The sequence below is a fragment of the Triticum dicoccoides genome, chromosome 4B (genome assembly GCF_002162155.2).
Source record: "Triticum dicoccoides isolate Atlit2015 ecotype Zavitan chromosome 4B, WEW_v2.0, whole genome shotgun sequence".
In the NCBI taxonomy this organism is placed as follows: Eukaryota; Viridiplantae; Streptophyta; class Magnoliopsida; order Poales; family Poaceae; genus Triticum; species Triticum dicoccoides.
The window spans coordinates 86,034,308-86,106,396 of record NC_041387.1 but is presented as its reverse complement, the minus strand read 5'-3'; the positions used below and the strand labels follow the sequence as shown (position 1 = coordinate 86,106,396).

The 72,089-nt window shown below is 45.0% G+C and overlaps 1 protein-coding gene, 1 long non-coding RNA gene and 1 pseudogene across 2 annotated transcripts; 2 read left to right on the top strand and 1 right to left on the bottom strand.

The window, feature by feature from the left end:
- Window positions 1-26,840: 26,840 nt before the first annotated feature.
- Window positions 26,841-29,310, top strand: LOC119295181. The gene is made up of 2 exons (XR_005143797.1): window positions 26,841-27,425; window positions 27,835-29,310. It is a non-coding gene; the product is annotated as an uncharacterized LOC119295181 (long non-coding RNA).
- Window positions 29,311-46,622: 17,312 nt separating this feature from the next.
- Window positions 46,623-48,134, bottom strand: LOC119293397 (annotated as a pseudogene).
- A 485-nt stretch (window positions 48,135-48,619) lies between these two features.
- Window positions 48,620-49,899, top strand: LOC119295180 (26S proteasome non-ATPase regulatory subunit 13 homolog B-like). The gene is made up of 2 exons (XM_037573533.1): window positions 48,620-48,984; window positions 49,488-49,899. The coding sequence occupies exons 1-2, from the start codon at window positions 48,859-48,861 to the stop codon at window positions 49,821-49,823; spliced, it is 462 nt and encodes a 153-aa protein (XP_037429430.1). The 5' UTR covers window positions 48,620-48,858; the 3' UTR covers window positions 49,824-49,899.
- Window positions 49,900-72,089: the final 22,190 nt, after the last annotated feature.

Here is a 72,089-nt window from a genome sequence, read left to right as displayed (position 1 = left end):
TGACGAACAGATCGTCGCACACCTTCAAATACCTGCTCAGGGCAGGGGCTGAGGAGGAAGAGGATTGGTCATCGACCACCTCCTCCCTGGCAGGCTCCTTGGTGGCCTCCCCAGTGGTGGCCTTGCCGGCCAACCCTGCAAGCCCCATGGTGGCCTTCTCGGTAGCGGCCTTGCCAGCCTCCCCGGCACGCCCCTTGGCGGCCTCCTCAGCAGCGGCCTTGCCGGCCTCCTCGGCAAATCCCTTGGTGGCCTCCTCGGCGGCAACTTTGGTGGCCTCGGCCTCGGCATCCTTGGCGGTCTCCTTGATGACAGCATCGACGTCCTCCTGGTCCATCAGGGGGGATCTAGAGACCAAAAGGGAGAGTAAGGCAGGGCCAAAACCGAAGTTCAAGACAAAGATAAGAAAGAAAATCATGGCAAAGGTGGCAAGGGGCGAGAGGCGAACAACTTACCAGTGATGAGTGGAGAGGAAGCATCTTCCTAGTTGCCGGGACGGGGTCGCCAGAACCTGTGCCCACCGCCTCCTCCTCCATGCGCATGGGCTCGTCGGTGGATGCCCTTGCCGGGGACACTGATACGTCTCCAACGTATCTACTTTTCCAAACACTTTTGCCCTTGTTTTGGACTCTAACTTGCATGATTTGAATGGAACTAACCCGGACTGACGCTGTTTTCAGCAGAATTGCCATGGTGTTATTTTTGTGCAGAAATAAAAGTTCTTGGAATGACATGAAAAACCACGGAGTCACATTTTGGAATTAATAAAAAATATTGGTGAAAGAATAAATAGAGGGGAACCACACCCTATCCATGAGTGTGCAGGGCGTGCCCCCTGCCTCGTGGGCCCCCTGGACCTCCACCGACCTCAACTCCAACTCCATATATTCACGTTCGGTGAGAAAAAAATCAGAGAGAAGGATTCATCGCGTCTTACGATACGGAGCCACCGCCAAGCCCTAATCTTCCTCGGGAGGGCTGATCTGGAGTCTGTTCGGGGCTCCGGAGAGGGGAAACCATCGCCATCATCATCATCGACCATCCTCAATCACCAATTTCATGATGCTCACCGCCGTGCATGAGTAATCCCATCGTAGGCTTGCTGGACGGTGATGGGTTGGATGAGATTTACCATGTAATCGAGTTAGTTTTGTTAGGGTTTGATCCCTAGTATCCTTATGTTCTAAGGTTGATGTTGTTATGACTTTGCCATGCTTAATGCTTGTCACTAGGGCCCGAGTGCCATGATTTCATATCTGAACCTATTATGTTTTTATGAATATATGTGAGTTCTTGATCCTATCTTACAAGTTATAGTCACCTACTACGTGTTATGATCCGGCAAACCCCGGAGTGACAATAGTCGGGACACTTCCCGGTGATGAACATAGTTTGAGGATTTCGTGTATTCACTAAGTGCTAATGCTTTGGTCCGGTACTCTATTAAAAGGAGGCCTATATCCCTTAGTTTCCAATAGGACCCCGCTGCCACGAGAGGGTAGGAAAAAAGATGCCATGCAAGTTATTTTCCACAAGCACGTATGACTATATTCGGAATACCTGCCTACATTACATTGATGAACTGGAGCTAGTTCTGTGTCACCCTATGTTATAACTGTTGCATGATGAATTACATCTGACATAATTATCCATCATTGATCCATTGCCTACGAGCTTGTTTCATATTGAACTTTGCTTAGTTACTTCTCCGTTGCCACTGTTATGACTGCTACAAAACTGCTACTATTACTTTTGCCACTGTTATCGTTACTTCCATACTACTTTGCTACTAAATACTTTGTTGCAGATATTAAGTCTTTCAGGTGTGGTTGAATTGACAACTCAGCTGCTAATACTTGAGAATATTCTTTGGCTCCCCTTGTGTCGAATCAATAAATTTGGGTTGAATACTCTACCCTCGAAAACTGTTGTGATCCCCTATACTTGTGGGTTATCAAGACCTTTTTCTGGCGCCGTTGCCGGGGAGTATAGCTCTATTCTTTGAGTCATTTGGGATTTATATCTGTTGATCACTATGAGGAACTTGAAAGATGAAAGAACCAAGATCTTCCCCTTGTGTTGGCTTGATTGCTTGTCATGATGGCTCAAGATAATACTAAATTGTGTGACTTTTCCAACACCAACAACAATGATTTTATTAGCACTCAGATTGCTCCTACTAGTAATGCTGAATCTTGTGAAATTAATGCTTCTTTGTTGAATCTTGTTATGAAAGATCAATTTTCTGGCCTTCCTAGTGAAGATGATGCATCCCATCTAAACAATGTCGTTTATTTGTGCGGTATGCAAAAGAAGAAAGATGTGGGTAATGATATTATTAAATTGAAGCTATTTCCATTTTCTCTTAGAGATCATGCTAAAACTTGGTTCTCATCTTTGCCTAAAAATAGTATTGATTCATGGAAAAAGTGCAAAGATGCTTTTATCTCTAAGTATTTTCCTCCCACTAAGATCATCTCCCTTAGGAACGATATTATGAATTTTAAGCAACTTGATCATGAGCATGCCGCACAATATTGGGAGAGATGAAATAAATGATACGTAATTGCCCAACACATGGTTTGAATTTGTGGATGATTATACAAAAAAACTTATGCCGGATTGAATTTTGCTTCTAGAAATCTTTTAGATTCGGCTGCAGGAGGCACTTTTATGGAAATCACTTTAGGAGAAGCTACTAAGCTCCTAGATAATATTATGGTTAATTATTCTGAATGGCACACCGAAAGATCCACTAGTAAAAAAGTTCATGAGATTGAAGAGATTAATGTTTTGAGTGGAAAGATGGATGAACTTATGAAATTATTTGCTAATAAAAGTGTTTCTTCTGATCCTAATGATATGCCTTTGTCCACTTTGATTGAGAATAACAATGAATCTATGGATGTGAATTTTGTTGGTAGGAACAATTTTGGTAACAACGCGTATAGAGGCAATTTTAATCCTAGGCCGTCTCCTAGTAATTCCTCTAATAATTATGATAATTCCTACAACAACTCTTATGGAAATTTTAATCAGATGCCCTCTGATTTTGAGAATAGTGTTAAAGAATTTATGAGTTCGCAAAAGAATTTCAATGCTTTGATTGAAGAAAATTGCTGAAGATTGATAAATTGGCTAGGAACATGGATAGAATTTCTCTTGATGTTGATTCTTTTAAACTTAGATATATTCCACCTAAGCATGATATCAATGAGTCTCTCAAGGCCATGATAATTTCCATTGATGAGTGCAAAGAAAGAACCGCTAAGATGCGTGCTAAAAAAGACTGGTTTGTAAAAGCGTGTTTTTCTAGTTTTGATGATAATAATGATGAAGATCTAAAAGTGATTGATGTGACTCATATTAAATCTTTGTTTTCCAATTTGAATCTTGATAAAGATGGGACTGGAGATGAGTCAACTTTAGTTAAAAGGCGTCCCAATGATTCGGAGTTTTTAGATCTAGATGCAAAAATTGATAAAAGTGGGATTGAAGAGGTCAAAACTTTAAGTAGCAATGAACCCACTATTTTGGATTTCAAGGAATTTAATTATTATAATTGTTCTTTAATAGATTGTATTTCCTTGTTGCAATTCGTGTTAAATTCTCCTCATGCTTATAATAAAAAAAATCTTTTACTAAACATATCGTTGATGCTATGATGCAATCTTTTTAAGAAAAGCTTGAACTAGAAGTTTCTATTCCTAGAAAACTTTATGATGAGTGGGAATCTACTATTAAGATTAAGATTAAATATTATGAATGATATGCTTTGTGTGATTTAGTTGCTAGTGTTTCCACGATTCCAAAAACTTTGTGTGATGTGTTAGGTTTCCGTGAACTTGATGATTGTTCCTTAAATTTGAATCTTGCGGATTCCACCATTAAGAAACCTATGGGAAGGATTAATGATGTTCTTATTGCTGCAAATAGGAATTATGTGCATGTATATTTCATTGTTCTTGATATAGATTGCAACTCTACATGTCCTATTATTCTTGGTAGACCTTTCCTTAAAACGATTGGTGCAATTATTGATATGAAAGAAGGAAACATTAGATTCCAATTTCTGTTAAGGAAAGGCATGGAACACTTTCCTAGGAAGAAAATTAAAATGCCTTATTAATCTATTATGAGAGCCACTTATGGATTGCATACCAAAGATGGCAATACCTAGATCTATTCGTGTTTTTATGCCTAGCTAGGGGCGTTAAACGATAGCGCTTGTTGGGAGGCAACCCAATTTTATTTTTGTTCCTTACTTTTTGCTCCTGTTTAGTAATAAATAATTCATCTAGCCTCTGGTTAGATGTGGTTTTAAGTTTTAATTAGTGTTTGTGCCAAGTAGAACCTTGGTGAAAGTTAATGCGATCTTGCTGTAAAAAACAGAAACTTTGCGCTCACGAGATTAGCTGTCATTTTTTATAGAAGAGTGCTTTTAGGTTGATTATTTTTGCAGAAGATTAATAGTCAAATTCCTCACGTCCACCAATTTATTTCAGAATTTTTGGAGTTACATAATTATTAGAGAGTTACAGATATAGACTGTTATATTTTTGACAGATTCTATTTTTCGCGTGTTGTTTGCTTATTTTGATGAATCTATGAGTAGTACCGGGGGGTATGAACCATGGAGAAGTTTAAATATAGTAGGCTTTACACCAATATAAATAAATAATGAGTTCAAGACAGTACCTTAAAGTGGTGATTTATTTTCTTATACTAACGGAGCTCATGAGATTTTTTTGTTGAAGTTTTGTGTTGTGAAGTTTTCAAGTTTTGGTTAAGGATTTGATGGACTTTGGAATAAGGAGTGGCAAGAGCCTAAGCTTGGGGATGCCCAAGGCACCCCAAGGTAAAATTCAAGGACAACTAAAAGCCTAAGCATGGGGATGCCCCGAAAGGCATCCCCTCTTTCGTCTTCGTCTATCGGTAACTTTACTTGAGGCTATATTTTTATTCACCACATGATATGTGTTTTTCTTGGAGCGTCTTGTATGGTTTGAGTGTTTGATTTTTAGTTTACCACAATCATACTTTCTGTACACACATTTTGGGAGAGACACGCATGATTCGTGATTTGTTAGAATACTCTATGTGCTTCACTTATATCTTTTGAGCTAGACAATATTGCTCTAGTGCTTCACTTATATTTTTTTAGAGCACGGCGGTGGTTTTATTTTATAGAAATTGTTGAACTCTCATGCTTCACTTATATTATTTTGAGAGTATTTTAGAACAACATGGTAATTTGCTTAGGTTATAAAATTAGGCCTAATATGATGGGCATCCAAGATAGGTATAATAAAACTTTCAAATGAAGTGCATTGAATACTATGAGAAGTTTGATTCTTTATGATTGTTTTGAGATATGAAGATGGTGATATTAGAGTCATGCTAGTAGAGTAGTTGTGAATTTGAGAGATACTTCTGTTAAAGTTTGTGATTCCCGTAACATGCACGTATGCTGAACCATTATGTGATGAAGTTGGAGTATGATTTATTTATTGATTGCCTTCCTTATGAGTGGAGGTTGGGATCGAGCGATGGTTAACTCCTACCAACCCTTCCCCTAGGAGCATGCGTGTAGTACTTTGTTTTGATGACTTGTAGATTTTTGCAATAAGTATGTGAGTTCTTTATGAATAATGTTGAGTCCATGGATTATACGCACTCTCACCCTTCCACCATTGCTAGCCTCTCTTGTGCTGCGCAACTTTCGCCGGTACCAAAATACCCACCATTACCTTCCTCAAAACAGCCACCATACCTACCTATTATGGCATTTCCATAGCCATTCCGAGATATATTGCCATGCAACTTTCCATCGTTCCGTTTATTATGACACGCTCCATCATTGTCATATTGCTTTGCATGATCATGTACTTGACATCGTATTTGTGGCAAAGCCACCGTTCATAATTTTTTCATACATGTCACTCTTGAATCATTGCACATACTGGTACACCGCCGGGGGCATTCAGATAGAGTCATATTTTGCTCTAAGTATTGAGTTGTAATTCTTGAGTTGTAAGTAAATAAAAGTGTGATGATCTTCATTATTAGAGCATTGTCCCCTGTGTGGAAAGGATGATGGAGACAATGATTCCCCCACAAGTCGGGATGAGGATCCGAACAGAAAATAAAAAAATAAAAAAATGAGGCAATAAAAAAGAGAAGGCCCAAATAAAAAATGAGAGAAAAAGAGAGAAGGGGCAATGTTATTATCCTTTTTCCACACTTGTGCTTCAAAGTAGCACCATGATCTTCATAATAGACAGTCTCCTATGTTGTCACTTTCATATACTAGTGGGAATTTCATTATAGAACTTGTCTTGTATATTCCAATGATGGTGTCGATGTCAAAATCGGCGGATCTCGGGTAGGGGGTCCCGAACTGTGCGTCTAGGCGGATGGTAACAGGAGACAAGGGACACTATGTTTTACCCAGGTTCGGGCCCTCTTGATGGAGGTAAAACCCTACGTCCTGCTTGATTAATATTGATGATGTGTGTTACAAGAGTGGATCTACCACGAGATCAAGGAGGCCAAACCCTAGAAGCTAGCCTATGGTATGATTGTTGTTCGTCCTATGGACTAAAGCCATCCGGTTTATATAGACACCGAAGAGGGCTAGGGTTACACAGAGTCGGTTACAATGGTAGGAAATCTACATATCTGTATCACCAAGCTTGCCTTCCACGCCAAGGAAAGTCCCATCCGGATACGGGACGAAGTCTTCAATCTTGTATCTTCATAGTCTGGGAGTCCGGCCGATGATGATAGTTCAGCTATCCGGACACCCCCTAGTCCAGAACTCCCTCAGTAGCCCCCGAACCGGGCTTTAGCGACGACGAGTCCGACGCGTATATTGTCTTCGGCGTTGCAAGGCGGGTTCTCCTTCAAACTTCCTGTTCCTGTCGAATAGTGTCCGGCTTCCTTATAAATGTTGCGCTCCTTGGCTTCTATGCCCAATAATGGCCTTCTTCCACGTGTCATATGAATGCGAAAAGCTAGAGTATTTTTTCATTTTACCCCCTAGCCGTGCGAACGAGCCGCCTATAAGAGAGGCGAGGATCTAGATCCAGCTCACACCATCCTCCATTCGCAAGTTCTCATCGAAGCGCTTTTGACAAAAATCCATTCCATCATGGATAGTCGACGCGGCTCCTCCTCTCGCGCTCCCACCCCTAAGCCAGGAGATTGGGGGAGATGCTCAGTTCCACACAGCGAGCTAGTGGCGCTCCAAACCGAGGGATATCTTCCCCCAGCTTTCATGGTTCCGGTTCGAGCCGGACTGGCCACCTTCCAGGGTGGAAAGCAGGTGGAGAGCGTCCCCAACCCTTCCAAAGGAGAGCGGGTACGCTTCGTCCCTTATCTAATAAGGGGACACGGATTTCCCATACATCCGTTTCTCCGGGGCTCCTGGAGTTCTACGGACTCCAGCTCCATCACCTCACACCTGCCTCCATTTTGCACATCGCGGGCTTTGTAGCTCTTTGTGAGCTGTTCCTGGGCATCGAGCCCCATTTCGCATTGTGGAAGAGATTGTTTTGCCTCGTACCCCGTTCCTATGAGGGGTCGATATATCAAGTGGGCGGAGCCGAAATATGGCGCATCACCGGGACCGGATATCTATCCGGCACCCCGAAGAAGGCGTCTGAAGACTGGCCTTCGGAATGGTTCTACATGGAGGACGCCCCTATGTCGGATCCAGTCCGGGTCGGCCTCCCGGAGTTCAGCAATGCTCCCTTGAAGAAACGCCTGAGTTGGCGCCCGCGGAGCCCTCAACGGGAGGATGATAGGAGCGTCCATTATCTGATGGGTCGGATTAGGTTACTGGCCCACTCCGGATTGACCATGATTGGAATCATGGCCACGTGCATTATGCGAGGGGTGCAGCCACTCCAATATAGGTGCCACCCTATGTGGGATTTCAACGGGGAAGACGACGCCACCCGTCATGGCCGCAGAGGGCCGAGCTCGGCAGCCGATCTGGCAAAGATCCTGTCCGGCTTGTACAAGGGGGAGGAGGAGGACTTTCTCTGCACGAATCCATTGAACGGATTCTCCATGAATAACCCTCGGAGCTGGGTAAGCGGACATTTATCTACCCGATTCATACCTCCAAAGTCAAGTATTTTACCTTGTGGTTTCGATGCAGGAGCTGCGCCGGGACGTGGAGGGCATACGAAGCCTAACTCCACAGCCCGAGGATCCAGAACGATCCCTTGATCCGACCTCCGAAGAGGATCCGGACATAAAGGTGGAGCTGATCGACGGGGTGTTCCACCAACTTAGCATGGACAATGCCCTAGTCGCCATTACGGCTGACTACCCCGGTTTGTTTCCGGCCTCCCAGGTGACTACAACCGAGGTCTTGACACCATCATTCAATCCGTGCTCAATTCTGACCATCCCATACTGACAGTACATCGCAGGAGGTACCTTTAAGGCGGGAAGCCGAACCTGCGGCGGCTGACCAGCAAGGGTCAGTTCGGCCCAGCAGGCAGAAGAGGAGTGCGACGCGAATTGAAATGTTGCCGCAACGGTACAGCGCACCGTTGTTTTTAAGGGAAGGATCCCTAGGAGGTATATTAATGCTCATAACTTTTTCCAGGAGAAAGAGCGCTCGCCGGACAGTGTCCGGAGAGGTTGCCAATCAAGCCTCCGCCAGCCATGCTCCATCGCGTGGTCCGGAAGTGGAGGCGAACACAAGGCAAGAGTCGGATGCTCCTCCGACGGAGGATGCCAACAGGCTGTCCGCCACCCGGTCTGAGGTGGAGAGCGCCATGAATCACAGGCGTCGCCGGACAGTTCTTCGTGACGCGTGTTTCTCCCCGGAGGCGTTGAATGCCTTTGATGCGGGAAACGCGCACCTCCGTGCTGCTCAAGATGGTTTAACCAGAGCCACGGAGCAGTATGTGAAAGACATACGGGTAAGTAATTTTAATAGTTATATATGCCAGTAGCCCCCGAGACTTAAAATAGTTAAAATAACTGATTTAAGGATCATTTATTATGCAGGATCTTACGGAGAAGAATACCCACCTATTCCAGGAGCTCCAAGAGTGCAAGGCCCAACTTGAGGCCGCACTAGCCACCACAGGGGGAGCCACGGAGACCCCTGCTGGTAATACGTACTTCGAAAAGATACGTAGTTAACAAATTGCGGCGTGTGCGTAAATCTGACAATAATATTGCAGAGGGCGCCGGACTAGATCCGCACAAGCAACAGCTACTGCGTGAGCTAAAGGCCGGCGAGAGGGTGCTTATGAAGGTGCAGCAGGAGAGAAACAAGCTCCAGGATGCCCACACCCAGCTAGGAGAAGAGCTGAAAGGTGTTCGGGCCCAGCTTTCTGGCTCAGTGAACGAGAATCAGCGGCTTCGTCGCGGCATTTATAGTAAGTGCTTGAGCAAATTCCTTTGAAAAGAAGAATTCGGCAAGGAAGTCGATTGACAGAAATGTGTCTTTAGGTGTGCTCACAGGTCGCCCTGCGGAGGAAATGCCTGGTTCAACGGGTGACCAACTTCCCGAGCTGGTGCAACTGCTCGAACGTGTTTGGCAGGCGATGAGTGGCGTCGTTCAGGCTTTATGGCCTGCCGTCTCCCTACCCGAGGGCCTTGGAGGGCTTGCTGAGAAGCTTCAGGGAGCACGGCGACGCCTCCGTATGTGGAAAATATCGGCCTGCCGTCAAGGCGCCAGGGAGGCCTGGGCCATGGTGAAGACGCGGTACCCAAAGGCTGACCCAAACCACATGGCCGAGGTCGGACCTGCGGGGCCTGATGGGAAGGAGATCCCTGTGAGCTTGATGTATGGCCAAGTAGAACTGGCTGCAAAATATTCCCAACAGGACTGTAAATTAGACAGCCTGTTAGATGGGATTGAAGAGGAGTACAATCAGTCAGTTTGACAATGTAATTTGAAACGACATGTAAAATGCCTTCTAGCCGGATTGTAGATCGTTTGTCTTTGCGGACCTTTTCGCTTCAACCTCGGGACCCAACAATCCGGAGTGTGTCCTAATACCCTTACAGTTATAGAAGAACCAGGGCATGCATGGAGACAAGGCGTTGGGGTCATAATTGCTTTATCAGACAAGTGCCCAACTAGCTATGTTATATTACATGGTTAGTAAGAAACATCTTCCAGGGAGAATAGTTCCGTTAAGGGTTCCTTTCCCTGGGAGGCATGCCCTAAAGTGCATGTCCGGTCTGCGAAAATAGCAGAAAAAGCATCTGGGGGCAAATAAATAAGTAAATAATAAATCATCTTTCAAGTCACCGACCGAATATTCTCTTAAGAACGCTAGCTTTCGGCTTCACCCAGTCTGAGGTACACATCTGGCTGACCCGGCAGTAACAATCACAGAGGTGCTCCCTTTACCTCCTAGCCGAACAATCGGGAACGTAGGGGTAAGCACAGGAGCCAGGCAACCCAGCTTGGCCAAAACTTAAGTCATATCGATGCATATAATGGTGAATAAAAGGTACATCCAGAAGTATGACACATGTGTTGGGCATGAAGCCCGTATAAATAAGCTTCTGTTAAAGAAGCCCCCAGGTATAATGAGTGCTAGGAGCACATCAAGTGTGTGCGAACAGTGCACAGATCAGCCTATCAAAGGTATTGAGAAAAAAAGAAAGGTGGGAAGAAGGAGGGGGAAAAGAGACAGTGAAAATGTAAAAAGGGGGGACGAAGGAGTGAGACGAACTCTGAGTCCGGCGTTAGGCGTAGAATCTTCGGAGACGGGCTGCGTTCCATGGGCTCGGCTCGAGTCGGTTGTCAGATGCGTTACGTAGACGGTATGCTCCGCCGGTCAGGACTTGGTCGATGATGAAGGGACCTTCCGACTTGGGCTTAAGTTTGTCCTTTTTCTTGCCCGGCAGGCGTAGAACGAGTTCGCCAACATTGTAAGCTTTGGCCCGTACTTCTCTGCTTTGATATCTTCGAGCCTGCTGTTGATAAAATGTGGAGCGAGCTTTTGCTACGTCCCGCTCCTCCTTTAAGGCGTCCAAAATGTCCTGCCGATCCAGCTCGGCTTCTCTTTCTTTGTACATGCGCACGCGAGGTGAGTCATGAATTATATCGCAGGACAGAACTGCATCTGCGCCGTACACCATAAAAAATGGTGTGAATCCGGTAGTTCGGTTTGGCGTGGTCCGCAGCCCCCAGAGTACGGAGTCAATCTCTTCTACCCAGTTCGTGTTAGATTCCTTGAGGGACCGCACTAGTCTGGGTTTGATGCCGCTCATGATTAGACCATTTGCTCGCTCGACTTGACCGTTAGTTTGGGGGTGATAGACTGAAGCGTAGTCGAGCTTGATGCCCATATTTTTGCACCAGAGTTTAACCTCGTCGGCCGTGAAATTCGTGCCGTTATCAGTGATGATGTTGTGGGGGACGCCAAAACGGTGTACTACCCCAGATATGAAATCTATCACAGGTCCGGATTCTGCCGTTTTAACCGGCTTGGCTTCAATCCATTTGGTGAATTTGTCCACCATGACCAATAAGTATTTGTGCTTGTGGGTTCCCCCTTTAAGGGGTCCAACCATGTCAAGCCCCCAGACCGCGAACGGCCAGGTGATAGGTATAGTTTTGAGGGCGGTGGGTGGCATGTGGCTCTGATTAGCAAAGAGCTGGCAACCGACGCATCGTTGGACTAAGTCCTGAGCATCTGCCCGTGCTGTTGGCCAATAAAATCCTGTACGGAAGGCCTTGCCTACAAGGGCCCGGGCTGCAGCGTGATGCCCGCCGAGTCCGGCGTGAATTTCAGCCAGGAGATTTCGCCCTTCCTCTTTGGAGATACACCTTTGAAGGACTCCGGTTGTGCTTTTCTTATAAAGTTCTCCCTCATGGACCTTGTAGGCTTTAGATCGCCGAACTATGCAGCGGGCCTCATTTTGGTCTTCGGGAAGTTCCTGCCTAATTAAGTAGGCTAGGAATGGTTCCGTCCACGGGGCAATTACCACCATTATTTCGTGGGCTGAAGGTGTTATTTCATTTGCTGAGCCGCCGATTGTGTCAGAATTGTCTAAGTTAGGTGCTGCAGCTGGCTCCGGATTGTTATTTCCGGACTCCTCTTCCCATAATATGGATGGCTTAAAGAGCCGTTCCAAGAAGATGTTTGGAGGGACGGCGTCGCGTTTTGCGCCGATGCGTGCTAACACGTCTGCTGCCTGGTTATTATCCCGGGCTACATGGTGGAATTCGAGTCCTTCGAACCGAGCTGACATTTTTAGGACGGCGTTACGGTAAGCTGCCATTTTCGGATCTTTGGCGTCAAAGTCTCCATTTACTTGAGAAATTGCGAGGTTTGAATCCCCGCGCACCTCTAGGCATTGAATGCCCATGGAGATTGCCATCCGGAGGCCGTGTAGAAGGGCCTCGTATTCGGCTGCGTTGTTGGAGTCCATGTACATTATTTGGAGTACGTATTGGACTGTGTCTCCAGTTGGGGACGTCAAGACGACGCCAGCCCCCAAGCCAGCCAACATTTTGGATCCGTCGAAATGCATGATCAAATTGGAGTACGCACCGTACTCTTTAGGGAGTTCGGCTTCGGTCCATTCGGTGACGAAGTCAGACAGGACTTGCGACTTTATAGCTCGCCGTGGTTTGTAGGTTATGTCAAATGGTAAGAGCTCAATGGCCCATTTTGCAATCCTGCCCGTTGCGTCGCGATTGTTTATAATATCGTTGAGAGGTACCTCGGAGGCCACCGTTATGGAACACTCTTGAAAGTAGCGTCGCAGCTTCCGGGATGCCATGAACACCGCATACGCTATCTTTTGATAATGTGGGCACCGGGACTTGCATGGAGTTAAGACAGTGGATACGTAGTACACTGGTTTTTGAAGAGGGAATCTGTGCCCTTCTGTTTCTCATTCGACGACGAGTACCGCGCTGACAACTTGATGTGTTGCTGCGATATATAATAACATAGGTTCGCCCAGGTTGGGCGCGGCCAGGACTAGATTTGTTGCCAGTATGGCCTTGATTTCTTCGAGTCCGGCCGTGGCGGCATCCATCCATTCGAAGTGTTCGGTGCGTCGGAGGAGGCGATAGAGGGGCAGAGCCTTTTCTCCCAAACGAGAGATGAAGCGGCTTAGAGCCGCTACGCACCCAGTTAGTTTTTGTATTTGCTTGAGGTCTTTGGGGATATCCAATTGTGACAGAGCTCGGATCTTGGCTGGGTTTGCTTCAATTCCTCTACCGGATACAATGAAGCCCAAAAGCTTTCCGGCTAGTACTCCGAAGACACATTTTTCCGGGTTGAGCTTAATGTCGTATGCTCGGAGGTTGTCAAATGTCACCCTCAAGTCGTCTACTAGAGTTTCAACGTGTTTGGTCTTGACGACCACATCGTTTACGTATGCCTCTACTGTTTTGCCTATCTGGGTACCCAGACATGTCTGAATCATTCGCTGATAAGTTGCGCCGGCGTTTTTGAGTCCGAAGGGCATTGTGTTGAAGCAGAATGGCCCATATGGAGTAATGAATGTCGTTGCGGCCTGGTCTTTTTCCGCCATCTTGATTTGATGGTATCCGGAGTATGCATCGAGGAAGCACAATGAATCGTGCCCTGCGGTAGCATCGATGATTTGGTCGATGCGAGGGAGAGGGAAAGGGTCCTTTGGACAGGCCTTGTCAAGGTCTTTGAAATCGACGCAGAGGCGCCAGGATTTGTCCTTTTTTGGTACCATTACTAGGTTGGCTAGCCAGTCCGGATGTTTGATATCTCTGATGAATCCGGCTTCTAAGAGCTTGGCTAGCTCCTCTCCCATTGCCTGTCTTTTGGGTTCGGAAAATCGCCGAAGAGCTTGTTTGACTGGCTTGAATCCTTTTAGGATATTTAGGCTGTGCTCTGCCAGCCTACGTGGGATTCCTGGCATGTCTGAAGGGTGCCAGGAAAAAATGTCCCAATTTTCCCGAAGGAATTCTTGTAGTGCGGCTTCTACATCAGGATTTAATTGTGCCCCAATGGATGTCGTCTTTGTGGGGTCCGTTGGATGGACCTGAAATTTGACTATTTTGTCTGCTGGTTTAAAAGAGGTGGACTTGGACCTCTTATCGAGTATCACTTCGTCCCTGTCCACCGTGGAGCGCAGCGCAGTTAGTTCCTCTGCCGCTAAGGCTTCGGATAATGCCTCTAGGGCCAGTGCGGCTGTCTTGTTTTCAGCGCGGAGCGCTGTATCTGGATCACTGGCGAGAGTGATTATTCCATTGGGTCCGGGCATTTTGAGCTTCATGTACCCATAATGGGGTATAGCTTGGAAGATTGTGAATGCCTCTCGCCCTAACAAAGCGTGATATCCGCTGCCGAATGGGGCCACTTGGAACGTGACCTCTTCGGACCTATAATTGTCCGGCGAGCCGAACACTACATCTAGTGTGATTTTTCCTGTGGAGCGTACTTCTCGACTAGTGATTATTCCCCTAAAGGTTGTGCTGCTTCGCTCAATGCGGTTCCAGTCAATTTCCATTTTTTGAAGGGTTCCCTCGTAGATGAGGTTTAATCCGCTGCCGCCATCCATGAGTACCTTGGTAAGACGAAAGCCGTCCACTATCGGACTGAGGACCAATGCGGCTGGTGCTCTAGCTATTCGGAATTTAGGTTCGTCGCTGGCATTGAAGGTGGTAGCCGTGTCGCTCCATGGATTTGTTGTTGCTACTTGGCAGACTTCGGCAAGGCTGCGGATTGTTCGTTTCCGCATGTTATTTGATGCGAAAGTCTCGAAGACTGTTAATACCGTACTGGTGCTGCTGGGCTGGTTTCCCGGGGCTAAAAAGCCTTCGCCACTTTTGGCCACCTGCCGTAGTATCCAACATGCTCGAAGGCTATGTGTTGGAGTGGCGCCCTCCGTACAGTGGATTTTGCAGGGTCCGTTGAGCCATCCCTCCAGTACGGTTCCATACCCTTTAGGGGTTTTTTGCTTTTTGGTTTTTAACCCAGGTGCTTGAGTATGACGCACCCTTTTATTTCGGACTGGGGTTGTATTCAGGGCCGGATTGTCCCAAAACCTAGTTTCGGTTTTCCAGGCACTTTCCATCGCGCAGTATTTCTGTACAATGGTCGCTAGGTCGGCGAAGCGTGTAACTTCGCGACGACTGATGGCGTTTATGATTCCCTTGTCCGTGCAATTGCTGCAGAAGATTGAGATCGCGCGTTCTTCACGGCAGTCCTTTATCCTGTTCATAACCAGGAGGAATCTGGCCCAGTAATGATGTACTGTTTCATTGGGCTCTTGCCGTATTTGAGATAGATCGCTTATGTTTGGGTGGGCGGGTGGAATCAAGTTCGGAGCCCCGCCCGATCTGAGGCTCAAAGGCCAAGAAGCTTCCGAATTCGGAAGCTTGATTCGCTGGACGCTTTCCAACAAATCTGGTCTGGTGCCTGACTTTAGGTTCAGTATTTGATTAGTGTCCGTCCCTCCGCAGGAATCTGGTATGGAGGGATCGGGAATCCGGACGTAGTTGGTTTTTAACATAGAAGAAGAGTCGCCGCATTGTTCCTCTACCACGACAACGTGGTGGGTAACCTGGGGAGAATTAATTTCTCTCAGATCGGTTTTAAGCCCAATCTGATCATAGTCGGTAGCGACTCCCAGGGCGGCGATGTGATCCAAGAGCTCGTTTACGGAGGAGAGCTCAATCGGATCTAGCTGCTCGGCAAATTCCGAGCGGACGCGAAGATCGCTTTTAATGACCTGAGAGGTCATTGTCGGAGCGGTGGCCGAACAGGCGGTCATGAGAAAACCGCCTAGCCGGATAGTCTGGCCGGCGGCCAAAGCCCCCTTGACGACGGTGCCGTCTTTGAAGACGGGAAAAGGCATCCTTTTTGATGGTGACGGCACAGAGGAACTCTCAATGAAAGCACCAATGTCGATGTCAAAACCGGCGGATCGCGGGTAGGGGGTCCCGAACTGTGCGTCTAGGCGGATGGTAACAGGAGACAAGGGACATGATGTTTTACCCAGGTTCGGGCCCTCTTGATGGAGGTAAAACCCTATGTCCTGCTTGATTAATATTGATGATGTGTGTTACAAGAGTGGATCTACCACGAGATCAAGGAGGATAAACCCTAGAAGCTAGCCTATGGTATGATTGTTGTTCGTCCTATGGACTAAAGCCATCCGGTTTATATAGACACCGGAGAGGGCTAGGGTTATACAGAGTCGGTTACAATGGTAGGAAATCTACATATCTGTATCGCCAAGCTTGCCTTCCACGCCAAGGAAAGTCCCATCCGGACACGGGACGAAGTCTTCAATCTTGTATCTTCATAGTCTGGGAGTCCGGCCGATGATGATAGTTCGGCTATCCGGACACCCCTAGTCCGGAACTCCCTCGGATGGGCTTCCTCAAAATGCCCTAGGTCTTCGTGAGCAAGCAAGTTGGATTCACACCCACTTAGTTTCTTTTTGAGCCTTCATACACTTATAGCTCTAGTGCATCCGTTGCATGGCAATCCCTACTCACTCACATTGATATCTATTGATGGGCATCTCCATAGCCCTTTGATATGCCTAGTTGATGTGAGACTATCTTCTCCTTTTTGTCTTCTCCACAACCACCATTCTATTCCACCTATAGTGTTATGTCCATGGCTCACGCTCATGTATTGCATGAAGATTGAAAAAGGTTGAAAATACTAAAGTATGAAACAATTGCTTGCCTGAAACCAGGGTTGTGCATGATCTAAATATTTTGTGAGATGAAGATAGAGCATAGCCAGACTATATGATTTTGTAGGGATAACTTTCTTTGGCCATGTTATTTTGAGAAGACATGATTGCTTTGTTAGTATGCTTGAAGTATTGTGTTTTTATGTCAATATTAAACTTTCGTCTTGAATCTTTCAGATCTGAACATTCATGCCACAATAAAGAAAATTACATGGATAAATATGTTAGGTAGCATTCCACATCAAAAATTCTATTTTTATCATTTACCTACTTGAGGACGAGCAGGAATTAAGCTTGGGGATGCTTGATACGTCTCCAACGTACCTATAATTTTTTATTGTTCCATGCTATTATATTATCTGTTTTGGATGTTTAATGGGCTTTAATATGCTATTTTATATTATTTTTGGGACTAACCTATTAACCGAGGGACTAGTGCCAATTTCTGTTTTTTTGCCTATTTTAGAGTTTTGCAGAAAAGGAATACCAAACGGAGTCCAAACGGAATGAAACCTTCGCAATGATCTTTCTTGGACCGAAAGCAAACCAGAAGACTTGGAGATGAAGTTGGAGACAGAATGAGGAAGCCACGAGGCGGAAGGGCGCGCCCAGGGGGTGGGCGCGCCCCCACCCTCGTGGGCCCCTCGTAGCTCCCCTGACCTAGTTATTTCGCCTATATATACTCTTATACCCTAAAAACATGAGGGGGAGCCACGAAACCACTTTTCCACCGCCACAACCTTCTGTACCCGTGAGATCCCATCTTGGGGCCTTTTTCGGCGATGTGCCGGAGGGGGATTCGATCACAGAGGGCTTCTACATCAACACCATTACCTCTCCAATGAAGCGTGAATAGTTTACCACAGACCTTTGGGTCCATAGTTATTAGCTAGATGGCTTCCTCTCTCTCTCTTTGATTCTCAATACCAACTTCTCCTCGATGTTCTTGGAGATCTATTCGACGTAATACTCTTCTGCGGTGTGTTTGCCGAGATCCGACGAATTGTGGATTTATGGTCAAGATTATCTATGAATATTATTTGGTTCTTCTCTGAATTCTTATATGCATGATTTGATATCTTTGCAAGTCTCTTTGAGTTATCGGTTAAGTTTGGCCTACTAGATTGATCTTTCTTGCAATGGGAGAAGTTCTTAGCTTTTGGTTCAATCTTGTGGTGTCCTTTCCCAGTGATGGTAGGGGCAGCAATTCACGTATTGTATTGTTGCCATTGAGGATAACAAGATGGGGTTTTCATCATATTGCTTGAGTTAATTCCTCTACATCATGTCATCTTGCTTAATGTGTTACTCCGTTCTTTATGAACTTAATACTCTAGATGCATGCTGGATACCGGTCGATGTGTGGAGTAATAGTAGTAGATGCAGGCAGAAGTCGGTCTACTTGACACTGACGTGATGCCTATGTTCATGATCATTGCCTTAGATGTAATCATAATTATGCTCTTTTCTATCAATTGCTCGGCAGTAATTTGTTCAACCACCATAATATATGCTATCTTGAGAGAAGCCACTAGTGAAACCTATGGCCCCCGGGTCTCTTTTCCATATTATTGAATCTCGTGCTAGTTTTCGATCTACTATTTTGCAATCTTTACTTTCCAATCTATAAACCAAAAATATTTACTTTATCATTTATCTATCTCTATCAGATCTCACTTTTGCGAGTGACCATGAAGGGATTAAGAACCCCTTTATCACGTTGGTTGCAAGTTCTTGATTGTTTGTGCAGGTATTCAATGACTTGCACGTCGTCTCCTACTGGATTGATACCTTGGTTCTCAAAGCTGAGGGAAATACTTACACTACTTTGTTGCATCACCCTTTCCTCTTGAAGGGAAACCAACGCAAGCTCAAGAGGTAGCAGATGTCATGTTACTTGACCATGACAAACCTATGAACTATGAAGAAGCTATGATGAGCCCAGATTCCAATAAATGACTTGAGGCTATGAAATCTGAGATAGGATCCATGTATAAAGAAGAAAGTACGGACTTTGGTGGATTTTCCCAATGATCGGCAATCCATAGAGAATAAATGGATCTTCAAGAAGAAGACTGGCGCTGATGGTAATGTTACTGTCTGCAAAGCTCTACGTGTCGCAAAGAGGTTTCTCGACCGTAGCGATGCTTAAGTCTGTCCGAATCATGTTAGCAATTGCCGCATTTTATGAAATCTAGCAAATGGATATCAAAATTGCATTCCTTAATGGATTTATTAAAGAAGAGTTGTATATGATACAACCAGAAGGTTTTGTCAATCCTAAAGGTGCTAACAAAATGTGCAAGCTCATGCGATCCATGTATGGACTGGTGCAAGCATCTCAGAGTAGGAATATACGCTTTGATAAGTTGATCAAAGCATATAGTTTTATACAGACTTGCGGTGAAGCATGTATTTACAAGAAAGTGAGTGGGAGCTCTACAGCCTTTCTGATAAGTATATATGAATGACATATTGTTGATCGGAAATGATGTAGAATTTTCTGGAAAGCATAAAGGAGTGTTTGAAAGGAGTTTTTCAAAGAAAGTCCTCGGTGAAGCTGCTTACATATTTGGCATCAAGATCTATAGAGATAGATCAAGACGCTTGATAAGATTTTCAACAAGTACAACCTTGACAAGATTTTGAAGTAGTTCAAAATGTAACAGTCAAAGAAGGAGTTCTTGCATGTACTATCACAAGGTGTAAAGTTGAGTAAAACTCAAAACCCGACCACAATAGAAAATATAAAGAGAATGAAAGTCATTCCCTATGCCTCAGCCATAGGTTCTATAAAATATGTTATGTTGTGTACCAGACTTATTGTGTACCTTATCATGAGTTTGGCAAGGGGGTATGATAGTGATTCAGGAGTGGATCAGTGGATAGTGGTCAAAGTTATCCTTAGTTACGTAAGAGGACTAAGGAAATATTTGTTGGTTATGGAGGTGATAAAGAGTTCATCGTAAAGAGTTATGTCAACGCAAGCTTTTACACCGATCCGGATGACTCTGAGTCTCAATCTGGATACATATTGAAAGTGGGAGCAATTAGCTAGAGTAGCTCCATGCAGAATATTGTAGACACAGAAAATTTGCAAAATACATATGGCTCTGAATGTGGCAGATTTGTTGATTAAACATCTCACACAAGCAAAACATGACCGCACCTTAGTACTCTTTGGGTGTTAATCACATAGCAATGTGAACTAGATTATTAACTCTAGTAAACCCTATGAGTGTTGGTCACATGGCGATGTGAACTATGGGGTGTTAATCACATACAGATGTGAACTATTGGTGTTAAATCACATGGTGATGTGAACTAGATTATTGACTCTAGTGCAAGTGGGAGACTGAAGGAAATATGCCCTAAAGGCTATAATAAAGTTGTTATTTTATATTTTCTTATATCATGATAAATGTCTATTATTCATGCTAGAATTGTATTAACCGGAAACATGATACATGTGTGAATACATAGACAAAACACCGTGTCCCTAGTATGCCTCTACTAGACTAGCTCGTTAATCAAAGATGGTTAAGTCTCCTAGCCATGGACATGTGTTGTCATTTGATAAACGAGATCACATCATTAGGAGAATGATGTGACGGACAAGACCCATCTGTTATCTTAGCATAATGATCGTTCAGTTTTATTGCTACTGCTTTCTTCATGTCAAATACATATTCCTTCGACTATGAGATTATGCAACTCCCAGACACCGGAGGAATGCCTTGTGTGCTATCAAACATCACAACGTAACTGGGTGATTATAAAGATGCTCTACAGGTATCTCCAAAGGTGTTTGTTGGGTTGGCTTAGATTGAGGTTAGGATTTGTCACTTTGAGTGTCGGAGAGGTATCTTCGGGCCCTCTCGGTAATACACATCATATGAAGCCTTGCAAGCAATCTGACTAATGAGTTAGTTGCGGGATGATGCATTACGGAATGAGTAAAGAGACTTTCCAGTAACGAGATTGAACTAGGTATGAAGATACCGACGATCGAATCTTGGGCAAGTAACATATCGATGACAAAGGGAATAACGTATGTTGACATTGCGGTTCGACCGATAAAGATCTTCGTAGAATATGTGGGAACCAATATGAGCATCCAGGTTCCGCTATTGGTTATTGACCGGAGAGGTGTCTCGGTCATGTCTACATAGTTCTCGAACCCGTAGGGTCCGCACGCTTAACGTTCGATAACGATATGTATTATATGAGTTATGTGTTTTAGTTACCGAAGGTTGTTCGGAGTCCCGGATGAGATCATGGACATGAAGAGGAGTCTTGAAATGGTCGAGAGGTAAAGATTGATATATTGGAAGGTAGTTTTCGGACACCAGAAGGGTTCCGGAGTGTATCGGGTACATACCGGAGTACTGGAGGGGTTACCAAAACCCCCCGGTGGAAGATACGGGCCATAGGAGGGAGGCTAACCAGCCCACAAGGGGCTGGTGCACCCCCCACAAGGTAGAAGGCCGAATTGGACTAGCGAAGGGGGTGGCGCCCCCCTTTCCTTCTCCCTCTCCCTCTCCTTCCCCCTTTCCCTCTCCGGTAGAAGGAAAAGGGGGGCCGAATCCCAATAGGAGTCCTAGTAGGACTTCTCCTCCCTTGGCGTGCCCCTTGTGGCCGGCCTCCTCCCCTCCTCCTTTATATACGGGGGCAAGGGGTCACTCCAAAGGACATCAACTGTTTAGCCGTGTGCGGTGCCCCCCTCCATCGTTTACTCCTCCGGTCATATCATTGTAGTGCTTAGGCGAAGCCCTGCGCGGATCACTTCACAAACACCGTCATCACGCCGTCGTGCTGACGGAACTCATCGACTCCATCGACACTCTGCTGGATCAAGAGTTCGAGGGACGTCATCGAGATGAACGTGTGCATAACTCGGAGGTGTCGTACGTTCGGTACTTGATTGGTTGATTCGAGAAGACGTTCGACTACATCAGCCGCGTTAAGTTAACGCTTCCGCTTTCGGTCTACGAGGGTACGTGGACACACTCTCCCCTCTTGTTGCAATGCATCTCCTAGATAGATCTTGTGTGAACGTAGGATTTTTTTTAAATTGCATGATACGTTTCCCAACAGAAATACGAGGCTATAAGTAATCATGCATATAAGAGATCAAAAGAGTGAAATAACTTTCATGGATAAAAACATAGATCTGATCATAAACTCAAAGTTCATCGGATCCCAACAAACACACCGCAGAAAAGAGTTACATCAAATAAATCTCCAAGAGACCATTGTATTGAGAATCAAAAGAGAGAGAGGAAGCCATCTAGCTACTAACTACGGACCCATAGGTCTACAATGGACTACTCACGCATCATCGGAGAGGCACCAATGAGGATGATGAACCCCTCCGTGATGGTGTCTAGATAGTTTCTAGAACTTGTAGCGGCTAGAATTGTTTTTTGTTGATTCCCCTAGGGTTTCTGGAATATTGGGGTATTTATAGAGCAAAGAGGCGGTGCGGGAGGCCACCGAGGTGGGCACAACCCACCAGGGCACGCTTGGGCCCCCCAGGTGCAGCCAGGTGGGTTGTGCCCCCCTCGGGGCACCCCTCGGGTACTTATTGGCCCATCTTGTGTCTTCTGGTCCAGAAAAAATCTCTAAAAAGTTTCGCTGCGTTTGGACTCTGTTTGGTATTAATTTTCTGTGAAGTAAAAACAAGCAAAAAACAGTAACTGGCACTGGGCACTATGTCAATAGGTTAGTCCCAGAAAATGATATAAAGTTGCTATAAAATGATTGTAAAATATCCAAGAATGATAATATAACAGCATGGAATAATAAAAAATTATAGATACGTTGGAGACGTATCAATGGTGCTATACATATGGCTACTGGAGCGGCTGGTTCAGGTATTGTGGGGCATATGATTGGATACTTTTGCCAAAGTATCTAATATGAGAAAAACCTTGAATGCGGGTTTTTTGATAGTACTGGAAGAACCTTTTTTTCCTTTGTCCGAGCCATAACATCCAGGCATATTAAACCGGCACATAAAAGTAACATCGAGGTATTTGTGATCTTAGCTTGCTCCAGCATATGGCAGATTGAAGCAACATCTCGAGGGTAAGCATCAAAAAGTAGCAAGCACACTTAGTTCTGCAAGGATTCAAGAAAATACGCAATGTTAATTAAAGTGTATGACACAACTCTAAAACATATTTCAACAATGGTATTTTTACCTAATCTATGGCTTTTGCATGATCGAATGCACACTGTAACTCCCAAGCAGGTGGAGCACCCGTCTTGTCAATGATGGTTGTATCAATGTTAGGATGAGATAGCAATATTGCAACAATATTTGGCAGCACATCGCAATTGTATAATGCAATAATGTTTTCCTGTTGTTGTGTCTGATGTTGATCAGGCTGCGGAACTAGTGAGTTTCAATAATGAACTTCACGAAATTTGTCCGCTCATAGATCACAATTTCACGTGGACTCATTTACCATGTGGTTGCTTGCCATCATGGAGCATCTGGACAACATGCAAGTAGTTCAGTAGCCACCACAGTGTTTCCTCTAGAAGCTGCTGAACTTAGAAGTGTCAGACCTCATGTTGAATTCGTAGCAAGACATAGATCATGTTCCAGAAATACTTGGAGCACCTCAATTTTCCTAGTGAGACCAACCATCCTCACTAGAGATATCTCTAGATCATTGTCTTATTTTGCCATTCTTGCTCGCTTTTCCATAAATGTTTTACATCATGACTTGTTTCGACGTAAAACAAATATTTTTATACTAAACTTTTTTACTTATTTTAAACTAAGTGTAGAATATTACAATTTTATTAATATAATTTCCTTTTACTTAACCAAATAATGATGTTTGCAAATAATAGTTATACTATTCATTGTCATACAGTAGTAATGTACATTATTGAAAATTTTAATTTTGCAAAATTTTAATTGTATTATGTACCAAAAAATCTCTTTCTTTGAATGAATTCTCTAATATTGCACAATGAGTATAGTGTATATACATATATTTTCATACTGCCCATCTCTCGAATATATACAAAGCCCGTCTATTCTGCTAATATATACACTGTCCGTCTCTCGAATATATACACTGCCCGTCTCTTTCTTTGAATGAATTCTCTAATGTTTGCAAACAATGAATTCTCTAATATATACACAGCCCGTCTATTCTGTTAATATTAGCAGAATAACTATTTTGATAATACTTCCGCACTGCACGCTCAACGCAAGTGCACGTCATTTTTAAACCAAGTGTGCTGCACAACTCAATCGAGTGAACTTCGTGTCGAAAAAAATTGCACGCGTTGTTTTTTGGTACTGTTTTCGCTCTAGTTTTTTAACCGCTCATCGGAATGACGCATATAATATATCGTTGGAAAGCTATGGATTAGGCGCAACTTCTCCATGTTGAACACTTTTCGAGATTTCTCACGGTTTAAGAGCAGTTTTGAAAATGGTGCGGTGGATGACGAGTGGCAGTGAGCGTTTTTTCGAATTTTTTTCTAAACTGATTGTCGGAATGAAGCAAATGATACGTCGTTGAATAGATATCGTCGAGGCGCATCTTTTTTATGTAAAACACTCTCTCCGATTCCTTACCGTTTAAGAGCAGTTTCAAATTTACTAAATCGCGGAATTATGTTTTTTTTTAAATTCATTTTTCGGTACTGTTTTCACTTTTGTTTTTGAACCATTTGTCGAAATGAGGCGTGTAATACGTCGTTGGAAAGCTATGGATAAGACGCAACTTTCATATGTAGAACTTGTTTTCAGATTCCTTACGAGCTTAAATTAATTCTGAAAACAATGCGGCTGCCCGTGAGTAACAGCGAACGTATTTTCGTAAATTTGTTCAAACCATTCATCGGAATGATGTAAATGATATGCCGTTGGAAAGGTATCGACGAGGCGCAACTTTTGCATGTAGAACACTCTCTCTAAATCATTATGGTTTAAGAGCAGTTTCCAAATTACTGAAATGCGGACACTCTGTTTTTCACGACACCAAAATCGACGAGACGCACTGCATCGGACATAAAACTGCACTGCTTCAATCTAAATACCGCACTGCACTTGCATGATTTTTTAAATGCATTTTTATTTTAAAATGTGTGTACTGAAAAAGTTCTTTGTGTTGGACTTTTTTTGTAGACTAAAGTGCACTGCATTTTTGCATGTTTTTAAATGCACTTTGTTTGAAATGGACTCTACTGAAGATTCCTTTGTAGTGGATTTTTTTCAAGACCAAAGTGCACCGCATTTGCATGATTTCTTAAATATTTTTTTTAAATGTGTGCACTGAGAAGTCCTTCGTGGTGGATATTTTTTGTAGACCAAAGTGCACTGCATTTTTGCATGTTTTTAAATGCATTTTGTTTTAAAATATGTGTAGTGAAAAGTCCTTTGTGGTGGACTTTTTTGTAGACCAAAGTGCACTGCAGTTTTGCATGTTTTAAATGCATTTTTGTTTTGAAGTGTGTACTGAAAGGTCCTTCGTGGTGGACTTTTTTGTAGACCAAAATGCACTGCATTTTTGCATGTTTTTAAATGCATTTTGTTTTAGAATGTGTGTAGTGAAAAGTCCTTCGTGGTGGACTTTTTTGTAGACCAAAGTGCACTGCAGTGTTGCATGTTTTTAAATGCATTTTTGTTTTGAAATGTGTGTACTGAAAAGTCATTCGTGGTGGACTTTTTGTAGACCAAAGTGCACTCCAGTGTTGCATGTTTTTAAATGCATTTTGTTTGAAATCTGAAGAGTCCTTCGTAGTGGAAATTTTTCAAGACCAAAGTGCACCACATTTTCTTCCTGGTTTTTTACTGCACTATGGCAACAGAGAAAAAACTTGAAATTTTTTGCTGCCTTTTTGGCAACAAGAGAATTGCATTTTTTTTCAGTTTCCATATCTGCAGACAACTCAAATCTAGACTGCACGGTGCCGCTTACACTCACGCAATGCACTGCACGGCCAAAATCAACAGCAAAAAAAACTGAAAATAACACACACAAAATTTATGAGCTCCAAGCCCAGCGACCTGCTGCTCGTCCTTGATCTCATGGCGACAGAGGACACAAGTGCTCAGGGCGGCGGCCTTGCTGGAAGGCAACAGTCCAAGAAAAATCCTATGTTATGGCTCTTCATACTGCACCTATCCTGCAACCGAACCACGTGAAGATCCCGAGCGAACTGCTCTCTCTAGTCGGAGGCATGGTGTGCTGGAGAAGGTCAAGCTGGCGCGAGGTGGAGCTCCTCGACGCACGCCAGATCCGCGAGCACTGCACGCCGGCATCCCACGGAAACCACAACGAGCAGAAAGGCGTGATCCCATAGCCGGTCCTCACGCACAGCTCCCGCGCGGGGACATGCCGTCGGGGGTGGAGTGCGCATGCGCCAGTGTGCACTGCGACCAAGAAGGGCTAAGGGGGCAGGCTGGATCCGTGGATGAAGAAGGTTGGGGAGGCCGGTGCCACGTTCCTCACGCACATCCCATGTAGATCAGGGGGAGCGGAAACCGTCGGCTTGTCGGACGCGGTGGGCAGGCCGAATCCCATCTAACGTCGGGTCGGGGGAGGGTGGATTGAAGGAATAGTGGCACCGCCGCCTGCGCACAACGCCGTGGGTGGCGGAGAGGAGGCGCGCCGTTCGGCGGCGTCGTGGCGCTGGCCATCTAGTGCAGCGGCACTGGTGCGGCCAGTGGATAGGGAGGAGGCTGGAGGGGAGGCGCCGGTCGGGAGGTGGGGATGGGGGCGGCGCAATGGGAAGAAGGTTGGAGGGGGGCGGCGCCAGGGAAGGAGGCTGGAGGGGACGGCGCCGGGGGAGGAGACGAAGGTAGTTGGTCGTGGGGAATTGGGGGAGGCGTCGGTTGGGAAGGAAGCGAGACTGAGAGGTGGTCGAGTGGTGGACGTGGGACGGGTTTTTTTCTCTATTTGTGTCGTTCGAGTCGGGTAGGTGTGGGATGGGTCAGATGTTAGCAGAATAAGATTTAGTGTTAGCAGAATAAGGTCTTAAGAGGTGTTATCACAATGGACCCACTCTATATATATATGACAGCATTATTTTAATCTCATAATTAGAATAATTAGAATAGTTATTTGAATCACGTCGCGCCCTATGTGTAGAAGCGGAGGAGGTGTTCCCGAACTCAGAACCTGTAAAGAAAAAAGGAGAAAGAAAAGCCCACCCCACGACCGACGACCGCCGACCGCTCCTCCTCCCACCTTCCCCGATCCCCAACCTCCCTGGATCCCATCGCCGGTGACCGCCTGACCTCCGCCGCCGCACGCCTGGCTTCTCCTCCTTCCGTCTCCTTGCCCGTGTCCAGCGTGCACCGCCGGCCCTCCCATGGCGCTATCGCCGCGGCCACCCACTTCTCCTACCTCCCCACGGCGAGGTGTGCCTCCACCGCCGCCGTGACCCGAGCCGTGCATCTCCGGCGTGACACCTCCCCACCACCGCTGCTACCCCATCCCGCCCCTACCCCCTCCTCCGTCGCCGCCTGCCGGGCGGACCTCGATTTCCCTACAGGAGGAAGGGGTTCTCGCCGGCTACGTGGGAGAAGGCCAGGGAGACGCGCGGGTCATGCGGGCGCCGGTGTTGCGTAGCAGTAGGGCGCCGCCATCGAATTTTTCAAGGAGATGCGGCCCCTTCCCCATCCAACTGCGACCATGGCGCTGTCCAACCTCGTCTGTGCGCGTAGTCCATCCTTGTTCACTCGCTCGCCAGCAGAAGTGAGACCCCCCTGCCCCCCCTGCCTCCTTCTCCACCTCATGTGCTCCTTCAGGACGCGGCACTGATAGCAAATGTCACGGCGTACGTCCAGTTCACTCAAGGGGGCTCTCTCTGCTTCTCCGTTGTCCTTAATGGACCACTGACCCAAACCCAGCGCGCTTCTGGATGTTGCCTCGGGGAAGAGCAAGTTCCAAATGTGAAATTTGGTAATTCAGGTGGCCGGAATTCGTGCTTGTGTGCGGCGGGCTGGCAGTTGAATCTGCTCCAGCAATTCAGTTATTTTCAAATTTTCCATGTGCAGCAGCACATGAATATGAGTGTATGGAAAATGTGTATGTAGACATTGAGAAAGTTCAGTATTGTTTCTTCTAGCTTGCTCATGCAGCTATGCAGATCATTTCTTTTCAGGCCATCCCCGTCCAGCCCTCCTGTGGTAGGAAGGTCGAGCCCATCGCAAGCTGTAGTTCACGGTAGTCACCCGGTCATGCCTCCTTCATCCTTCCCCACCTCGCCCTATGCCTCGACCAGCCGGTTGGACATCTTGTCAAGCTCGAGAACCTCTATTGCAGAGCTAGCTAATGGTTCTTCTTTTCCTGCTCCCACAGCTTCCCTTTCAGCCGTTGAAGCTACAGATGGAGCCCGCAATGCAACAGCGTCACCCCAACGGCCATGGGACGGTCGACGATGGCTGGGTGTGGTGTGCGTCTCTCGGACGTGCTCGGCGTGCTGCCGAGGGGGCTGCAGTTTGAAGTGGCTGGGTAATGAAGTTCAGAGAATGCTTTTTTAGTACATTCAGAGAAGTTGCTTTCTTGTTTTTTGTGATATTTTGGCTACGCAAATACTTAGTGCAGAGAGGTTGTGACCTTTGGCTCCTCTCATCCTGAACACTTGCACCACAACCTCATCTCATGGGTAAAATGACTATTAGTAAATTGGCACTAAAAATGAATACAGAATAAGTAGAAAGACAAGATGACCTCATCTCACTTGTTCCATCTCAATATAGCTCAAGCTTTTTAGAAACTACATTTGACACAAAGCATTAAATTGATATAGTTGTGCTAGCTTCTGAAGTAATTTTATCACTTTTGCAGGTTTGCCAATTTATTTGTAAATGCTTTGTTTTCCACTAATTTATTTCGAAATGCTTTTTTTCCATAACAATTATTTTGGCATTAGCAAAACAGAAGTTTTGTCTGGTGGCGAGAGACCATGCAGGTTGTTTCGTTACTGGAAAAATGCCTGAAGCATGAACGCGTATTTGGTCTGTGGCGTCGTGCTTCGCGTCGGCGACCACCGGGGCTCCTTGGTCCATGAACAGGTTTGCTCAGTGGCACGCACAAGCCGAGGAAGCTGCAGTCGTGCCTGGATAAAGTTCAGTTGTCGCTGAAGCTTCTGTTGTTCTCCATCGCGCCCCTGTAGAGTGTCCATGCAGGTCGAGTAAAATTCTCATGGAAGTTCAAATAAAAAAAGCAGCTACAGTGCAACCGTCGGTGGCTATAATGCGTGGTGAAAACTGAAATCTGAAACGAGTGTTGTTGGATATAGTAGGCAGCAGATTTTCTGAGGTTTGTTGGTGAACGCAACAACAGTAGTTTGTGCCATTGGGGCCGTGCGGCAAGCAGAAATCTACACCTGGATGTACTCTCTCTGTCTCTCCTGAAATTCTAGGGCTAATCTAGTTGTAATTCTATCTCATCTATTTGTATTTTCTATCTCACATACCTGAACATAGTAGCAGACTAGCAGTGTTGTATGGTCGGTCTATGTGAGGGAGTTTGTGTGAACGTGGTGTTTACTTTTCTTTAGGAAGCCATTTTTTAATAATGAACTATATCCCGCCCGCCCACTTATATTCTTCTTCAGTACAAGAGATGAAGTTCATTTATACGTGTATATATGTAGACGTAGTGTACATTCTATTTGCAGTCTGGAAGTCCAGAAAAAAAAAGAACCCTAAGTTCAAAAGCGAATAAAACATTAAAAAAAATAGACGATGAGCTTCTCATCCCTATTGCAATCTGCAAGCTGCCTCCAACCTTTGGCAGTATTTGTAAAAATGATTGTGCATATTTTTTGTTACCCCATTTTTAGTTACTGATTGAAGAAAATTTTGTTCATCAGGTGAAAGAACTTGATTTCTTTTGTTCCTTTATGGAGGAAGAAGGTCACCACAGAGGTAGGGAGAAGGTCACCATAAAGGCAGGGAGAAGGTCACATAAGGTGCAGAAAGAATGTCAGAGTTCAACAATGGGGTGTGTGATCTTTGTGTTGTTTTTGGGGTGCAAATCATGGGTATGTGATTTCACATCCTGTGTACTATTGATATGGCTTCTCTTAGCCTTGAACCATTTGCCTACAAATATGATAGTCGCAATGCTTCCGTCATGTGTAAAGAAAATTAGATATGTACATGTACACAACCTACAACAACTTTACGGGGAGTTGATGGATTGTTCAGTGGTTGTTGCTGCCACTACTGATTTTTTCTTGAGACGGTCTTCATCACCAATCAATAATTCACTTGTTTCTTGGTTGCATCTAGTTCCCTCGCTCCACCTCGACACCGATTCCTTTAGCTAGATCTCCCTTGTTATTTTGTATTCTTATTTTCCTTTCATAAATCATTTGCTCTGAAATCCGGATCCGATGATGTAGCTTTGACTATTCTTGAAAACGCGGTGAAAATTGTACATGCTCTGTAGGTCAAAAATTTGGCTTTAATTTATTTTTTGTGAACGTCAAAATGTTGTGTTCGAGAAGGTCGAGTGTGTTATCTCAGCAAGTTCAAATAAAAATTAAACATGCAAGGTAAAACATCGGAGAGTTGCAATTTTTTAGAACTTCAAGTGACAAACAAAATTGAAAAGACCACAAAACAAAATTTAAGTCTAGAAAAATCACTTCAAAACAATAACAAGAAAAAGAATGTTCTCTTTGTTATCAAACAGAAAAAAAATTAACGAAAGGGGTATGCAGTTTATGCATTTTGTGAAAGAACTAAGAAGTTCGAGTTAAACTAATAGAGTAGTTTGATTTTAATAAATAATTCAGTTTTTTTGTTTCCATAAATAAAATCCAGAAGTTCAAATTCTAAAAATAGAGAAGTTCAAAAATCATAAAAAGGACTTTCATTGTTTCTAAAATTAAAATAGAAGTTGAAATTGAAATAATTGACAATTCAATATTTATTACAAAACTATGATATTGTCTTTAATGAAATAAATAAATCAAGAAGTCCAAATTACAAAAATAGAGAAGTTTCATATTTATGACAAAACCCAGATTTTCCTTGTTACAAAAAAATAAAATGAAGAAGTTCAAATAAAAAAAAAGTAGAAGTTCGATGGATATAAAAAACTCAAATTTTTTCGGTTTCTTGGAAAAATGAAAGTATGAAGTTTAATTTTAAAAAATGTTTGATGCTTATTTAAAAACATATTTTTTCTAAGAATAAGATTAAAAAGTTCAAATTAAAATAAAAGAGAAGTCCAAAGATTATTAGAAACTCAGATTTTTCGTGTTACTAAAGTACAAAAACGAAGAAGTTCAAATTAAAAAAAAGGAATAACTAAAAAATTAAAAATAGATTTCCCCATTTCTAAAAAAACTCAAAGTTCAAACGAAAATAACGAAGTGGTTTGATGTTTATTTAGAAACTAAGATTTTACCATTATTAAAATACTCAAATATCCCTTAGTATTGAAGAATCAACCATGAAGTTCAAATTGAAAAAAAAGATTAAGTAATAAAACAGAAAGTCCATATTAAAAAGATGGAGAAGTTCGATGATTATAGAAAACTCAGATTTTCCTCGTTATTAAAAAATGAAAGCAAGAAGTTCAAAAATAAAATAAAAAGAAGTTCAACTTTTAAAAATAGAGCGCTCCAAAATTTCATAAAAAATATTAAGAAATAAAACCAGGAAGTCCATATTAAAAAGATGGAGAAGTTCGATGATTATAGAAAAACTCAGATTTTCCTCGCTATTAAAAAATGAAAACAAGAAGTTCAATTTTTAAAAATATAACGCTTCAAAATTTCATAAAAAAGGATTAAAAATAAAACCAGGAAGTCCATATTAAAAAGATGGAGAAGTTCGATGATTATATAAAACTCAGATTTTCCTCGTTATTAAAGAATGGAAACAAGAAGTTCAAAAATTAAATAACAAGAAGTTGAACTTTTAAAAATAGAGCGCTTCAAAATTTCATAAAAAAGATTAAGAAAAACCTAGGAAGTCCATATTAAAAAATGGAGAAGTTCGATGATTATAAAAACTCAGATTTCCCTGGTTATTAAAGAATGAAAACAAGAAGTTCAAAACTAAAATAACAAGAAGTTCAAAAATAAAAAAACAAGAAGTTCAACTTTTAAAAATAGACCGCTTCATAATTCATAAAAAAAGGATTAAGAAATTCAGATTAATATTCATAAAAAACTCAGATATTTTCACTTAACAGAGAGAAGTTCAGATTGATAACTCCGAGAAGTTCACGTACTACATAGTGTGCATTTTGTATTAAAAAAAGAATGAAAATGCAAAGCATAAAGTTTTATTGCTAGAAGTTCAAGTGGTCGACTCGAGAAAGTTCAAAAATTCGTGTGTGGGAGAGGTTGAACAAAAATACGTGACAGAAGTTGAAGGTAAAAACAACAAGAAGTTCAACTAGTGCAAGGAATGCATTTCAAATGAGAATAAAAGTATAAAAAATTAAAAGCTTAAAAGGTTTGTTGAAAGAAGTTCAAGTGCTATGTCTGGGGAAGTTCAAAAATTCTTACGAGAGAGGCTCATCTTGTATTTCCATGTTCGATTTTTTCCATATAAAAAAATACAATTCTTTACCCAAAATATAAAAAGGTGAAGTTCAAATTGAAATAACACAGAAGTTCGGAGTTTATTAAAACCTAGTATTTACCTTTTCAAAAAATAAAAAGCACAAAGCGATTTTTTGCATTTTTGAAAACAATCTCATAAACGTAAAAATGGTTGCTAGAAGTTCAAGTGCTCGGCGAGGGAAAGTTCAAAAATTCTTGTGAGAGAGGTTCACCGTGTATTTAGATGTCCAAAATACATAAAATATATGTTGTTTTTTGTGTTTTAAAACAATTCTCTCAAACCAGAGAGAAGTTCAAAGTGATAACAACGGGAAGTTCACGTACTACATGGTGTGTATTTCATATAAAAAATACAATAAAATGAAACAAAGTGAAGTTCAAACAGACATGCCCAAGAAGTTCAACTACTTCACGTAGTGCAAAAAATAGCACGTCAAAAAACAACACATCAAAAATTAGAGTGAAGTTCAAACAAACATGCCCGAGAAGTTCAACTACTTCACGCAATGCATTTCCATTCACGATGAAGGCAGAAATCATGATCTCGTCATTTTCTAATTTACTTCAAAAAGACAGGAATATCATTTATGTAAGTTCAAGTCCTCGGTCGGAGAAAGTTAAAAATATATTATGAGAGAGGTTTGTACAAAAAGAATATCATTTGTGTAACACTGACGAAAATGGATAGGAAAATTACAAACAAAAATATGTCACGGAAGTCCAACGTGAAAACAGCAGGAAGTTCAACTACTACACTGAATGAATTTCACAAGAAAAACTTTTAAAATTGTCACGAGTATGAAAAAATGATCAACACGAAGAAGTTATGTGTTTGTAGCAGCTTTCCATCGGTATACCACTTGCTTAATTCTGGTGAGTGAATGAAGAGCTACGAGCCAAAAAAAGCACGTGAAAAACAAAGTGAAGTTCAAGCAGAAATGCCATAGAAGTTCAAGTACTTCACGCAATGCATTTTTGACGAATCTGTTTCGCGATAAAGGCAGAACGAGTGATCTTGCCGTTTCTAAAATTACTTGAAAATGGCTGGGATTTAGAGGAAACCATCAACATGAAAAAGTTTCGCATTTTTCGTAGCTTTTCAACAGTATATTATTTGCCCCGTTCCGATGAAGTTTGTAGAAATTAAGGCGAAAATAGGTTTTTAATCATTTTCAAAATCAACGTAAAACCGAAATGAATTTGTAGAAATAGGTTTTGCATTTGTTCAGGCTTTCCAACGCCATACCATTTTCTACATTCGGAATGTATGATTAAAAAATAGATTGAAAATACCAACTTGGTAGAACTTGTACCGTTTTCTAAATTACTCTTAAACCATTCAAAATTAGAAAAAACTTTCAACATGAGAAAAAAATCACATTTTCATAAGCTTTCCAACGCCATATCGTTTGTCTCAATTGGATTAGGCGTTTAGAAATGGCAATGAAAATACGAACTCGGTTGTTCGGTTTGCAAAATTTTACGATTTTCCACATTACTCTTTAACCATAGGGAATTAGAAAAAACTTTCAGCATGTGAAAGGAGCAGTTTTACAGCAGCTTTCCAACGTAATATTATTTGCCTCATTCCGATAAACGATTTATAAATGCGATCGAAAATACGATTCATGTTTTTTATATGAAGAAAAACGGTTTTCAAAACTGCTCTTAAACCACTTACATTTTGCCATAATTTTAAGTTGGGTCATGATACTGGTGTCCATAGCTTTCCAACGATATGTCGCAAGCCACATTTGGGCAATGTTGACAGAAGTTCACCCTAGCACTAGGGGAAGTTCAGGTCGAACAACTCAGGCAGTAAAATTGCAAAAAACACAATTTCATCATGATCCGAGAGCAAAATCCGCCAGCGAGCGAGATTTTTATTTAAAACCACTATTTAGTTGCTAAAAAACTTTTCTAGATTACACTAACATCATATAGAACACTACTAACCAGAATAATTCACGGGGGAAGCCACGGTTGCAAAGATAGCCCGAAGGTCGGGTTCGTACAGAGGGTAGTTCAGGCGCGCGTACAAACAAAAATATGTCACAGAAGTTCAACGTGAAAACAACATGAAGTTCAACTACTACGCTGAATGAATTTCAGATGAAAAACTTTTAAAATCATTGCAAGTATGAAAAAATGATCAACGCGAGAAAGTTGCATGTTTTACAGCAGCTTTCCATCAGTATATCACTTGCTCAATTCCGGTGAGTGGATGGAGAGCTACGAGCAATGGATAGAGATATACGAGCAAAAAAAGCACGTGAAAAACAGAGTGAAGTTCAAGTACACGTGCCGAGAAGTTCAGTTCCTTCACGCGGTGCATTTTCGAAGAATCAGCTTCGCGATAAAGGCAGAACGAATGATCTCGCCATTTTCGCAAGTACTTGAAAACAACTAGGAATCAGAGAACACCATCAACATGAAAAAGTTTCGCATTTTCGGTAGCTTTTCAGCGGTATATTATTTGCCCCATTTCGATAAGTATGTAGAAATTATGGTGAAAATACATGTTTACCCATTTTCAAAACTGACATAAAACCGTAAGGAATTTGGAGAAACAATACATATCAAAAAGTTTTGCATTTGCTCAAGCTTTCCAACGCCATATCATTTGTTGCATTCGGACGTACGGTTAAAAAGTAACTCGAAAATACAAACTCGATGGAATTTGTACCGTTTTCTGAATTACTTTTAAACCGTTCCAAATTAGAAAAAACTTTTAACATGCAAAATTAGCGCATTTTCACAAGCTTTCCAATGCCATATCATTTGCCTCAAATGGATTAGCCGTTTAGAAATTACATTGAAAATACAAACTCGGCTGTTCGGTTTGTGAAATTTTACGATTTTGAAAATTACTCTTTATCCACAGGGAATTAGAGAAAACTTTCAACATGTGGAAGAAGCAGTTTTGTAGCAGCTTTCCAACGCTATATTATTTGCCCCATTCCGATAAACGGTTTAGAAATGCGATCAAAAATATGATTCATGTTTTATGTATGAAGAAAAAACAATTTTCAAAACTGCTCTTAAACCGCTTATATTTTGATAAAAAGTTAACTTGGATCATGATATTGGTGTCCATAACTTTCCAATGGTATATCGCAAGCCTCATTTGGACACATTTTAGCTGAAGTTCAACCTAGTACTCGGGGAAGGTCAGGCGCGTTACTCAGGAAGTTCATGTTGTGATCAGAATATTATTCTGATCCCGTGATCAGGATAATGTTTATATATATATGCGTGTGTTCATATATCTTTTAATATTATTGAATATCATCGTAGATATTATCTAAATCATATACACAAAAAAGGTTTCTAGTGTATATGAGGCAACCATATTGATAAAACTTCTAGGGAATAGCAAACGAGACTTGCAAGTTGGGTTCCATGGTAGAATCATTGCAAAACTAAAAATGTTGTCAATTGTACTTTTCCGTATGACTCGGTTATGTGACATGTTTGTCTAGATTCACTTAATTTGATTTGCCGCAAAGGAGATCTCCTATTCGTTTCTCAAATGAAAAATTGTTAAGGCCTCCTTTGGTTCATACACTACTGGAATCAGAGAACCTGTTTACTGGCAGACGGCAAATGGGAGGGCATGTTTGCCGTCTGCTGGCAGATGGCAAAGGCCGCCGTTAACCACCTAACATGGCTAATGCATGTTATTTGTCGTTCATATTCTTTGTCGTCTGCCACCGACGGCAAAGGGCCTTTGCCGTCCGCTTTGAGGAAGCGGCAAAGAACCTGTTTACCGTCATTTTCTTTGCCAGGCGGCTTTGCCGTCGGTGGTAGACGGCAAAGAGGTTTGTCGTCTGGCTTTGGTGCCTTTGTCGTCTGCCAAGGCAGACGGCAAAAGAACCCGATTCCTGTAGTGATAGGAATATTGTAGGAATTGCAAAGGATAGGAATTTTGTAGGAAAAATCCTTTGGAGCCCTTTGATTTGTAGGAATGGATTCCTATTCCTATGTAGGATAGGAATCAATCCTTCACATTTCAAAGGAAAAAAAACATTGGCCTGGACTCAATGAAAAAATTCCTATCCTATGCATCAAATGACATCTTTATTTATAGGATTTGAGGTGCATGTCATCTTACTTCCTATGATTTTTCTATTCCTATACTATTCCTATCCTACGAACCAAATGAGGCCTTAACATTGAAATCTAGTTATCATAAATTTATTGTGATAGTAAAACATCCGTCGTAAAGAGATATTAGCATATTTAAACTCAACTTCACCGGTCGAATTGATTTGCCTCTACATAGTATAAACTATTAGTATTTGGTGAGAACTTGGTAGATTGCGACTCTATTTTACGCATTTAAATAATCATTCAGATGTAATTTTTAATTATATAATGTTTATTAGTATCATTTGTAATTGGCGCCCAATGTGGTCGCCTCTTTTGCCCCTCCTATGGGCCTGCCTGGAGAGGAGGAGGCTAGGTCAGGAGACGGGTAGCAAGTGGATGCGATGCTAGCTGGGTTTTTGCATATGGGTGCTGAAGAGACCAGTACTGAAAGATGCTAGCGAGAGAGGAGGGGTTGCTTTACAGGAGGAGGCGAGGAGCAAAATACAGACAAAAAAGATAATTCAGTTCAGTTCCCGGGCTCATCTACATCCGTTGAACATTAAAAAAAGATCCTTTTTGGTGGTGCAAAATGCTCAAATGCGAGATTTTTGTGATATTTGGACATTTGCGGAGCTCGTGGCAGAGAAAAGACAAAATCAGGTGTGAACTGTGTTGTTTCCAAAAGCTTGTTAGCATCCGAAATCTATCCATTTTGCCACAATCTCCTTGAACGTCCAAACTTCATCAAATTTTGCATGGGCATCACATATATGAGCATCTTGCACCATTAAAAAAAGAGTTTTTTGAAATTCCTTCCTATTTAAAACAATTTTATTGTTCACAGTCGGGCTCATTGAGCCCAGAAGCAGAATAGCGGGGGTTTTGTGTGAAGCATGAGAAATTGAGAAGGGTTCGTGTAGGTGCTACCTTTCGCATGTGTCCGAGTCTGTACAGGCGAGGTGACCAACTTGCTGACTGAGCCTATCTCTCATTTTAAGTGGCAATCCCGCATCACTTGATCACAGTACTGTTAGTATGATGAGGCAGCGGGTAGTTTCTTTTTTATTTTTTTGAGCAAAAAGCAGCGGGCAGGTGGAATGTTAAAACTACTCCCTCCGTTCCATACTATGGGATGTAGGGAATACTCACTCCGTTCAGAAATATTTTTCATCGAAATGGATAAAAAAGGTGCATCTAGACGTATTTTAGTTTGAGATACATCTCTATTTATTCATTTCGATGATAATTATTTTCGGACGGAGGGAGTACTAGTTTGCAAGCATTGAACTCTTGTTTTTTTTTTCCTTTGACAGGAGGCCGAATTGACAGGGGCCCGTGGTGCCACTGTACATATATGCATGCAATGCTGTATTTTGTGGTGTACATATCCCAAACTAAAATTATCGCAAGGCCCAAGACGAACAAACCTGCAAGGCCACAACTCCTCACTCCGCACAGCGTGCTACGCTTGGTACAGATTGTTTGGATTGATCATAGTCCAGATTTCCTTTTTTTTTTGCGGGGACATACTCCAGATTTCCTACTTAGCAGCCTACGGGCAGGTTGTAACCGAATAATAGTTCGTTAAATAAATCCCCACTTTGATGCACAAAAAGAAACCCCAAACTCCACACGCTGCTGCAACCTACTTCATGTAAAGCATCGCAACTAGGAGTACTTTACCTACCGAACGTGTGAACGATGCAACTATGGCTGGTTTTGAGTTTCTGTTTCAAAAATATTTCTGATTTTAGTTTTCATTTTAATCACAGGACCAAAATTATCACTTGAATTTGATTGAGATCCAATCCAACTTTTTTAACCCAAAAGGTTATTTGAAAATTATATGAGATTGTGTGTATTACCATAACTGTTGACGTATTTTGACCGAAATGCCTGCATGTACCGAAATAAATTAAATTTATGGAAGTTTAGATGATATATTACACCCAAAATTGAAAATCATGGCACAAAGTGCTTAGACTACAAAAGGTGAATTTATAACTCTCTGCATGCACAATGCGTATCACAGCCGTTGCTCCTGCCTATCAATCTAAGGGCGTCTTCAATGCCGATCCTCAAATCGGAGTCACTATCTGTCCACAGACACGGGAGCCGGCCATCCAACACAGTGCCATAAATGTCCATGGGCATTTCAAATGTCACTTGGACAAACAACACATTTCATGCACATGACGATTTTCATTTAAACAAAAGCGAACATGACTTCTTTTTTTTACATAAGTTATCCTAGTCTAAATCTTCGCCGACCATGCAGACGGCTGTATTCCACGTCCTATTCTTTCCCAAGTCCGGCGAGGAAGACCAGGACATAGGACACAAACGTGCCCACGTCTGTCTCCCATGTCCTACTCCTCGTGGGGGTCCGTTGCCTGGAGGTGGAGGTGAGATCCATGATGGACATGGACGGGCCAGCCCTGTGGTCGTTGCTGCCCATGCGATCTCCATTGTTTGCAAGGTTGTGTGCGCAGCAGGAGAAGCTCTTGCCTGCAAATATACCATCAATGGGCATGAGTTTAGCATGGAGAGTACTATCTTTGTGATGGTATCTATCCTCCGGGAGCGACATTTGTCAAGACCATCTCTGATCCAATAGCTAGCCAAAACAATTTACTTTGCTACAGACAAGAAGGTGCTAGAAATGATGTTGAGAGGGCATTTCAAGTCCTCCAAGCCCGTTGCAATTGTTCATGGACCTACTAAATGATTGGATGGAGAGACAGTGTGTGTGGTAATGACAACTTATGCGATCATGCAAAACATGATTGTGACAGATGATGATAAGACAGATTCACCAAGGTCTAGATTTTCAACAAATGGGTGTTCTTGCCTATCTTCCATAGCAGAAACTGAAGGCATTTGCGCAATTTCTTCAAATGTGTCATTAGATTCGCATTCGAGGAACTCAGGCACGACTTCGGAATTATATGATTGAGCATTTGTGGGTGTCTCATGTGAACAATTAGAACATGTGTCCGAATAAATTGAATTCAAATTTGGACCATTTTATTTCAAAAATTTATGTTTGGATTGTAATATTTATATTTGAATTGTTGTTCCATTGGAATATTTATCTTTGAGTTATTGATGTACTATGTTACTTAGCTTTGATTATTTTCATTGTTAGGAGTAGGAAAAGAAAGGAGGGGATGAATATTTGAGGATAGGGTTGGATATCAGTCGCTTGGCCACGGCGTCCGTAAAAATGATCCGCATTAGGGTATATCCAACGCGAATCACCAAAGCGTCCACGAATGTCCATAGCCATCCGTCGAGACACATTTAATCATCCAAAATTGGTCACCAAATCGGTTTGGACCCGTCGACGTTCAAAATCCCACATATTGTCCCCAAATCGGGAGGGGGTTATAGGGTAGTTTGGGGTTATAGGGGAGTTTGGGTGGTCCGTCCTGCCCACTATCAGTTGGACTATGTCTGCTGACAACTCATGTTCACCTGAGCCACTGCGAATCACAACCGACAATCCAAAATTGAGGGATGTCGTTTGGTCGATCCGCCTGACCAGCTATACACAGAAACGTCCAAACGTGTTCGCGGACATTTGTTCACCTGACCCTTAGTGAGTCTTTCATTTATTTATTTTTACCTTTTTTACGGGGAAAATCTATCATTTATTGATGGTGATTTTGTTTCTTTCATAAGACCCTCAGGTGTAGGGAGGTCTAGGTACTTTTGTTTAAGGGTGAGGGTAGATCTCAATCATCTCAGTCAAGTAACAAAACATATAAGAAAAGAAACAAAAGAGTTTGAAAAAAATTTACACGGGTCTCTACGTTTTTTTCTAAAAAAGGAGGATGACCCCCGGCCTCTGTATCTGGGAGATGCATACGACCACTTTATTGATTATTCTCGAGGACCTTACAAAGTATTACAACAATGAGCTTGAATCCACCATCTTGACAACACATGCCGCTACTCCTATCCAAAATGATGAAGGGGTGCTAGCTGGGCCACTACCCAAACCACTCACCTAAGCCTAACATTAAAAGCTAGAAACCGAAACATATTCGGAAGCCCCAGCCGAGCCACATACCGTGTCTGGGGCACAATCCGATCAGACGCACTCGTGTGTCGTCGCCACCATCTTCCACATGCCCGTCTTCAGATCATATTGAGGCTTCTACCTTGTCTGGCCACTCTGCCATCGACGTCACCATGAGGCCAGACAGCAACCTCCTCCTGCGCGAGTCCATCTCCGCGCATTGGGCGGCGAGCCTCCACAGCGCCATGCCGCCGATCTTCGCCGCCATTAATGAGTGAGATGAAGTACCGCTCCACCACGACATGTACAGGGTGAGGGAGGGCGAGGTCCCCATCGGAGACACGGCGGAAGAGAAGCACCGCAGCCTTGAGACACTGCCCGGAGCTGCGACGCAGCAGATCAGGCGGGCCGCCACTAGGAACCAGATAAGCTCGCCATGCAGACCCAGCATCCCCATGCCCAAGTCGGCGCCTTCAAGAAGGTGACGACGCTGTGGCGCCGCCGCCGCTTAGCCACCGGGGCTAGGGTTTTCACCCGGGCGCAGGAGAAGGGGGGAGGCAGGGAAGGTTTAGCCTCGGCGCCGCCACCAAGAAGGGAATGGCGTCCGGGACGCCATCGACGCCGTGACCGCCACCGGCGGCCAAGGGTTTCCCCCGGCCAAGCACCCTGCCGCCACCTCCGAACCAGCCACAACATCCGCAGGCGCGAGTACGCCGGAGATCCAGGCCGGCCGGAGGTCATGCATCACGAGCGGACCCGGATCGCCTCCAATCTGACGCGGGGAGCCCGGGGCCTCCCCGTGCCAAGACCTGCGCCCACCGGACCTCGCTGCCCGCGCAGCCGAGGGGAACCGGCCTACCTCACCGACGATCACTCCCCGCCGCCGGGGAAGCGCCGTCCGCACCAGCGAGGCCGCCGCCTCAGATCCGGACTCGCACCACCGAAAGGGAGCGATCTCGCCCCGCCGCCACCATCCCGGGAGCCGGCGCCGGCTTCGCCGGCCGTTCCTCCGGTGGCGGCGAGGTTGGGATGAAGATGGGAAGTGATGAGGACATGACTACCTTGGATACGAACAAAAATATTGCATACATGCATATTTGTTAGGTGATTTCTAGTGCAAACTATTCAATGATCTATTTATATTATCCAGAACAAAAATACTTCACACACTTTTGTGTTTTGTCTAATTGCAGGTGTATGGGACATTTGTACAATTCACATATGAAGATAAGGGAGAAAGAGATGTTTAAGTGCTGTTCAAAAAGTTCTCTCACGTCACTTTTGGGCCAAGAGAAGATAGAGTCCAAGTCTCTCACGTTCTGGATTCAGATTCGGACTGCACAGACATACCTGACTCAAAACGCCAACAACTTTTTCATACGGACTCCAAATTGGGTGATTCTTTTTTGTTGGAATCTAGATTTTGTGCTCTTTCCAGCCCAACTGGGTTCACCTTCAAATTCGTCCGGAGCATTGAGATATCGACAAAACAATCAGACGCTGCAGCAGAATCCGAGTTAAACAACAAGTCCAAAGGTGTTGCATCACCTCCGCTTGGGCCCATGAGCCTTGTACGACCTAGGGTTGGTTTTAGGATGCCTTGGGACGTTCTCCCACCTCCTTGGCCGCCACCCCTTCCTCATATATAAGTAGATCCATCTAGTAGCTTTTTTCTTGGGATTTGTTTAGTTAAAAGTTAGCCATTGCAACTTCGTATACTTCGTTTGTGTCCAACGACCAGACCAAGACCGCTTACGGATCCCCACCTTTATTAATACTTCATATATATTCGCAATATTCAGATTGCTTTATTATATTCTTGCTTGTTCTTCGATTGCTTGCAGGAATAGACCTTTGTGGTCAGGTTGATCGTGCTCCGGCGTGGTCAATAACCTCTCGGAGTTGGTTTAGCGATTGCTAAGGCGCAACGTCATGCACGTTTGTAGTCGGATCATCAAAGTCGTCTCTACCAAATCGATAGTTATCATCTCATCGAAAGATTGGGACACCCCGCCTCTATCAAGTGGTATCAGTTTTCAGGTTGCTCGGTGAGAATTTCCAATTATCCCTAGATTCGATTTTTTTTCTTACCTATTGTCCAAGAAAAAGCCACAAAAAAATTAGATCTATTCATCTTTTGTCCAAGCCAGTCCAAGCCTTTGCAATTTTCTTTTCATTGTTTGCATTATTGAATTGTGGTTGCATCGCCATGTCGAGTTGCTGGTCTTAGTGTCCGGTTCCTTTAGAGTTTCGAGTTCTGTTCACATTAGTCACGCCGCCGCTGCATCATTATCCCTTCCGTTGTCCACCATCCCATCCATCAATTTCCACCACGTGCTACCCATCGTTCATTGTCATAATCATAGTTGAGATCGTTCACATCTTCACTTGATCCAATCTGCATCTTATCTAGTTTATTTTGGAAAGAGTGAGAAAAAAAGACGGAGAAAAAAAAGCGAGAAAAAAAAGAGAAAAAAAGAAAGGAAAAAAAGAGAGAAATAAAAAGAAAAAAATGAGGGGAAAAGAGAGAAGAAAAAAAACAAATTCCGGATCTATCTAGACTCAATCTCGTAGTTGATTTCGGATTGAAATCTGTTTTGCGCACTGTTCAGTAAAACAGGTGTATCTCCCTCATACGACGTCCGTTTTGGCTCCGTGAGTACTCAAATTAAAGCTAGAGACGAGCCACATCTAAATAGTTGCAGAAGCTAGTTCATTATTTGGCACCTCAAAATCGGCTTCTAAATAGGTCTTTTTGCCCTCCAAAGTTCGTGAACATAGTTTGTTCTAGTTTTTCAGGCCAGATTTATAATACTTTGACTCCTCATATCAATTTGGAATTGAGTGATTCTTTTTGCATTAGAAAGCTTGAGTTAGTAGCAAACTTTTCAAGAGGAAAGTTGGAGAGACAGTTGTTATATATCCTGCTTGGCAGTTGTTATTCATTATTATCTTTATTGCCGTTGTGCTCTTCACTTATATCTTGCTGTCCAGAGCTACGTATCCTTCATTGATGCTAGTTGTGCTATGCCGTGACCTCATTAGTGTTCTAGGCTCGCGTCTCTAGTCCGGTCTAGCCTAGGACCAGCACAGTACCGTCGTTGAGCGTTTATTCAACATTGCATCTTTGAATTGATTATTGCTAATCTTTTGCTATCATATATAGCCAACCCAGCTCCACATATTTCTACACCGTGTATACGTACGTTTCCCTGTCAATCGCTTTACTCAATCTTAGGAGTTAATTGACACCGCTGGTTGCCAATCACCGCCTGCTGCGTGGTAAGAACTTGTAAGACATTGATATTTGTTTTACTGTGAGCGTTTTACCACCACATCCTAGTAGTTATAGGAACATTATTTTTGGATTTTGTTTCTTGTTTCTACTAATCATGACAGGATCCAGAGTCAATTCATGGGCTTTGTCGATCGCGGGAGACATGCCACCGCCTATGCAAATACCACAACCGTCACGAGAGGTGCACAAACATCCAAATGCACATGATGAGGTTCATGTTTTTATACCACCATTTAATGGCTGTTTTAGACCTGCTTTATATATTGAATGGGAGTTAGACATAAATAATATATTTGCTTCCCATAATTTTGATGAACATAAAAAAGTTACGGTTGCGGTTGGTTCTTTCACTGGTTATGCTCTAGTTTGGTGGAGTGAATATTGTCGGTTACACCCTGATTATGTACCTAATACTTGGGATGATTTAAAACATGTCATGAGAGATAGATTCATCGATGTTTATTATACTCGTGACATGATTAAAAAACTGGAACATTTAAAACAAGGTAGTGACACCGTAACAAAATATTATGATGATTTACAAACTACCTTGTTGCACACATTTTTAGAAGAAAGTGAAGAAGATTTTATGGATAGATTTTGGGAAGGATTAAACTATAATATTTAGGAGATACTAATTCATGAAGAGTGTTATCCTATGGATCATTTGTTTCGTCTTGCTTGCAAAGCTGAACAGGAAATAAAACGACGTGTTTCCCACAAGGAGAACAAGCGCACGGTGCACATTCTAACTGTTGATACAAATGTTTATTCAACTACTAGGAGTACTATGACAACCGCATCTGTTGTTGCGAGGACTACATCATCTCCACCATGTGAAACATCACCATCGAGAGTGCCTACATCATCTGAGTTGACTATAAGAGGTAATGACAAAGGTACAGATTTTTCCACTTTCACATGAGAATGATGCATGCCTAGTTAACTTGAATACATCATGTGTTGAGCTACCCACTACTTTGATCACACCACCTATTTTAGAGGACTATGTTGATAATTTGACTTTGCCATGTGATCAAACAACTGAAATACCAACAATTTTGAGTGCACCCATTGAATTAACTATAGATGCAAAAGAATCAATGTTTAATCATTTTGATATGGCCTCTAAATTTGGTGATGATTCTGTGTCCAATGACTTGTTGCATGTTTGCTTATTTAAGCATGTTGTAGCATGTAAATTTGATGCAAGTAAGGTTTATTCACCAATGTTGGGATGGTTTAATAATGAATACTGTCAATCTTTTGATAGGAATAAGAGCTTCACTTATATGTGCAAACTGAGTTGCAATATTTTCATGCCTTCTACTTATGATAATATTTTGGCTTTATATTTTATGATCTATGAAAGTTACTCATGTATACATGTGTCATATGTGCCAAAATCAAGGGAAGTAAAAATGGATGACATATACATATATAACATGTATACCTTGTCTCTTTTGTTAACCACATTTCAGATTAAGCAACGTCGAGGACGGCTTTATTCTCAAAAAGGGAGGATGATGAGGACATGACTACCTTGGATATGACCAAAAATATTGCATACATGCATATTTGTCAGGTGATTTCTAGTGTAAACTATCCAATAATCTATTTATATTATCCAGAACAAAAATACTTCACACACTTTTGTGTTTTGTCTAATTGCAGGTGTATGGGACATTTGTACAATTCACATATGAAGATAAGGGAGAAAGAGATGTTTAAGTGCTGTTCAAAAAGTTCTCTCACGTCACTTTTGGGCCAAGAGAAGATAGAGTCCAAGTCTCTCACGTTCTGGATTCAGATTCGGACTGCACAGACATACCTGACTCAAAACATCAACAACTTTTTCATACGGACTCCAAATTGGGTGATTCTTTTTTTGTTGGAATCTAGATTTTGTGCTCTTTCCAGCCCAACTGGGTTCACCTTCAAATTCGTCCGAAGCATTGAGATATCGACGAAACAATCAGACACTGCAGCAGAATCCGAGTTAAACAACAAGTCCAAAGGTGTTGCATCACCTCCGCTTGGGCCCATGAGCCTTGTACGACCTAGGGTTGGTTTTAGGATGCCTTGGGACGTTCTCCCACCTCTTTGGCCGCCACCCCTTCCTCCTATATAAGTAGATCCATCTAGTAGCTTTTTCCTTGGGATTTGTTTAGTTAAAAGTTAGCCATTGCAACTTCGTGTACTTCGTTTGTGTCCAACGACCAGACCAAGACCGCTTACGGATCCCCACCTTTATTAATACTTCATATATATTCGCAATATTCAGATTGCTTTATTATATTCTTGCTTGTTCTTCGATTGCTTGCAGGAATAGACCTTCGTGGTCAGGTTGATCGTGCTCCGCGCGTGGTCAATAACCTCTCGGAGTTGGTTTAGCGATTGCTAAGGCGCAATGTCGTGCACGTTTGTAGTCGGATCGTCAAAGTCATCTCTACCAAATCGATAGTTATCATCTCATCGAAAGATTGGGACACCCCGCCTCTATCAGGAAGGATGAAGGGCGGTTGGATCTGGGTTCCCCCGTCGCCGCCAGGGAGGGCGACGCGGGGGACGGGTCTCTACGTAAGATCTCACGGACTGAGGTTTCGTTAAAGTCTCAGTTAACTTAGATTTAGCAATCCCGTTTGTGTATTTTACTTCAAAATTTGCCAACAGCGCCATGTTCATAAGTACTCCCTCCGGTCCTTTTTAGTCTGCATATAAGTTTTATTTGAAGTCAAAGTATCTCTACTTTGACCACACTTATAAAAAAAATTATCAACATTTACAATACCAAATCAATATTTATAAATTCAGTATGAAATGTAGTTTCATAGTATATATATTTGGTATTGTAGATATTGGTATTTTTTAATATAAATTTGGTCAAAGTTTGTTGAGTTTGAGTTGACACAAATCTTACGCGGAGTAAAAAGGACCTGAGGAAGTACATAGCGTATTGTATCCAACAATAATACTGTATTTTAATTCGTCATCTCACTTGTACAAAAACATTTCCCAGTCGGCCAGGCAACTCGGCGGAACAACCTGCCCATGCGCGACCCCATGCGCGTTCCTGCAGAGGGACTCGGCCGCTCGCCGCCTTTCCCCGTACCCCAGCCAAACGTTACGCATGGTGATTCCGGTGCACGGCCGGCTCGGGCTGCAGTCGAACCGCACCGCCACCGGCGTCGCCGACGTCCCCTCGACGTTCGTGTATGACACGTTGGTGATCTTGATTCCCGAACCCTGAAAGTAATATAGCACACCGTGTCGGCACTCAGCAGAGCTCCCTGAAAATACAGTGTTGACAAGAGTGTGATGATGGACGGGTACGACACCTCGGTGGGGCAGCTGATGTTGCCGGGGCAGTAGTTCTGGTCGACGATGAGCGGGTTCCGGACGTCCCTCATGACCACGTCCGAGAAAGCGACGCCGTCGACGAGCCCGCTGTTGGCCTTCGCCCACGACTTGATCCGCAGCCCGTTGGTCGTCCCGGCGAGCGTCACGGCCTTCACGGTGATGTTCCGCACGGCCACCTGCTCCGGCGTGTCTCCCAGGCTCCCAATACTGGCAATGGCACAGCACACGGAAGAGATTATTAGACACTTATCAGCAGTGGATGGACAGGGTTGGGCCTCGTCACTCGCCTGATGCCGTGCCCCGGGCCGCAAGTGACGCCCTGAATCCACACGTCCGACGAGCCCTCGACCATGGAGATGCAGTCGTCGCCGGTGCCGATGACAGCGTTCCGGATGGTGACGCCGCTTGACTGCTTGACGTGGATGCCGTCCGTGTTGGGGCTGTTCCCCGGCGCCGACACCACCGTGTCCACTATCGCCACGCCGGTGCTCGCCTGGACGGTGACGTGGATGCCCGCGCTGTTCAGGACGTCAGGCCTTGGATCACCACGTTCCTCGACCGGTAGATCGTGAACGACTGCGACGGAGCATCCCCAAATCATTTGGGTTTATGCATTATCTCCCGGCTCATTCTTTTTCTGAAAGAAAAGCACGTACTGACCCTGGTGGCGGCGGGGCAAGAGGAGTCGCCGCCGGCTCTCCGGCACGCCCAGTAGGCCTGGCCCCTGCCGTCGAGCGTGCCGCCGACGACGGACACCCCGTCCACGTTCTGGAACACGATCCAGAGCTGCACGCCGGCGTACGGCACGGGCGCGAGCACCGTGCCCATGATGTTCACGGCCACCGCGCCTCTCCGGCACGGCCCGCTGAACCTCGCCCTGGAAACCAAGAACTCGCCTGCCGGCACGACCACCGCGGACGGGCCCTCGCCTTCCGCACCGCACGCCGCGGCCCACGCGCGGAGGAACGCCCCCGCGCAGTCCGTCCGGCCGTCGGCCACGGCGCCGTAGTCGACGACGCTGTAGGACGCCGCGGAAGCGAGCGACACGCACAGGTGGGCGAGGAGAGCAAGGCCGGCGCGCCGTCGTGGCGGCATCGGGCGGTAGCGTCTCGTGGGTCTGCGCGTGGCCGGAGATGCGTGTGTCCACAGTGCATCGGGCTCGTGACTTGCAACTTTGCAGGTTGTTGGTGGATTGGATGGATTGCTGGCAGCTTGGGAGTTGGGAGTTGTGTTAAGCAACATGGTTGATAGGTACGTGGCGTTTAGCTTCGAGCGTGCAGGACGAGTGTTTCGTGCCTTTGCAGTGTTTATGGAGTGATCACTTGTAAGATTGGGTCATGTGCACATGTTGCTACATTTGGCCATCTGTTCTTGTGCATCCAGAGCCTGGTATTCGGCGGTCCTTCTCCGCGCCATTGTCAACCATTGACGTGGAGAGCGCGGCTCATTGACGTGAAGTCTTGCCATCAAACCCTTTAACAGTCGCGCAAGGGGCGATCGCTGAGCCGTGCCACGTCGATGTATATACTGTCCCTGTGATTGGCTGGTGCGTAGTTACCATCCACCCCAGATAACACCTCCCCGCTAACTTCCATCTATTATCCTCATCACGAAGGCAGCCCACTCACGCGACCTCCCTCTCCCTCGTTTCCTCTCCCATCTAATCCGCCGCCATTAGCAGCGCCAGCCAGCGGGAGAGGAACTGGCTCTGCTCTCCCATGCAGCCACACCAGCTTCGTCGCCTGGAGGGAGGAGAAGATGGCGGTGGCGGCTTCGATCTATGATCTGCCTCGATGCGGGTCTCCTCCAGTGAGTGCCTATGCGGCGACGGCTACGGCGACAACGAGTGAAGGAGATGAAGTGGAGGCAACTCGAGGGCCTCCTAGGGGGCCTGGTCCAGTTCTCCCCCGCCGCCTCCTCTGCTCGATTTGGCCTCCAAAAAAAGGTGGGTAAGGCGACTCCCTTTGGCTGAAGCTAGCTGATAAACTCGCTGCTGCCAAGTCCCTTTTGGGTGTCTTGCACAAAACGGTCTGTCTTGCTTCAGTTCAGAGCAACGTCTTAATTCACTTTTTTGATTTGTTAATTATATATGTTACGACCTGCACTTCGTTATGTTATGCGACCTGTGATTCACGGGCCGTCTGATGATGATATTGAGCATTTTTCTCATGTATTACAAATATCATGAGTCTTATGATGAAGAGATGTCCAAGTAGCTGCATGTTTTTGGTTCAGTTCAGTAGCGCAAAAATCTGAAGAAGTATAATCATAATATTTTTGTTGTCTAATATAGTAATATGTCACAGATGTACATGTACCACATTTTCTGTTCTGAAAGTTTCATCATGATTTCTGAAATACTTGCATTACATTTGGTTGCTTTCTCGAGATATTGCTTTCCATGTCACGGGGCTTATCACCACTGTGTGGTCTTTTCCTTTTGTATAGGCAGGCGATGCTCTGATTCAGCCGTATACTCATTTCATCTCTGATTTTGAGAGCAAGATCAATCTTCTTAAATTTGCTCACTTCGCAGTAGTAGTTTCACTCCAGTATTCAGATAAAGATGCTGGTATAAGCTATCTCGAAGGCATAATTTCAAAACTGCGTGATACCAAGGAATCACGGGTTGAAGAGCCCATTCTGTATTTGAAGATGCAGATTGCAAGTTTTCTTCTTGAGAAAGGGAATCAAAAGGAGTGTAAGAAACTGGTAGACGAGGGTAAAACCACTTTGGATAGCATGGGCGATGTTGATCCTTCAGTACTTTCGACCTATTATTAGTTATGTTCTCAGTACCATAAAGTGTGTCAAGACTATTCTGAATTTTATAAAAATGCTCTTCTATATCTTGCATACACAACAGTGGACTCACTTTCAGAACCACTCAAACAGGTATTGTTGCTTGCCTGCTCTTTCGGCATGAAAAATTGGATTTGATGGTTGTTGTTTCCGATTTCCAATAATTACCTGCAGAACCTGGCATTTGACCTCTCACTTGCTGCTTTACTGTGTGACAACATATACAACTTCGGGGAGTTGCTTTCCCATCCAATTGTATGTCCTTATATACTTATAATTTATATGTACCTTTATCTTGTCTGGTTACACTTTACTACTTACTCCTTCCTTGCCATAATTCTTGTCATGGTTTGTTGTGGCGTGAGTGGGATTCGGTTCCACGCCAAATCAAGAAGTCTACTCCGGCTGATTAGACTAGCAGGTCCATCCATCCATGTACACTTTTCCTTGTATGCCTGAATTTTTTCAAGGGATCGGTGGCAGCAAGATCCACGAGGAGCACGAGGCGGTGCATCAAGATGGGCAAATATGGTGTGGCAACGGGGTGGGCAAGAAGATGAGGGGATTGAGGCGAGGTGTCAGGACCCCGACTCAATGCCACATCGATCTAGCGTGTAACACCTCATATCACTTTGCGGCCTCACGCACGGTATTCCCACGGGTGTCGCCTTACCTTTTCCCGGGACCGTTTGCGCCTTTTGGCACACGTATATGATAGTGTCGCTAGCATCCATATGATAAGGAGCCCGGGCTGACATGGCTAGTCGTGAACCCAAAGTGGCACAAACTTACAGGGACAGGCATCCATGACCCAGTATCGAACGTGTCGGTCATCAGCGAGTGAATCCAGGCTGTAGCACTGGGCTAGCAGGACTCCGGTGAACCGGGCTGTAGCGGGCTAACAGGACTCCGGAATTCACCGCGTGGCATTTCCCCGAAGGGACAGACACAGGATCGAAGAAGGACACATGCCGGCCAGCCTAAGTGTTCCGGAGCAGTAGCAAGCTACTATGGAAACACTAGGAGACATTTCCTGGTAAGAGAGGCTACTAAGGATAAACAACTAGATAGTCAGATCCCACACATACCAAGCATTTCAGTAACATACACACAATATGCTCGATATGTGCAAATACAACATGGCATCACAACATGACTCTACAACTCAAGTATTTTATTCAATAGGCTCCGAGGAGCGAGATATTACAATCATGGGTCTCATGACCCAACATTCAGAGCAAACAAGTCAAGCACAAGCGGAAACTTAACATGTCTGAGTACAGACATCTACAAATGAGAAAGGCTGAGCAGCCTGACTATCTACCAGATCCTGCCGAGGGCACAAGATCGTAGCTGAGGTAACAAGCTAAACGTCGAAGTCCACACAGTACTACTAGCGAGACTGAAGTCTCTCTGCAAAAACATAAATTAAGCAACGTGAGTACAAATGTACCCAGCAAGACTTACATCAGATCTAACTACATATGCATCATTATCAACAAAGGGGATGGTGGGGTTTAACTGCAGCAAGCCAGCTTTGACTCGGTGGCTAACCTGAACTACGACTGCAAGTAACTCTTTTGAGGTGGCGCACACGAGTCCACATATTCACCATATCAATACACCACTATGGATCCTCTCCCGTCTCCCTACGAGAACGCCATCCATAGCACTCACGCTTATCTTGCGTATTTTAGAGTATCCACTTTCACTTGTCTATGAACTGTACAGGCAACCCAGAAGTCCTTTTCCGCGGACACGACTATTCGAATAGATCATATTAACCCTGCAGGGGTGTACTTCTTCACACACGCTCTCACCACTTACCGCCGTTTACACGACATGTACTCGGCAACCTTCAAGCGGAAGCCCAGCGAGGGTGTCGGCCACGACCTGACTAACCACACAAGTCTCTCGTCCAGGTTTATCGCCTATTCGGGTTCCATCCGCAAGGAGATCCGGCCGGGGTGTCGCTCACGGCCCCAAACGATGTGTGCAGGGTTCCCAAGTCCACCATCCGGGTGCCACTTGGTACACCGGGCCACTGTGCCTATTCTGTCCCAAGCCCACCTGTACCGGGTGCCGCTTGGTAGACTACTAACACTACCTACAAACACCAGAAACTAGTTGCAACTCCTGGACAGAGATCATGTTGATTAATAAGTCGAGAGGGGTCGAGTTACCGGAACCCAATGTGTGGTAGTAACTGTTCATGGATCACAAACACAGAACTCAGTTCCTGAGGATGGCTGCAATGAGACAACCCACCATGTACTCCTACATGGCCTCTCACCGCTACCTTTACCAAATCGTGTTCACACACTTAGCTCTCAACAGTAGGACATGTTCACACACCTTCGATTCATCCCCGATGAATCAGACCTGACTCAACTCTAAGCAGTAGCAGGCATGACAAACAAACATGGATGAGTAGGCACATCAGGGCTCAAACAACTCCTACTCATGCTAGTGGGTTTCATCTATTTACTGTGGCAATGACAGGTCATGCAAAGGATAAAGGGGTTCAGCTACCGCAGTAAATAACAGATGAATCGGTGTTGTCCTAATGCAGTAAAAGAGAGCAGGAGCGAGAGAGTGGGATTGTATCGGAATGAACAAGGGGGTTTTGCTTGCCTGGCACTTCTGAAGATAGCATTGAGTCTTCATCAGTGTCAACGATCACAACGTCGGAACATCGTCTACCGAGAGGGGACAGATACCGGCAACAGAGAAGAAATACAATCAATGCAATGCACAATATGATGCATGCTCATGACATGGCAATATGAGTGTGTTGGCCTAATGCAACTACAACCAGATGGATTTGGGTCATATTGAGCCAAAGGTTCAACCCCAAATTCAAATTATGAATTCAAATAGTGCCTTATCATGTTTTGCACTAAACATCAAGGTTAAGTTGTTTAAACATGCATGAAACCAGTGCAGATGGATAGATTGGATTTTTCTGATCATTTTTCATATATAATTTATTTCATTTGGGGTTACGGTTGAAATTATATGATTTTTAGAAGTTTTGTATATTTTCTGAAATAAATAAATCATTTTAGATTTATTTAAAATCCAGAAAACAGATTATTGCGTCAGCATGACGTCGGTGTGACGTCAGCAGGTCAACTGGGTCGGCCAGGTCAACCTGACCTGTGGGACCCACTGGTCAGTGACTCAGTTAACTAACTGAGTTAATTAGTGCTAAACTAGCCCTAACTAAGCTGTCAGCAGTGCGGGGCCCACGTGTTAGTGGATCATCTAGTTAACTACTTAACTAACACTAATTAAAATAACACTAATTAAACAGGGCATGGGCCCACTCGTCAGCGAGAGAGAGGGGTCAAACCCCTGGGCAGATGGGGTCAAATCCCGCCGGTCAAAGCGGTCAACCCGCCGGCGTTTAACCGCCGGCGAGACCAGATGCGGCGGCGGGCTTCGGGTTTGGTCCTCCGTCGACCAAATCGACGGCGGAGATGCGCTACATGCTGCTGGTGGACTCGCGCGTCGAGTGGTGCAGGCGGTGTGTGCGGGGGTGGCCGGAGATGACACCGGCGTCGAGCCAGGCGGCGGCCGGAGCTCGGAGGGAGGGGAGAAGGACCTACGGTGCACGGCAGGGGCCGGTGTTGGTCGTGTTCGGCTCCTGGGAGCTCGGTGAGCACGGAGGCATGCTCAAAAACGGACGGGGGCGGCTGTGGCCACGGCAACGACATGGCACGGCGGCGGCAGGTGCGGTGAGCTCGGTGTGGTGCATACGGTGCACGAGAGAGGGAACGGAGAGGGGGAGGACGGGCAGCAGCTCACAGTGGTCTCGACGGGCGGGTCAGAGAGGTCGGGGAAGAGCTGGAGTGGTCACGACGACGAGGGGGATCTCCGGCGATGGCGGATCGGGACGGCTCGGTGCAGCGTCTCCGGGGCGAGCGAGCGCTCGGGGCTCGGTCGAGGCAAAGCAGCGGACGACGGTGAAGCTTCTGGGCACGGAGAGGCGACGAGTGGACGGCCGTGGCTGCGGGCTTTACGACGGCGTGGACGCGGCTGCGTTGGCCATGGCATCCAGGGAGCGAGGGAGAGAACAAGGGGGAAGAATGGGGTGTCCACGGGGTCGGGGCGGCGCCGAGGAGTGGCTTCGAGGCGTCGCCGCGCTGTCCAAGCGAGGCAAGCGGCCAGGGAGCTGCGTGGCGAGCTCAGGCGCGTCGCGGCATCCCTCCTCTCTGCCTGCCTGGCGAGAGGAAGCAGGTGGCTGGCACGGGCCAGCACAGTGCTGGGCCGGCCAGTGGGCTGCCAGGTGGGCTGCGCCAGGTAAGTGGCCAGGTAGTTTCCTCTCTCTCTGTTTTCTATTTTATTTTCTGTTTTCTATTTTTCTGTAACTGTGTGGCTTTATTAAAAATACTTAAACAGATCCAAAAATCATGAAACTAATCATGGCTACTGTTTAGAATATATCCAATAGTAAACATTTTTGTTTATGATTATTTGAGCATTTAAAATATTTTATAGCATTTAAATGCCCAAATGCAAATAGGGTATGACTTAATTCAGGGCCCAATATGTTCTGCAAAAATATAAACCATTTTTGGTAGATGCTTTCACCTCAAACCAGAAATGTTGAACATTTTTAGAGGGCATTTTGAGTTCAATGAAAAAGATTTTATTTTGACCCTAGTTGAAATCATTTGGTGCTAGGGTTTAAGCATCCCCATTTCAAGTTTCCAATAAATTTAGACATGATGCATGGATGATTATGCAACTACTTGCAAACAAACTCTAGGGCTGTGACAACTCACCCCCACTAAACAAGAATCTCGCCCCGAGATTCAAGGCGTGAGGTAAGAAGACAAAGGGGACATAAACTAATAACATGAGCTCCAAGATCCAACTGTCTTCTCGAGGTGTTGATCTGTTGACTCAAAACAATCTTGACGTCTTTGCTTGCAAGGTCTTCATCCAACACGATGATGACAGAATGAGACTCTACAGAAGACGATCTCCTTGAAGATCGAGTATTCAAGATCAACTCATGGAGTGAGAGGTAAGAACATCTCTCGAGCTGAGATACGAAGCATTCATCCGAAGGGATGGAGTGGAACAGATGGCGAAGGTCCACTAGGTAGACAACAATTCCACATTTAAGAGGGTGGCGAACGGTTGTCAACGTAGCGAGCAGTTGAGTTGCCATGATACCATAACGATGCACTTTAGGGAAGGTGACTTGTAGAAATATCCCCTTAAGTGGCAAAAAGAATTACCTTTGATTCAAAGATCATTGAAACTCTTTATACCAGTCTAAGGCAATTCTCGAGCGATCGTTTGGAGGGGTTGGGTAGAATGGCATACCCGGATTGAATGGATGATGTGGATTACCTTGTTGAAGACAACACAAGTGATAATTTTAGTAACTGGGGAGAAGCTCAACAGTAGAGGGTGAGTCCACTATTTGAAAAGGTTATAGCATAACCGAGGAAACTGAGAGCAAACCCAGTTAGTGCCGATGATAACACCTAGCGCTTGTGCGTGCTCTCATGAACTTGAGCACTTCCATATTCATCAAGGTTTCACCAATATCCGTGTCAAGGATCCTGGCAACACAACGTACTACCATGATGAATGCCGGTAGAAGATGCAGATGCAAAGGAAGATAACACCTTCTCAGGTTTCACCTTGGCGGGGCCAAGGGGACAAAATCTGGATGATCGACCGAGAGACATTTAGCACTCCGCTTCTAATGTTCTCCTTGATGTACCAGCTTAACCCAATACCAGTCGGTATCTGGAACATCAAGTAAAGGTCTGGCTTCGGGGGAACAAGGGATCCATAAGGAACAACTTCTAATAAGTCACTCAAAATCCTCATGGAGAAGATGGTCGATTTGCTCAATCAAGATACTACAATGATAGATCTTCCGGCTAGGTGTGTCGGCCAGAACATCAACCTTGTCGGGACCTACATCATAGATCTTGGAAAGGTTCCAACCATCATATCTGCCTGAGATTCAGATCTGGTTGGTAACATAATATTCCAGCCTCATCAAGTCTAGAAGGAAAATGAAAGTTTGCAACACAAATTGATGAGATGACGTTGCGAGATTCTCGGGAAATGAACTACGATAGCAAGCTCCAAAGCATGAGCTGGTTCTGCTACGCACGTATGAACACGCTGTACCAGACAAGCATGACCACGTAGTAGTCTTATAATAAAACACTACCGAGTTCAGGTTGGGAACCATCATCGAGGATGTTGAAGTCTTGTGCATGACCTAGGATTAGCACATCAACTCCTTTTCCTTGAACAAATCAATCAGTGGCTTGGTGTGCTATGGAATACATATGGAGTGGAGGTAATTAATCTACCAAACCACAGTATACTTTGCACATGCATGACTGACTTGGGACGATTCCAGAGGAAGCAAAACTAACTTTCTCGAACCCACGGCGGCAACTTACATCAAATGCACGCGAATCAAAGGAAGTCACTTCTTTCATCCAACACATACTTCATGAACGGGGCATGAAGAAAATGCTTACACAAGTTTCCAACACTAACTTAATGTTCAACAAAATCATGGAGGAGATAAGGATGTTGTCAATGGGCTCAACAACAATTCATCCGGGTTTCCTTTTAAAAGGAATTCCATAGTTAAGTGAACACGGTGATAGCATTGGTCAGACCAAAGAATATAATGGTGTATGCTCGAGGAAAAACCACGAGTAAGACAATATTACGAATATCGTTGGTTCTGATTTGATTTGACGATAGCCCATACTCAATCAAAGGTTTGGGTAAGATAATAGATCCAACAATTGATCACAAGGACCAATCGATGAGAATATCATCTTTCTTCAACACACACACAAGGATATCCCTTCGGAATGAACTGAGTCGGACAAGCTTTCATCTTCCAACTCTCCAAGTTGTTGTTTAGCTTATCCAACTAGCTTAGGGGTATCCAACACAGACTCTTGGAGAAGGGGTGGTTTATAAGAAAACCAACTTGATCACGAGCTCAACATAACAGCCAGGTGACGACCTGGTGATACTTCCGAGAAGATATTCGGAAAATCACGAACCACCGATATGTTACTAAGCTCGAGGAGAATCTTGCTTTTCAGGGCAAGACGATATGATCAATAGAGCGAGGATTTGAAATAATCCTAACTCATCGATCAAGGAGTGCACCGGGAAAATGGACTAGGTAGCAGAATCAATCTTAGAATGATGATTCAATAATCAGCACGCTAAGAATGAGGTTGTTGTCCATTTAACTACCAAGCAACGGAGTTGCTAGGGCAACGGAGTTGCTAGGAGTATAGATTTCACACATCACCATTCACTTGTCGGCATTCCAGTTGCAACAACACAGAGACCGAGGAATGAAGAACAATGGCGAGAAGTATCACTTCATCAAGAATTCATAAGAGATGGTGCCATTCCTATGATACTCTTGACATAAAGAAGGTAATACTTCAAGGTAGAACAGACCAGAAGCTGGATTGACATTTTGATCTGCGAATTACAACTGCTTTGACCCAATCCTGGATATGGATGAGGTTCTGGAGTTTGTTTCTCCTAGTCATCCCGGAATAGAATGGCTTGACGGACCACAAGAGTAATAGGCATCGATGAACGAATGCACACATACCCTTGACTATCAATTGGTAGACGAGGGTCGGAAGACAACTACAGAGGGACAACTCAAAGGAACATACGATTTTCTGAGTTGTGGATGCATGGTTTAGCATGTCGAACGAAGTTCAACATATTTCTTCCGGATAACCCATGCAGAAAGGTAGAACTGGCAGAGCCACAATATATAATGGAGAACTCATCGAGGATATTCCTGTTGTGATCTTTTGATCCAACAAACTTCTGCCATGAAGTGGTTCATAGTATTTGGAAGAAGGAAATACCATGAACTTAGAGGACTATCGCAAAGGTTACTAATAACCTAAGGGAGCTAGCAATTACTATCAACATGAAGTAAGTAGGGTGAATCTCGGGTTCAAAACCCAGAAGTGAAATGCCTACTAACTAAGTGGCATCACGGGATGCTTTCGAGGATGGTGGCCAGAATCATCACACTGGGAACACAAAGCATGGCTAGATTACTAGGTAATGCTCCGAGACACCTAGGGTCATAATATTAACTCCAACATATATGTCGAGGTAATAGAATACCTCAACTCACCGATAGTGTGGTCAAACTGGCCCAAAGAGACATCAGAAACAGAAGGAAGGGATTTGCAAATGCATCAGAATATTGTAGAAACCTGGGATGACTCGGACAGCATAACGGTTGTAAATGCTCAAAAAGATTTGAGACATCCGACAAAATGGTGGCATAGCCACTCAACATCACAATATCGAGGTTTTGAGATCAACAGCTAACATACGGAAGCAGTAGGAACTGAACTGAGGCTTGAGTCCATCAATCCTATAAGTCTACTGATTAGTAACACGTGGTCCTAATAGAAAGAAGAGAAAGCCTAGTTCCTTAACCCCGCCGGAAAGATAAGATGACTCAGATCAGAAGGGCATGAGATATAAGGAGTAAAAAGAGCCTTACATTCCATCCCACAATCAATTTCCTTATATAACTAAAGAATTTCTAGACTCAACTTCGACCAGTTTGGCTTGGTAAAACTACAGGCAGTCGAGCTCTGATACCAAAGCTGTCAGGACCCCGACTCAATGCCACATCGATCTAGCGTGTAACACCTCATATCACTTTGCAGCCTCATGCACGGTATTCCCACGGGTGTCGCCTTACCTTTGCCCGGGACCGTTTGCGTCTTTTGGCACACGTATATGATAGTGTCGCTAGCATCCATATGATAAGGAGCCCGGGCTGACATGGCTAGTCGTGAACCCAAAGTGGCACAAACTTACAGGGACAGGCATCCATGACCCAACATCGAACGTGTCGGTCATCAGCGAGTGAATCCAGGCTGTAGCACTGGGCTAGCAGGACTCCGGTGAACCGGGCTGTAGCGGGCTAACAGGACTCCGGAATTCACCGCATGACATTTCCCCGAAGGGACAGACACAGGATCGAAGAAGGACACATGCTGGCCAGCCTAAGTGTTCCGGAGCAGTAGCAAGCTACTATGGAAACACTAGGAGACATTTCCTGGTAAGAGAGGCTACTAAGGATAAATAACTAGATAGTCAGATCCCACACATACCAAGCATTTCAGTAACATACACACAATATGCTTGATATGTGCAAATACAACATGGCATCACAACATGACTCTACAACTCAAGTATTTTATTCAATAGGCTCCGAGGAGCGAGATATTACAATCATGGGTCTCATGACCCAACATTCAGAGCAAACAAGTCAAGCACAAGCGGAAACTTAACATGTCTGAGTACAGACATCTACAAATGAGAAAGGCTGAGCAGCCTGACTATCTACCAGATCCTGCCGAGGGCACAAGATCGTAGCTGAGGTAACAAGCTAAACGTCGAAGTCCACGCGGTACTACTAGCGAGACTGAAGTCTCTCTGCAAAAACATAAATTAAGCAACGTGAGTACAAATGTACCCAGCAAGACTTACATCAGATCTAACTACATATGCATCATTATCAACAAAGGGGATGGTGGGGTTTAACTGCAGCAAGCCAGCTTTGACTCGGTGGCTAACCTGAACTACGACTGCAAGTAACTCTTTTGAGGTGGCGCACACGAGTCCACATATTCACCATATCAACACACCACTATGGATCCGCTCCCGTCTCCCTACGAGAACGACATCCATAGCACTCACGCTTATCTTGCGTATTTTAGAGTATCCACTTTCACTTGTCTATGAACTGTACAGGCAACCCAGAAGTCCTTTTCCGCGGACATGGCTATTCGAATAGATCATATTAACCCTGCAGGGGTGTACTTCTTCACACACGCTCTCACCACTTACCGCCGTTTACACGACATGTACTCGGCAACCTTCAAGCGGAAGCCCAGCGAGGGTGTCGGCCACGACCTGACTAACCACACAAGTCTCTCGTCCAGGTTTATCGCCTATTCGGGTTCCATACGCAAGGAGATCCGGGCGGGGTGTCGCTCACGGCCCCAAACGATGTGTGCAGGGTTCCCAAGTCCACCATTCGGGTGCCACTTGGTACACCGGGCCACTGTGCCTAGTCTATCCCAAGCCCACCTGTACCGGGTGCCACTTGGTAGACTACTAACACTACCTACAAACACCAGAAACTAGTTGCAACTCCTGGACAGATATCATGTTGATTAATAAGTCGAGAGGGGTCGAGTTACCGGAACCCAATGTGTGGTAGTAACTGTTCATGGATCACAAACACAGAACTCAGTTCCTGAGGACGGCTGCAATGAGACAACCCACCATGTACTCCTACATGGCCTCTCACTGCTACCTTTACCAAATCGTGTTCACACACTTAGCTCTCAACAGTAGGACATGTTCACACACCTCCGGTTCATCCCCGATGAATCAGACCTGACTCAACTCTAAGCAGTAGCAGGCATGACAAACAAACATGGATGAGTAGGCACATCAGGGCTCAAACAACTCCTACTCATGCTAGTGGGTTTCATCTATTTACTATGGCAATGACAGGTCATGCAAAGGATAAAGGGGTTCAGCTACCGCAGCAAATAACAGATGAATCGGTGTTGTCCTAATGCAGTAAAAGAGAGCAGGAGCGAGAGAGTGGGATTGTATCGGAATGAAAAAGGGGGTTTTGCTTGCCTGGCACTTCTGAAGATAGCATTGAGTCTTCATCAGTGTCAATGATCACAACGTCGGAACATCGTCTACCGAGAGGGGACAGATACCGGCAACAGAGAAGAAATACAATCAATGCAATGCACAATATGATGCATGCTCATGACATGGCAATATGAGTGTGTTGGCCTAATGCAACTACAACCAGATGGATTTGGGTCATATTGAGCCAAAGGTTCAACCCCAAATTCAAATTATGAATTCAAATAGTGCCTTATCATGTTTTGCACTAAACAGCAAGGTTAAGTTGTTTAAACATGCACGAAACTAGTGCATATGGATAGATTGGATTTTTCTGATCATTTTTCATATATAATTTATTTCATTTGGGGTTACGGTTGAAATTATATGAGTTTTAGAAGTTTTGTATATTTTCTGAAATAAATAAATCATTTTAGATTTATTTAAAATCCAGAAAATAGATTACTGCGTCAGCATGACGTCAGTGTGACGTCAGCAGGTCAACTGGGTCGGCCAGGTCAACCTGACCTGTGGGACCCACTGGTCAGTGACTCAGTTAACTAACTGAGATAATTAGTGCTAAACTAGCCCTAACTAAGTTGTCAGCAGTGCAGGGCCCACGTGTTAGTGGATCATCTAGTTAACTACTTAACTAACACTAATTAAACTAACACTAATTAAACAGGGCATGGGCCCACTCGTCAGCGAGAGAGAGGGGTCAAACCCCTGGGCAGACGGGGTCAAACCTCGCCGGTCAAAGCGGTCAACCCGCCGGCGTTTAACCGCCGGCGAGACCAGATGCGGCGGCGGGCTTCGGGTTTGGTCCTCCGTCGACCAAATCGACGGCGGAGATGCGCTACATGCTGCTGGTGGACTCGCGCGTCGAGTGGTGCAGGCGGTGTGTGCGGGGGTGGCCAGAGATGACGCCGGCGTCGAGCCAGGCGGCGGCCGGAGCTCGGAGGGAGGGGAGAAGGACCTACGGTGCACGGCAGGGGCCGGTGTTGGTCGTGTTCGGCTCCTGGGAGCTCGGTGAGCACGGAGGCATGCTCAAAAACGGACGGGGACGGCTATGGCCACGACAACGACATGGCACGGCGGCGGCAGGTGCGGTGAGCTCGGTGTGGTGCGTACGGTGCACGAGAGAGGGAACGGAGAGGGGGAGGACGGGCAACAGCTCACAGTGGTCTCGACGGGCGGGTCAGAGAGGTCGGGGAAGAGCTGGAGTGGTCACGGCGACGAGGGGGATCTCCGGCGATGGTGGATCGGGACGGCTCGGTGCAGCATCTTCGGGGCGAGCGAGCGCTCGGGGCTCGGTCGAGGCAAAGCAGCGGACGAGGTGAAGCTTCTGGGCACGGAGAGGCGACGAGTGGACGGCCGTGGCTGCGGGCTTTACGACGGCGTGGACGCGGCTGCGTCGGCCATGGCGTCCAGGGAGCGAGGGAGAGAACAAGGGGGAAGAATGGGGTGTCCACGGGGTCGGGGCGGCGCCGAGGAGTGGCTTCAAGGCGTCGCCGCGCTGTCCAAGCGAGGCAGGCGGCCAGGGAGCTGCGTGGCGAGCTCGGGCACGTCGCGGTGTCCCTCCTCTCTGCCTGCCTGGCGAGAGGAAGCAGGTGGCTGGCACGGGCCAGCACAGTGCTGGGACAGCCAATGGGCTGCCAGGTGGGCTGCGCCAGGTAAGTGGCCAGATAGTTTCCTCTCTCTCTCTGTTTTCTATTTTATTTTCTGTTTTCTATTTTTCTGTAACTGTGTGGCTTTATTAAAAATACTTAAACAGATCCAAAAATCATGAAACTAATCATGGCTACTGTTTAGAATATATCCAACAGTAAACATTTTTGTTTATGATTATTTGAGCATTTAAAATATTGTCACATCCCTAGCTGCTGGTAGTGCTCTAGGCTAGCTTCATGTGTGCATCATGTTTAAATTCTGAAATTTGAACTGAGGGAAATTGGAAGCCTCAAAACCCTAAATAAAAGAAGGGCAGAAACCCTAAAAATCTCATTCATTGTTCCAAAATGCTCTTCTTAAATGTTTGATAATTTTTGGCAAGGGTTCTGGTCCCAACCAAAATATTGAACATTTTTAAGGATTTATTTTTGGGACTTTGGATTTAATTCATTAGCTATTTGAATTTGAATTATATTCATATAATTAGAATATAATTTCAAATACCCCTGAAATATTTTATAAGCTTTTGGAAAAGTCCATCTAGCAATATAAAATATTCAGAGGAGTTTTTGGCATTGTTTGTATTATTTTAAATTCAAAACAGTGGCAAAATAAATTAAATAAAAACAAAACAGAAGAAAAATATGAAACAGAACAGAACTTACCTGGCGCCACTTACCTGGCCCAGCTCCATCTCGCCGGCCCAGCCCACCCCTCCCCCTTGTCCTCTTCCTCCTCTGCCAGGAGGACGAACAGAGGCGAGGCGTGGCGCGCGCCCGAGAGGCCTCGGCCACCTCCTGCTTCCACCGAGGCGTTTCCGAGCCTCCCCCTCACGCCACGGAGACGCCCTCGCCCCCTGCACCTCCCCTCTCTCCCCCTGGACCCCATTCCCTCCTCTGTTTCCCTCTCGCGCACAGCACCGAGCGGAGCTCGCCGCCATCGTCGCCGTACCCATGGCCACCGGCCACCCCTAGCCTCACCGACGCCCCAGGAAGCTCCGCCGGTCCTCCCTCGACCTCCTCGCCGTGTCACGCGACCAGAAGAGCCCCGGAACGCCACCCCCGACGTTTTCCCCTCGCCGGCCGCCGAGGATCTTCTCCGTCGATTCGGCCACTCCGGCGCGCCCCCGAGCCGGCTAACCATCCCTACGGCACCGCTGTGAGCTCCTACGCCTCCCCTCCCTCTTTCCCCCTTCGATTGCGCCCTATAGCCGCCGCCCCACGAGCTCCGAAGCCGCCGTCCGCCATGGCCGGTGAGCTCCGTGCTCCCGAGCTTCTCCGCCTGCGTTCGTTGCCTCCGGGTGTTCCTGGTGACCCCAGCATCCCGTAGAGCCCATCGGCCGCGCCCGCCGTGCCGTGTAACGCCGAAACCGAGCACGCCCGAGCTCCGGCCACCGCTGCCGAGCTCGAGGCCATCGTCTCCGGCCGCCCTAGCTGCTGCTGCTTGCTGAAATGGGCGCGGGTGAGCTCCAGCTCCCCGTAGCCGCTCTCCTCCGTCCATTTGGACGCCGGAGGAGCGAGCCCGCGCCCTCCGCCGCGCCTGTTGCCACCGGCGACGAGCCGCCGGCGGGTTAGGCCCTGCTGACCAGGGGTTTGACCCCCCCTGGGTCGATGACAGGTGGGGCCAGCCCCCCTGTTAATTAGTTAGTTTATTTTAATTTAATTACCCCCTGCTGACACTGACATGTGGGCCCTAGTGTCTTAATCCTTAATTAAACTAAAATAAACCCCCCCTGACGCTGACCAGTGGGCCCGACCCCCCCTAACCTTTTAATTAAACTAAATAAACCCCTGTTAACCCCCTGTCACTGACGTGTGGGTCCCACACGTCAGGTTTGACCCGGACCAGCCCGTTGACCTGCTGACGTCACTATGACGTCAGGCTGGCGCATTAATTCAATTACTGGATTTATTAATAATCAGGAAATTCCAGAAAATTGTATAAACTTCAATAATTCATAGAAAATTAACCGTAACTCCAAATTAAATAATTTATATATGAAAAATTATCAGAAAAATTCAAGGAATCCATCTGTACCATTTTCATGCATCTTAGAACAACTTATAGCTGCTATTTAGCACAAATCAATTAAATGGCATTTGAATAATCACATATGGAGTTTGAATTTGAATCTTGTATTCAAACCAACTTCATTTAATCTGTTGCTAGTTGCATTAGCCCAAAACACATTCATTTTGCCATGTCATGATCATGCATCGTATTGTGCATTGCATTGATTGTGTTCCCTTCTGTGTTGCCGGTATTGTCCCCTCTCGATAGACGTGATATCGATGATGTGATCATTGACACTGATGAAGACTCAATGTTATCTTCAGAAGTGCCAGGCAAGCAAAACCCCCTTGTTCATTCCGATACAATCCTACTCTCTCGCTCCTGCTCTCTTTTACTGCATTAGGACAACAACGATTCATCTGTTACTTGCTGCGGTAGCTGAACCCCTTTATCCTTTGCATGACCTGTCATTGCCACAGTAAATAGATGAAACCCACTAGCATGAGTAGGAGTTGTTTGAGCCCTGTTGTGCCTACTCATTCATGTTTGTTTGTCATGCCTGCTACTGCTTAGAGTTGAGTCAGGTCTGATTCATCAGGGATGAATCAGAGGCGTGCAAACATGTCCTACTGTGTGTGAGCTAAGTGTGTGAACACGATTTGGTAAAAGGTGTCGGTGAGAGGCCATGTAGGAGTACATGGTGGGTTGTCTCATTGAAGCCGTCCTCAGGAACTGAGTTCTGTGTTTGTGATCCATGATTCAGTTACTACCATACATTGGGCCCTGAAATATGACCCCGCTCGACTTCTTATTCACCCTAGCTCTCTGTCCAGGAGTTGCAAGTAGTTTCTGGTGTTTGTAGTATGCTGGAGGCCGTGGATAGCGCTGACCGTAGGGGTGGGCTGTGATGCGGTAGGCACGTGGCCGGGTATACCGGGCGCCCGTTTGGTGTCACGGAACCCTGTTCACATCGTTTGGGGCTGTGAGCGAAACTCCGGCCGGATCTCCTCATGGATGGAACCCGAATAGGCGATAAACCTGGACTAGAGACTTAGGTGTTTAGGTAGGTCGTGGTCTACACCCACGTCGGCTTTCGCTTGAAGTCTGCCGAGCACATGTCGTGTGCAGACGCTAAGTGGTGGAAACATGTATGAAGAAGTACACCCCTGCAGGGTTAACATCATCTATTCGAATAGCCGTGTCCGCGGTAAAGGACTTCTGGGTTGCTTATATCAGTTCATAGACAAGTGAAAGTGGATACTTTAAAATGCACAAGATAAGCGTGAGTGCTATGGATGGCGTTCTCGTAGGGAGACGGGAGCGGATCCATAGTGGTGTATTGATATGGTGAATATGTGGACTCGTGTGCGCCACCTCAAAAGAGTTACTTGCAGTCGTAGTTCAGGATAGCCACCGAGTCAAAGCTGGCTTGCTGCAGTTAAACCCCACCATCCCCTTTGTTGATAATGATGCATATGTAGTTAGTTCTGATGTAAGTCTTGCTGGGTACATTTGTACTCACGTTTGCCTATTTTATGTTTTTGCAGAGAGACTTCGGTCTCACTAGTAGTTCCACGTGGACTTCGACGTTTAGCTTGTTACCTCAGCTACGATCTTGTGCCCTCGGCAGTATCTGGTAGATAGTCAGGCTTCTCAGCCTTTTTCATTTATAGTTGTCTGTACTCAGACATGTTAAGCTTCCGCATGTGCTTTGACTTGTATGCTCTGATTGTTGAGTCATGAGACCCATGATTGTAATATCTCGCTCCTCGGAGCCTATTTGAATAAATTACTTGAGTCGTAGAGTCATGTTGTGATGCCATGTTGTATTTGCACATATCGAGCATATTGTGTGTATGCTATTGAAATGCTTGGTATGTGTGGGATCTGACCATCTAGTTGTTTATCTTTAGTAGCCTCTCTTACCGGGAAATGTCTCCTAGTGTTTCCACCGAGCCATGGTAGCTCGCTACTGCTCCGGAACACTTAGGCTGGCCGGCATGTGTCCTTCTTCGTTCCTGTGTCTGTCCCTTCGGGGAAATGTCACGCGATGAATACCGGAGTCCTGTTAGCCCGCTACAGCCCGGTTCACCGGAGTCCTGCTAGCCCAGTGCTACAGCCTGGATTCACTCGCTGATGACCGACACGTTCGATGCTGGGTCATGGATGCCTGTCCCTGTAAGTCTGTGCCACTTTGGGTTTACGACTAGCCATGTCAGCCCGGGCTCCTTATCATATGGATGCTAGCGACACCGTCATATACGTGTGCCAAAAGGCGCAAACGGTCCCGGGCCAAGGTAAGGCGACACTTGTGGGAATACCGTGCGTGAGGCCACAAAGTGATATGAGGTGTTACATGCTAGATCGATGTGACATTGAGTCGGGGTCCTGACAGCGTTGGTATCAGAGCTTGACTGCCTGTAGGATTACCAAGCCAAACTGGTCGAAGTTGAGTCTAGAAATTCTTTAGTTATGTAAGGGAATTGATTGTGGGATGGAACGTAAGGCTCTTTTTACTCCTTTACCTCATGCCCTTCTGATCTGAGTCATCATCTTCTCTTCTACGGGGATTAAGAACTAGGCTATCCCTTCTTTCTATTAGGATCACGTGTTACTAATCAGTGGACTTATAAGATTGTTGGATTTAAGTCTCAGTTCAGTTCCTACTACTTCCGTATGTTAATTGTTGATCTCGAAACCTTGATATTGTGCTTCTGAGTGGTTATGCCACCATTTTTGTGAATGTCTCAAGTCTTTTCTGAGCATTTACAGCCGTTATGCTGTCCGAGTCATTCCAGGTTTCTAAATAGTCTGATGCATTTGCAAAATCCTTTCCCTCTGGTTTCGATGCTCCTTTATGCCAGCTCAATCACACTAATTGTTGAGTTGAGGTATTCTACTGCCTCGACCTTTATGTTGGAATAATTATTATGACCCTAGGTGTCTCAGGGGATCATCTAGTAATTTAGCCATGATTTGTGTTCCCAGTGTGATGATTCTGGCCATCATTCTCGAAAGTATCCCGTGATGCTACTTAGTAATAGGTATTCTGTTCCTGGGTTCTTGAACCCGAGATTCACTCTACTTACTTCATGTTGATAGTGTTTGCTAGTTCCTTCAGGATATTAGTAACTTTGCGATAGTCCTCGAGGTCCGTGGTATTTCCTTCTTTCAAATACTATGAACCGCTTATGGCAGATGTTTATTGGATCAAAAGATCACAATTAGAGTACTCTTGAGGAGATCTCCATTCATAAATCGTGACTCTGCCAGTCCTACCTCTCTGCATGGGTTATCTGGAAGAAATGTTGAATTCGTTCGACATGCCAAACCATGCATCCACAACTCAGAAAATCGTGTGTTCCTTTGAGTTGTCCCTCTTTAGTTGTCTACTGACCTTCGTCTATCAATTGATAGTCAAGAGTATGCGTGCGTTCGTTTATCGATGCCTATTACTCTTGTGGTCCGTCAAGCCATTCTATCGCATAATGACTAGGAGAAACAAACTCCAGTACCTCTTCCATATCCAGGATTGGGTCAAAGAAGTTGTGCTCCGCAGATCAAATTGCTAATCCAGCTTTTGTTCTGTTCTACCTTGGAGTATTACCATCGTTATATCGGGATTGTTATAGGAATTGCACACCATCCCATGAACTCTTGGTACAGTGATACTTCTTGCCATCACTGTTCACTCCTCGGCCCTCGTGTTGATGCAACCGGAATACCGACAAATGAATTGTGATGTGTGAAATCAATACTCCCAGCAACCTCGTTGCTTGGTAGTTAAAGGATAATAATTTCATTCTTAGCATGTTGGTTTTTGAATCATCCTTCTAAGACTTATCGTGCTACCTAGTTCTTATTTCGGTGCACCCTTCGATTGATGAGTTAGGATCTTGTCAAGTCCTCACTCATTTGATTATATCGTCTTGCCCTCAAAAGCGAGATTGTTCTCGAGCTTAGTAACATACCGGTGGTTTGTGATTTTCTGAATGTCTTCTCGGAAGTATCACCAAGTCGTCACCTGACCGCTATGTTGAGTTCGTGATCAAGTTGGTTTCTTGTGAACCACCTTCTCTCCAAGAATCGGTGTTAGATATCCCTGAGCTAGTTGGTTAAGCTAAACGACAACTTGGAGGGTTGGAAGATAAAAGCTTGCCTGACTTAGTTCGTTCCAAAGGGATATTCTTGTGTAGTGTGTGTTGAACAAAGATGATATCTTCATCGATTGGTCCTTGTGATCAGTTGCTGGACCTATTGTCTTATCAATCCTTTGATTTGAGTGTGGGCTATCGTCAAATCAAGTCGGAACCAACGATGTTTGTAATGTTGTCTTACTCGTGGTTGATCCCTCGAGCATACACCATTATATCCTTTGGGTCTGACCAATGCTATCACCGTGTTCACTTAACTATGGAATTCCTTTTAAAAGGAAACCTAGATGAATTGTTGTTGAGCCCATTGACAACATCCTTGTCTTCTCCATAATTTTGCTGAACATTAAGCTAGTGTTGGAAACTTTTGAAAGCATTTGTTCATGCTAGCTCATGAAGCATATGTTTGGATGAAGGTAGTGACTTCCTTTAATTCATGTGCATCTGATGCAAGTTGCCGCCGTGGATTCGAGAAAGTCAATGTTGCTTTCTTTGGAATCATTCCAAATCAGTCATGCACACGTGCGAAGAATGTTGTGGTTTGAAGACTTGCAACCTTCAATCTATATGTATCCCTAGCACACCAAGCCACTGATTGATTTGTTCAAGGAGAAGGAGTTCCTTCATAAGAGCTAATCCGGACTTATGAAAGAACTTCGATACCCTCGTTGATGGTTCCCCCTCCTGAACTCGGTAGTGTTTTATTATAAGACTACCACGTGGTCATGCTTGTCTGGGACAACGTGTTCACATGTTTGTAGTAGAACCAGCTCATGTTTTGGAGCTTGCTATCGTAGTTCATCTCCCGAGAATCCCGCAACGTCATCTCGTCGATTTGTGTTGCAAACTTTCATTTTTCTTCCTAAGACTCGATGAGCCTGGAATATCCTAACACCAACCAGAGCTGAATCTCAGGCAGATATGATGGTTGGAACATTTCCCTAAGAACTATAATATTGGTCTCTCGATAACCGGTAAGGTGGATGTCGTGGCCAACACACCCATCCGGTAGACCTATTATTATAGTATCTTGTTTGAGGAAGTTGGCCACCCCCCCCATAGGGATTTCGTAGGATTACTCCCTAGTTGCCCCTATGGATTTTTGTGTTCCCGAAGTCCGACCTTTTACTTGATGTTTTAGATATCAAACCATATCTATGAATGGGTTATACTAGCACATCAAGGAGAACATTAGAAGCCGAGTGCTAAATGTCTCTCGGTCGATCATCCAGATTTTATTTGCTTGGCCTCGCTAAGGTGAAATCTGAGAAAGTGTTATCCTCCTTCGCATCTGCATCGTCCATCGCTATTCATCATGGTAGTATGTTGTGTTGTCAGCACCCTTGACGCGGTTGTTGATAAAACCTTGATGATTGTGGAAATGCTCAAGTTCTTGAGAGCACGCACAAGCGCTACGTCTTATCATCGGCACTAGCTGGGATTGCCCCAGATTTCCTCGGTTATGCTATAACCACTCCAACAGTGAATTCACTCTCTATTGTTGGGTTCTTCCCCAGTTACCAGAATCATTCCCAGCATTTGCATTTTGTTCCCAGCTTGCACCGCCAATGTGCCATTCTACCATGGGTCTCTTCCATTTCCGGTGATAAGCAAAATTCATCCATTACGTTGTCTTCAACAAGGTAATCCACATCATCCAAGTTTGAGTATGCCATTCTACCGAACCCCTCTAAATGATCGATTATGATTTGCCTTAAGCTGGTATAAAGAGTTTCAATGATCTCTGAATCAAAGGTAATTCTTTTGCCACTTAAGGGGAGATATCTACGAGTCACGGTTTCGAAGGTGTCTCGTTGTGGTATCATGGCAACTCAACTCCTCGCTACGTTGACAACCGTTCACCACCTTCTTAGGTGTGGAATCGTTGTCTACCTAGTGAACCTTCGTCATCTGTTCCACTCCATTTCTCTAGAGGTGTGCTTCATCTCTCAGCTCGAGAGATGTTGCTATGTCTCATTCTGTGAGTTAATCCTGAGTTGTTCGATCTTCGAGAAGATCGACCCTTCTAGAGTCTCCTTCTTCCCTCCATGTCATGTTGACAGGATTTCTCAGAGCAAGACTTCAAGACAATAATGGTGTTCAAATCAACGTTCATTTGAAGTGCACCCTGGATCGTGAAGATTATACTAGTTTGCGTTTCCCCTTCATCCTACCCTACGCTTGAATCTCGAGACGAGATTCTTGTTTAGTGGGGGTGAGTTGTCACATCCCTAGTTTCTGGCATTGCTCTAGGCTAGCTTCATGTGTGCATCATGTCTATATTTTTGAAACTTGAATTGAGGAATATTGGAAGCCTCAAAACCCTAAATAAAAGAGGGGCAAAAACCGTAGAAATCTCATTCATTGCTCCAAAAGGCTCTTCTTAAATGTTTGATAATTTTTGGTAAGGGTTCTGGTCCCAACCAAAATATTGAACATTTTTAAGGATTTATTTTTGGGACTTTGGATTTAATTCATTAGCTATTTGAATTTGAATTATATTCATATAATTAGAATATAATTTCAAATACCCCTGAAATATTTTATAAGCTTTTGGAAAAGTCCATCTAGCAATATAAAATATTCAGAGGAGTTTTTGGCATTGTTTGTATTATTTTAAATTCAAAACAGTGGCAAAATAAATTAAATAAAAACAAAACAGAAGAAAAATATGAAACAGAACAGAACTTACCTGGCGCCACTTACCTGGCCCAGCTCCATCTGGCCGGCCCAGCCCACCTCCTCCCCCTTGTCCTCTTCCTCCTCTGCCAGGAGGACGAACAGAGGCGAGGCGTGGCGCGCGCCCGAGAGGCCTCGGCCACCTCCTGCTTCCACCGAGGCGTTTCCGAGCCTCCCCCTCACGCCACGGAGACGCCCTCGCCCCCTGCACCTCCCCTCTCTCCCCCTGGACCCCATTCCCTCCTCTGTTTCCCTCTCGCGCACAGCACCGAGCGGAGCTCGCCGCCATCGTCGCCGTACCCATGGCCACCGGCCACCCCTAGCCTCACCGACGCCCCAGGAAGCTCCGCCGGTCCTCCCTCGACCTCCTCGCCGTGTCACGCGACCAGAAGAGCCCCGGAACGCCACCCCCGACGTTTTCCCCTCGCCGGCCGCCGAGGATCTTCTCCGTCGATTCGGCCACTCCGGCGCGCCCCCAAGCCGGCTAACCATCCCTACGGCACCGCTGTGAGCTCCTACGCCTCCCCTCCCTCTTTCCCCCTTCGATTGCGCCCTATAGCCGCCGCCCCACGAGCACCGAAGCCGCCGTCCGCCATGGCTGGTGAGCTCCGTGCTCCCGAGCTTCTCCGCCTGCGTTCGTTGCCTCCGGGTGTTCCTGGTGACCCCAGCATCCCGTAGAGCCCATCGGCCGCGCCCACCGTGCCGTGTAACGCCGAAACCGAGCACGCCCGAGCTCCGGCCACCGCTGCCGAGCTCGAGGCCATCGTCTCCGGCCGCCCTAGCTGCTGCTGCTTGCTAAAATGGGCGCGGGTGAGCTCCAGCTCCCCGTAGCCGCTCTCCTCCGTCCATTTGGACGCCGGAGGAGCGAGCCCGCGCCCTCCGCCGCGCCTGTTGCCACCGGCGACGAGCCGCCGGCGGGTTAGGCCCTGCTGACCAGGGGTTTGACCCCCCCTGGGTCGATGACAGGTGGGGCCAGCCCCCCTGTTAATTAGTTAGTTTATTT

What these genes read in the sequence shown, in the direction of transcription:
- LOC119295180 (XM_037573533.1), top strand. Translation starts at nt 48,859, where the DNA reads ATGCGGCGACGGCTACGGCGACAACGAGTGAAGGAGATGAAGTGGAGG. An exon ending in GATTTGGCCTCCAAAAAAAG is followed by an intron (nt 48,985 to 49,487) that starts GTGGGTAAGGCG and finishes CCTTTTGTATAG; the next exon opens with GCAGGCGATGCTCTGATTCA.